Source organism: Canis lupus, chromosome 23 (assembly GCF_003254725.2).
Source record: "Canis lupus dingo isolate Sandy chromosome 23, ASM325472v2, whole genome shotgun sequence".
Classification (NCBI taxonomy): domain Eukaryota; kingdom Metazoa; phylum Chordata; class Mammalia; order Carnivora; family Canidae; genus Canis; species Canis lupus.
In genome coordinates this window covers 5,463,636-5,535,724 of record NC_064265.1, presented here as the reverse complement: position 1 = coordinate 5,535,724, position 72,089 = coordinate 5,463,636, and the positions used below count along the sequence as shown (strand labels likewise).

Genomic DNA, 72,089 nt, shown 5'->3' with positions numbered 1-72,089 from the left:
TAATTCATATATTTCATAATCTTCTCCTGCTAATTCCAATATCCATGGGTCTTGTTCTATTGACTATTTTTTAAATTGTTGATTACAATTCACATAGTCTTGTACTTTTTCAAGTTTAGTGTTTTGATTGTGTAAAAAAGAACCACAGACTCCAGATTATGTAATAGTCAGCCAGACGGGTTTAACACTGTGCTCTGTTAGGCAGAAAGAATGTGGGGCTGACAACCTCAATATAAATCAGGTTACATTTTGGTAAAGAGATCTTTGATTGCCTCTATTTCTAAGGCAGGAGATTTTCTGTCAGGGCCAAGTCTGGATTTCACCTCCTTGCTTGCACACTGATACTCTCTGGTGTTTTCTAAAGACCAGGATGCTCCTTTGCCATTTAGAATGCTTAGGCTTATTTCTTTAGTTTTCTGTATAGCTTCAGGAATCAGAAATTTTAGAAGCAAGTCCACAATAGTATAAGAGGTCTCTCCATGTATATATTCTTTCTCACTTTAACTCTATATAACTGGTGAAAGATCTGCTGTCTTCTCTTCCCTAGGAAGGTCCCCCTGCCTGAAATGTGCCACACATCTCAATTCCTAACCTGCACTCAAACCTAGTAAATGTCACTAGAGCAAAAATGACTAGGATCTTCAGGTCACCTCTGCTGGTCTCTCCTCTCTGGACTTCTATTCCACTAGCCCTCATTTTCTTACAACCCTTGATGCTTTAAAATATAAGCAATGTAATATATACATATATATTATATATATAATATATATATATAATAAGTAATTTTTAAAACAGAAAGATAATTAAATTTTATTAAATAATTAAATTTTATCATTTTATTGGGAGTTGATTTCATCATAATTTTTTGGATGATCATTAATCAATGTATGAAACCATGCCTTCCTTTTTTTTTATTTTTTATTTTTTTTTATTTTTTATTGGTGTTCAATTTACTAACATACAGAATAACCCCCAGTGCCCGTCACCCATTCACTCCCACCCCCCGCCCTCCTCCCCTTCCAACATCCCTAGTTCATTTCCCAGAGTTAGCAGTCTTTACATTCTGTCTCCCTTTCTGATATTTCCCACACATTTCTTCCCCCTTCCCTTATATTCCCTTTCACTATTATTTATATTCCCCAAATGAATGAGAACATATAATGTTTGTCCTTCTCCGACTGGCTTACTTCACTCAGCATAATACCCTCCAGTTCCATCCACGTTGAAGCAAATGGTGGGTATTTGTCATTTCTAATAGCTGAGTAATATTCCATTGTATACATAAACCACATCTTCTTTATCCATTCATCTTTCGTTGGACACCGAGGCTCCTTCCACAGTTTGGCTATCGTGGCCATTGCTGCTATAAACATCGGGGTGCAGGTGTCCTGGCGTTTCATTGCATCTGTATCTTTGGGGTAAATCCCCAGCAGTGCAATTGCTGGGTCGTAGGGCAGGTATATTTTTAACTGTTTGAGGAACCTCCACACAGTTTTCCAGAGTGGCTGCACCAGTTCACATTCCCACCAACAGTGTATGAGGGTTCCCTTTTCTCCACATCCTCTCCAACATTTGTTGTTTCCTGCCTTGTTAATTTTCCCCATTCTCACTGGTGTGAGGTGGTATCTCATTGTGGTTTTGATTTGTATTTCCCTGATGGCAAGTGATGCAGAGCATTTTCTCATGTGCATGTTGGCCATGTCTATGTCTTCCTCTGTGAGATTTCTGTTCATGTCTTTTGCCCATTTCATGATTGGATTGTTTGTTTCTTTGGTGTTGAGTTTAAGAAGTTCTTTATAGATCTTGGAAACTAGCCCTTTATCTGATATGTCATTTGCAAATATCTTCTCCCATTCTGTAGGTTGTCTTTGAGTTTTGTTGACTGTATCCTTTGCTGTGCAAAAGCTTCTTATCTTGATTAAGTCCCAATAGTTCTTTTTTGCTTTTGTTTCTTTTGCCTTCGTGGATGTATCTTGCAAGAAGTTACTATGGCCGAGTTCAAAAAGGGTGTTGCCTGTGTTCTTCTCTAGGATTTTGATGGAATCTTGTCTCACATTTAGATCTTTCATCCGTTTTGAGTTTATCTTTGTGTATGGTGAAAGAGAGTGGTCTAGTTTCATTCTTCTGCATGTGGATGTCCAATTTTCCCAGCACCATTTATTGAAGAGACTGTCTTTCTTCCAATGGATAGTCTTTCCTCCTTTATCAAATATTAGTTGCCCATAAAGTTCAGGGTCCACTTCTGGATTCTCTATTCTGTTCCACTGATCTATGTGTCTGTTTTTGTGCCAGTACCACACTGTCTTGATGACCACAGCTTTGTAGTACAACCTGAAATCTGGCATTGTGATGCCCCCAGATATGGTTTTCTTTTTTAAAATTCCCCTGGCTATTCGGGGTCTTTTCTGATTCCACACAAATCTTAAAATAATTTGTTCTAACTCTCTGAAGAAAGTCCATGGTATTTTGATAGGGATTGCATTAAACGTGTATATTACCCTGGGTAACATTGACATTTTCACAATATTAATTCTGCCAATCCATGAGCATGGAATATTTTTCCATCTCTTTGTGTCTTCCTCAATTTCTTTCAGAAGTGTTCTATAGTGGGAACATTCCTCAACATCTTAAAAGCCATCTATGAAAAGCCCACAGCAAATATCATTCTCAATGGGGAAGCACTGGGAGCCTTTCCCCTAAGATCAGGAACAAGACAGGGATGTCCACTCTCACCACTGCTGTTCAACATAGTACTGGAAGTCCTAGCCTCAGCAATCAGACAACAAAAAGACATTAAAGGCATTCAAATTGGCAAAGAAGAAGTCAAACTCTCCCTCTTCGCTGATGACATGATACTCTACATAGAAAACCCAAAAGTCTCCACCCCAAGATTGCTAGAACTCATACAGCAATTCGGTAGCGTGGCAGGATACCAAATCAATGCCCAGAAGTCAGTGGCATTTCTATACACTAACAATGAGACTGAAGAAAGAGAAATTAAGGAGTCAATCCCATTTACAATTGCACCCAAAAGCATAAGATACCTAGGAATAAACCTAACCAAAGATGTAAAGGATCTATACCCTCAAAACCATGCCTTCCTTTTTAATACATAAGCTACAATATCGTCTGATAGATTTCATTACTAAACATTCCTAAGGAGAAGATAGCTCCCCCAAATGCTGATTTAACCCATTCAGTTGTTTTAACATAAGTTTCATTTTTTTTTTAATAGTGGGGAATAGGCAACTATGCCAGTAAATGGTACTGTCTACATTCAGATAAAAATAATGTAAACTCTGAGATTTATTTTATTTTATTTTAAAGATTTTATTTATTTATTCATGAGAGACTACAGAAAGAGGCAGAGACACAGGCAGAGGAAGAAGCAGGCTCCCTGCAGAGAGCCAGATGTGGGACTTGAACCCAGGACTCCAGGATCATGCCCTGGGCCAAAGGCGGACACTTAACAGCTGAGCCACCTGGGCATCCCAACTCTGAGATTTATATATAAAAGATGATAAAAGGAGGATGCCAGGGTGGCTCAGTGATTGAACATCTAACTTAGGCTTAGGTCATGATCCCAGGATCCTGGGATCGAGTCCCGCATTGGACTCCCCACAGGGAGCCTGCTTCTCCCTCTGCCTATGTCTCTGCCTCTCTGTATGTGTCTCATGAATAAATAAAATCTTTTTAAAAAGATGATAAAAGCTATATCCTAGCATATAAAAATCTGGGATTCTAAAGCTCTGGCAAATATAAGGGAAGAAAATAAATTTGTTTTTTTTTCTTTTTGAATTTTAGAACTTAGTGGTAGGCTGGTGTATATGGAGTTTCTGTTTTGAAACATAAAAACATGATTTTCCCACTATATTCAGTAAAGATCTTCCTTTCCAAAATATGTTTTGAATAATGACATTAATCAGAAAGAAGAAAGACTTCAAGGAATGGTGTAATTAAATAAAACACAAACATAAGACAAAATGAAAAAAGGCTGTCTATTCCTATGAACAACTAGAGAAAAATTGTAAAAGATAAAAGTTCTTGTAATTTTGAGTTCTCTTATTTGCCCTCATTTTCTTATCCTTCTTCATCTTCATTTCCCTTTATCAGTATTTTCCAAATTTACTCCATTTTGTCTTACTTTTACTTCTGTCTTCCACCAATATCAGGAATGTTGTGCATCAAGAATTATTAGAATTATTTGCTTCCATATTTCTCCCCTTTTAAAAGAGGTTCTATTCAGTGACTTGACTTCTGGCTCGTTTGATTTTGTCAATGTCTTCTCTGAGTTCCCCTTGTATTCAGTTGACATAGAAATAGAGCAACCTTCTTTCATCAAAATAAGATACATCATGGAATTTATCTTATTGTCTACATCTGGGATTTTTTGTGGTCATATAATGCTACATGCCAGTATTCATTTCTTATTTGCATAGTTTGCATGGTTGTGAGTGGATAACAAATGATAAGAATCAAATTTGTAGGACTTTGGCAATGAATTCTGTCCTCATCAAGACCTTTTATATTGTACAAGTCATGTTCTACAGGAAAGAAATGTTTATAGTGAAGAATGAAGTGCATTTATGATAATATTAACTTGCTTGTATCATGTCTCAGACACATGAACTTTTGTCATTAGCATTGATTGGAAAACTTGGATTGGAGCTATTTGTATGCTTATCCAGTTGTGGATTGTTTCTTAAATAGACATTGGAATTAAGAACTTCAGAGGCCAAATGAGTTACCTTCAGAAATAATTTCCTGCCTCCTTCTTGAAGAGAACAAAAACATAGATGAATTATGTTGCTTTGTGTAGTTGATTTTGTGAGACCATCAGAATCCATAAAGCTCAGTACAGAACCTAACTATAAGTCAGGCTCATTTATGAACACTGATAACAAAAATAAAGAAAATATGAGAACCAAATCCACCAATTACAAAATTATAATTAATACGAAGTATGATTCCTCATAAAAACTATAATGGTTAACATTTATTGACTGCTTAATATGTACCAGGTACAGTGCTACCCAATTTACGTGTATTAACACATTGTACCTGTTGAATAATCAAAATACCATATTATGATTATTATCATTTTTAACTGAGAAAATTTGGCACAGAGAGATTAAGTTGCTTCACCAGGTCACATTCTCTCATTCTTAATCTACAGAGACAGAAATTAGCTCAAAGCTAAATACATAGGCAAAAAGAAAAAAAATTAAACATATTTAAGAAATCATGGGTTAATATATACAATATATCATGGGTTAATATATATAATATATAAAAATATAATAAAAATCAATAAAAGAGCCCAGGGATAATCAGGCAAATATGAACAAGTAGGCCAGCTGAGGTGGCTTGGCGGTTTAGTGCCACCTTCAGCCCAGGGCATGATCCTGGAGACCCCGGATCAAGTCCCACATCGGGCTCCCTGCATGAAGCCTGCTTCTCCCTCTGCCTGTGTCTCTGCCTCTCTCTCTATGTGTCTCTAATGAATAAATAATAAATAAAATCTTTAAAAAATATGAACAAGTAATTCACAGAAAGAGAAAAACACACCAATAAATACATGAACCTATACCTAAATTCACTAGCATTCAGAGAAACATAAATTGATAACAAATTATTAGTTCTCATTCATTAAATTGGAAAAAAATCATAAGCATTGTTAATGTTTATATTGATAAGAATGTGAAGAAACAAGATATTTTCATTTACTTATGGTGGAATATTAAGTTTGTTAAGCATTCAAAAGGAATGCCAGTTAGTACTAGTACTAACTAGGTTAGTACTAGTAGTGAAATTTAATATTTGATGAATCCAGTATTTTAAGGATTCAGGTTTTTTTAACAACACATGTCTAGAAATGTGCCATAGGAATATTTTCAATGCCTAAATAGCACAACTAAGATTTGTTATTACAGATTCATTTTAGAAGTAATTCTTGGGACAGAAACACTTATCCATAAAGAAACGTTTTTTGAAATATATATTAGAAAAAAATGATTTATTTCAACCCAGCTGGACCAATCGGCTATATGCTATGTTTCCATCAGGGACTACAAAGAAATGGAGATTTACCTCATGTGGGGATTTCTATCCCTGGCTATTCTCAGGCTTGAAGTCCATTCCTTTCTTTGATGTTTTGGAATTAGACTAAGGTTATGCAAATCATCTAACTTCGAAACAATGTTCTGATATTTTTTTCATTCTTTTGTTAGGACTGTGTCAGTGCCAGATTTTGTGTTGGTTGCCAGTGATTCAAGATTGAACAATGTACAGACAGTCCCACCTTTAAGGCATTATATGATCAAGACCTTGATTCACACATAAAAGCTTCCCCCCAAATGGGGTAATCATTCCTAAAAGAGAGAAAGTGGAGGAATAAAGCCTTCACCGAAATATTATACCATGAGACCAGAATATGAAGGAATTCCTGTCCTGTGCTAGAATATTTTAGAGAAAATGAATTTGTCATCAATAAATTTTCAAAGTATTTTTTAAAAATAAAATCTACATTTCCAGTTTATTTAAGGTTTTTAGCACAGCAGGAAGCATTAGGGTCACTTTCCCACATGGCAGCAATTATCTGAATTTCAATGATTAATGCACTTTTAGAATAAGAATGTACGCGCCGTTTTTTTTGTTTGTTTGTTTGTTTTTGCAGAATTTTCACTTCTAGATGATTATTCTCTTTTCCCGTCTTCCACATACACATATCATATTTATATATATGTCTTTTTACCATGCTCCTTGTCTAAAGAATGTTCTTGCATCTTACCAGCCAGTTTACTTTCTACCATCACCTCTTGGGCTCCTGCAGATTTTTATATTTTGTCACTCTTGTCCTAGATGGCAGAGTTAAAAAAATAGCCTGGATAATTTTAGATGATACAACAGATTAGAAAAAGATTTCTCCACGTTAATCACTTTTGCAAGAGGAGAAAATGCATTAGCTACAATTAGAGTTACAATATCAAAATATCTGTGTTTCACATCTTAATCTAATTGTGAACTTCATAAAAAATTAATAAAAAGTTATCATAAAATAAGTTCTTAGAAGAATCCATTTCTTCAGGTTTTAATACTGTATGTTCTCCTGTGGGCTTTTTCCTTAACTTGTGTGTCTTTCCTCAAACCATTTCTTCTATTTAATATAAAGAAAATGGACAACTTTTCTGCCTGAGGAGGCCTACTATTACTTGAGATACTTTGCTCTGTGCACTGGCAAAGAAAATAAAGAATAAGTCCCTCATTGAAAGAAAAGAATCACATAAACATAGTCACTGGTTCACCTGCATAGCATTTTAAATATGATATTTAGGATTCCATTATAAAGTTTTACTTGGTACACCAGTAAGCCTATAGAGAAATCTACAGTATTTGGTTATTTGCTCACGTTCTCTGGTCTAGTGGCTGCTTTCCATTATTTTAGTCAAGTAGAGTGTGGCAGATTTCATCTATTAAAGATGGCTGTAACAAACTCTCATGCCCTTCAATGCAACTTTGATCCTCCTTCCATTGAGGAATGTGTCTCTATGTTCCCGCCTCTTGAACTTAGGCAGGCTCGTGACCCAAGCAGAAAGAAACTAATTGATTTCTGAAGGTAGGTCATACAAAAGTGATTCAGCTTCATCCTGGGTTTCTTGGAATGCTCACCCAGAGAGCACAGCTACCATGCTTTGAGGAACCCCAGGCCACGTGTCAAGGTAACATGAAGTGTCACAGCTGAAAAGTCCAGGTGAGCTCCTAGCAAATGGCCAGCATCAATTATCAAATATGTAATGAAGATAATATTAAAAAAAAAAATTCTAGTCCCTAGCCAATGAGCCACCTCAGGCTCTGTCTGAGTCTTCCAACTTTGAGATGACAGTAGTCACAGAGCATATATTACCTGTCCCAACTGTGTTCTGTCCATAATATAAAACTGCTATAAAGATTAAATTATTTTATCTTAAAAATATTTTATTTTATATATTTTAATATTTAAAAAATCTTAGTGTCAGATTAGCTCACTCAACAGGTAGATATTTTACATACTAAATGCTTTGGATTATTTAATAGATCAGTAAATTTGTGAATCTGCTATTAGGATCACAGTTTAACTCTTGTTTTATTTCCAGCACTATGAACTAAGATAAATCACATACCTCTGTGGGTCTCACCTGAAGGAGAACCTTGTAGGAGAGGGCAGGGGACTCTTTCCCTGGTGATTCATGTGGAATTGGCCTGACATTTATTCTTGAATACACATTCAGGAACTGCCAGACAAGTTGGTTTCAAAGATGGGTCATCAGTATGCTAAGATGTTAAGCACATTCAACTCCCAGTTTGTCCTTTTTAAAATAATTCAATGGACAGGGCAGCGCCGGTGGCCCAGTGGTTTAGCGCCGCCTTCAGCCCAGGGTGTGATCCTAGAGACGGAATCGAGTCCCACTTTGGGCTCCCTGCATGGAGCCTCTTCTCCCTCTGCCTGTGTCTCTGCCTCTCTCTCTCTCTCTCTCTGTCATGAATAAATAAATAAAATCTTTAAAAAAAAAAAAATCAAGGGACAGAGAAGGGGTGTGTGTCTTAGATTATTTATTTGCTATTCCTTAGAAATGTAATCACGTCTACCACTTCCAGGGTCTTCCTGAAGTACCCTTCATTTAAATGTCAAATATGATGTTCTTTCTAAAAGCATGCTTTATGTTGTGCCCAAACTAGAGTCCAGTTAGAACCTCCTTTTAAACTGTCTGGTGTCACTGACATGTGACAAAGCATTTGACACATTAACTGCTTCTGAAAAACAGGAACATGTGTCCAATAAAGCTGCTAAGCTAAGAAAATAAAAAAAAAAAAATGAGGCTGAATCTGAGACATACCAATGTCCCAAATTGAAACATTTCATGCCAACATAATGCCTCCCTTCTGTGCATGTATGAACGTCAAATGCATACAAAGTACCTGTTTATCTGCTCATAGTCAGTCCATTTTTAAAGCTGAGCAGGAACACAGTTGCTGACCCAGGAAACGTAAATGACATCATTACCTAATGAACTGTTGCAGGATTCATTTGAATGTGACTGTCCTTTTGAAAAGTATGAATCTTTCCAGTGATTAAAGTGATTTAGACAGGAGTAGTTCAGGGTAGACAATATTAATTTAGGAATGAGTCATTATGTTCAGCACCAGTCTGGAACCTAATGAGCTGATTCAAATTCATTTAAATCACTTGGAAAATACATACAGAGGTTGCACAATATACATAATTTGGAACCAGAAGACAGTTCCTCTAAAAACCAATATATTTCAATCAGTAGAAATAAAATAAATCCATGGATTTTTTTTTTCCCAAATTGATGGGCTTCTTCAGTCCTGAAGTTTTAAAATTAACTAAGACTATGGAAGCACCTGAATTTAAAACTTCTTTTCAGAAGTGAATGAAAAGGCTGATTAATAATATTTCAAGGATGCTTGAGTGGCTCAGCAGTTAAGCGCCTGCCTTCGGCCCTAGGCATGATCCTGGAGTCCCAGGATGGAGCCCCACATTGGGCCCCCTGCATGGAGCCTGCTTCTCCCTCTGACTATGTCTCCACCTCTCTCTCTCTCTCTGTCTAATGAATAAATAAATAAAACCTTTTAAAAAAAGGAATATATAAAAATAATAATATTTCATTATTTACTTAAAGTGAGAGATTCACAAGATGTGGTGTCATCTCAACTATGAGAATTATTTTGTGTCTTGCCATGGTCAGTTTGGGAAGTGTGCCAGCAATGTCAGTTCCATTGGCAGAGAGATCAGAATTAGAATATTCATTAAATAATTACTAAATATATTTATAAGATATGTATATCTTATATAAAATATATATATGTGTTATTTATAAGTGTTAATATGCCAAAATACATAAAGAAATGTGTCCATTTTGGTATTTTAGACAAGAACTTGTATAAGAGATGAATGGAGAATATGAAAATTTTTTTCCAATTTTTGAGGAATCATCCTGCATTTAAAAACAATGTGATTCCATAATGATTTTGCAGACACTGGCTATTCAAGCTTGGTTTTACATGTTTTGTGGGCTACTCATCAATCCCAATCACTGAATGTTGATTAAAAGGAGTTGTCCATAGGAATTCCTGACTTGACCAGTGATTATTTTGATACGAGCACAGAACACAACCCTAGTCAATGAGACATACAAGAAAATGTTAGAGGCCTTCTGGGAAGTTATTTTCACTTGTAAGGAGAAACGCAAATCTGAGATCTCCCTATCCATGTTTTGGATATGATGCTTGCTATCTGACAGCAACCTTACAATTCTGAGGTAGTCACAGGGAAACCAATGAGAAAGCCCTGACATCATTGAACCAATCTACTCACTGGTCCTGGGCCTACTCTGCCTCTCTACTTCTTGTTACACAAGGCTATCAAATTCCTATTTCTTTAAGTCATGTTTATTGGATTTGCAGATATTTGTAGCTGTAAGCATCCTAATTGAGATCAAGACTCTCATAAATAGGAATCATCCAATCCCCTTCATGTAAATATTCCAGTGCACTGAACAAACTTGGTCAGTAATATTTTCTTATGTCTACCTTCAGTGTAAAGAGCCTCTAGGCTTATCCTTCTTTATACTGCAAGATGATTAGGAGAATACTTCTATAAATTCAAATTTAACTTCTGCTGACTTCTAGCTTCCTGTGTTACGTTATATAAATTTGAAGAAAGCAAATTTTCTCAGGGTGAAACTAATTGCATTGACCTAGAGATTAACATAAAGTGATACTGAATTCTTCTCTCTAAGCTCAGCCATAGACAGTAGCTATTGCTCACCTCTTATACAATACTTGTCACCATGTTACCTTATCGGATCTTTTCCCCTTGGGGATCCAAACTTGCTCTTTCATTCCTGAAAAGCAAATTCCCTTATCTTTAATATGTGGATAAGATCACCTACCTTGATGAATGAAAGGAAGAATTAGAAGCAGTGTTTATATAAATGTCTAGGACAATCGCTGTCTCCTAGATGCTTAATGAGAATGACTTTTGCACTTAGAGTGAATTTTCTGAGATTATTGGCAGTAAGAAAATGCCAAATAACCTCCCCACCCCACCCCAGTCCCACCTTAACCCTCACCAAGAAATACTTGCTTTTAGAGTAGCCTTGGTTTGGTTAAGGAACAGACCTAAAGGAATATTATTATACTAAAAGATAACTTTACATTAAAATGGTTTAAACCGAGTCCTCTTCTCCTGAATAACACACAGCCTTTTACAGAAGACATGACACATAAGAGAATGGTAGAAGCAAAATTTGGGTTGAAGGGAGTATGCATTTTAAATTTTGATAGATAATAACAAATTTCCAAGCACACTTTATATTATCACCAGAACTGGATGAAAGGATTAGTTTTCTACATGCTTACCAGCACTTGTAAAATCAATAGTTTATATTTGCCAATTTGTTTGGTTAAAAAGTACTATCTCATTATTTTAATATATATTTATTTAATTCAAGTGTTTTAAAATTATTTTATTATAAGAAATCCTTTATTTGGGGGTCCTAGGTAATGAAGGATAGTTGAAAGGCAGGCAGGGACAAGCACCCCTTACCCCAATCCCAAGAGGAAACTATCCTTAAAAGGACTTTATACCAGTCTGGAAGGAGCCCAGTACCCTTTCCCGAGTCACAAAAACCGGATTGGATGACAGGCGCAGGGAGGGTTAATCAGATTAAAACAGCCAGCCAACAAGCCCATAAACGCCCCTAGACTTCGAAATGCAGGTAGCAGCCCTCTTGAGTCCCCTCCCTCCTCTGGAGCTTTGTACTATCACTTTCCTATTCCTCAATAAACCTTACTTTTCTTCCCACCACTGTCTGTTCTACCTCTTCATTCTTTGAAGTTGTGTGAACAAGATCCGCGGGCACCAGCAAAGAAAAATCCTGTAAATAGATGGCTCAGCTGGTTAAGCTCATGTCATGATCCCAAGGGTCCTGGAATAGAGCCTGGGTGGGGCTCCCTGCTCAGCCGGGAGTCTGCTTCTCCCTCTCCCCCTGCCCCTTCTCCCTCCTCCCTTCCTGCTCTCTCATGCTCTCCCTCTCAAATAAATAAATAAAACCTTTAAAAAAAATTCCTTTATTTATTTTAGTTTCTGTGAAATATTTTTTCATATCTTTCCCCCATTTTTTTCCTGGATGAATTTTTTTCCTTATTAATGTCAGAGAACATGCATGATTTAAGTGTAAAGCTGGAATTAATCCTCTGTAAGGTATACATGTCAAAACTACTATTTTCCCATTTTTTTCTTTTAAGATTTTATTTATTTATGATAGACACAGAGAGAGAGAGAGAGGCAGAGACACCGGCAGAGGGAGAGGCAAGCTCCATGCTGGGAGCCCGATGCGGGACTCCATCCCGGGGCTCCAGGATCATGCACTGGGCCAAAGGCAGGCGCTAAACCACTGAGCCACCCAGGGATCCCCCTATTTTCCCATTTTATCGTTTGTCTTTTGACTTTATGTTTGTCACCTTATATTTTAAAAAACAAGGGTAGTAATCTTTAATGCTCTCACTCTGTTAGGCCTTCTGAGTTCTCACAGGTTTTTTTTCACTATTTTCATGCTTTCATGCACCATTGTTTGAGCAAGAAGTAAGATAAATTGGCTTTACCTGTGTTCAGATTTTTTGTGCCTCTGTTTGTTAATGTTAGCCAACCAAGTCCTGCTGCTAGGCTTACATGAAGCCAGACACCTACACTGTTTTTTTTGTTTTTGTTTTTGTTTTTTTGTGGCAGAGAAGAGGTGTTGTGGCAGGGCGCCAAGCAAGGGGAGTGGAAGAAATTTTTCAAATCCACCTCTGAGAGGATAAGGGGAACTGATTATTTATGGGATTCTATGGGTTTTGAAAGTGGATGCAGGTGATTGGAGGTTGGGAAAAGGTGAGGTAGGGAGAAAATATGGATGTGTCTGTGAAGGTGTCACCCAATGATCTACAGGTACATACCTTGTAAGTACAAAGTGGCAGCACTAGCATGAAGGAAGAGCAAGATCTCAGGTTGTGTTAGGTTACTTTCCTTCCCTCTTGGTCCCTTCTGGCATCTGCAGGATTTCTATCCATTTCCTCCAGCCTTTGGTAGTCTTATAGGTGGTTGGGTCAACTACTGCGGAACAGCTCATAAATCAAGTTAGCCAGAATTTCTTTAGGGTAGAATAATCAAGCATTTGGTAACTTAGGCTGTAGGTTTCATTAACTGATCCATTTCTTTCATTGATTTGGATTGTGAATCTCATTTTATGTTTATATCTACTTGAGTCTATTTCTATACTTTCTTTTTTGTTTCAAAGGGTATATTCCTGAACTATTAACATATTCTTTTAACTTCATCTTTATAACACATTTTATTGCCCAGTAGGATATACTTTGCTCCTCATGCACAAATATGTTATTTCATATTTAATTTATAATCAGTTTATTATCATCATTATTATTGAAGTATATTTGACATACAACACTATATTAGTCTCAGATATACAACATATCGATTCAACAATTCCATACATTATTCAGTGTTCACCAAAACAAGTGTAGTCACAGTCTGTCACCATATAATGTTATTATAGTATTGTTGACTATATAGTCCCTATGCTGTAGTTTTCATCCCCATTATTTATTTTATGTATGGAAGTATGTACCTCTTAATCCCCATTATCTGTTTTTCCTACCCCCTCATCCACCTCACATCTGACAACCACCAGTTTGTTCTCATATTTAAGAGTCTGTTTGATTTTTATTTATTTGTTTGTTTTGTTTTTTGGATTCCACATATGAGTGAAATCATGTGATATTTGTTGTTCTCTGATCAATTTTATAGTAAAAAATCAAATATTTCAGTTAATTTTGTTTTTTTTTTTTTTTAATTTTTTTTTTATTTATTTATAATAGTCACACAGAGAGAGAGAGAGAGAGAGAGAGAGAGAGAGAGCGAGGCAGAGACACAGGCAGAGGGAGAAGCAGGCTCCATGCACCCGGAGCCCGACATGGGATTCGATCCCGGGTCTCCGGGATCGTGCCCTGGGCCAAAGGCAGGCGCCAAACCGCTGCGCCACCCAGGGATCCCTAGTTAATTTTGTTTTAATAACTACTTTTAAAATATGAATATCATCTATCTCCAAATTAGGTGTCTTATACCATTTATTCAAATGTTCTTTATTTGCCTTAGGCTTTTTATAAATCCTAAATTTTGTTTTTGTTGTTAATCATTTACATCTAATTGCCTTTTAGTTGCTCCTCTGGGGCATTTAAGTTAATGATCATAGTAATTTAAAAATATAAACATTTTTTTCTTTTTAATTTATGTATTTTAGCAATTAATTCAATAGTAAATATATACTGAATTAGATACAAATGTGACCCTTGTGGAGCTTAAATTCTAGAAGAGCTTGTATCTTTCTCTTGTATAATTCCTCTTAGAAGCTTTTCAGTATCAACGAAGATAATATCTTTACTTGTCATATTTTGTATTTAACAAGAATGTTTCCAATAATGTGATCATAAGCATGATTGTGACTCTCAGCTTGAAATACATATCTCAGCTTGACATACATATTTTTAATGTTAAAATAGTAACTATTACTTTTTAAATTAAGAGTTTTCATCAGGAATGGATGTTGAATTTAATCAAACACCTTTTCTACAACTATGAAGATAATTGCTTTTTCTCCCTTCTTAACCTTTTAAATAATGTAGTATCTTAATAGATTTCTTAAAATTGAATGGTTAGTGGTCTCTTGAAAAATGCAATCTCAGCTGACAATTTTTTTTTATTGTGTTTATAATTTAGCCATATGTGGTTGAAATCCTTTGTATCTTAACTTGATTGAAATAGCTGAGTTTTGTTAATCATGTTAGCAATTTTTAGGAAGAATTAAAGTAATCTACAAATACAAAATTCTGCATATTCTAAATTCTATTTTTATAGTACAATTTTATCCAGAACTGAGCTCATCCACACCCCAAAAAACAAAGTAAATATTTTTATTTACATTTATTGTGTATGTTTATTTTCCAGAGATTTATTTATTTATTTTGTTTGTTTGTTTGTTTGTTTCCTGAAACCAAACTTTAGTTGATTTTAAAACATCAGAAGCTTAGGATTCTCAGTCTTCTCCTTAGCCCTGGTTTGTTAAATGCTACAGGTTTATTTTTCACGGCCTAACTAATTGGAGCTATTCGGGCTTAGGTTAATAATAAAACATTTTGGACAAAAGATGCAGGATTTGAAATGTTGGATTAGTTTATGTCAAAGGTTCACTTTGTATTCCTTTAAAGGAATAGTTTATTAGCAATGTGGTCTTGGATTTCTTTAAAGATTTATTTGAAATGTTTTGCCTCTGACCACATTACCTCACCACTCCACCAAAACAAAACAAACAAAAAATCCAGCCAGATTCTTAAATATATAACTTAATCTATGTACTATGTCACCTGTTTCATATGTATGTTATATAAATATACACTGCTCTGCAGTATTATCATATTTCTTTCTTTTGTTTTTATTAACTCAGATTCATTTAACATTCTGAAGTCGCTAAGTGTCACTTCTGCAAACAGCATCAAAAGATATAATCTCATTTTGTATTGATTGTGTAATGAGTTCAATAGGTGTCACTTAGAAAATAGAGTCTATATTCTTTAGCAGCAATTTGTTATTCAGAATCCATTTCAGAGCCTTCCACAGTTACATAATAGTGTTTATTTCAGGCCTATCTGCAATCTACATTACTTGCTAAGACAAATTAATTCGTTACATCTTCATTATGAGGACAAAACAAATTCATTCATTTCAGAAGGACATTTTAGGACTTACAATATTGGTCTTAATCATTCTCTGAACTGCACACAGTATGCAACTGTAGAAATCATTTGTGTTCCCTAATTTTTGGTGTAGAATTTGTAAGATTTTAATAGAAAAATTGAGGATGGATTGTCTGGAAGATACACATGTAAGTTTTCTATTTTCTCAGTGACAAGTGTCCTGGAGAAAAATTAGAAGACAGAGGCACTCGCATGTCTTACCCGTATCTAGCATAACAATGGCACTGACAATGACACTAAAATCTCCCATCTGGTGACCTCTGCTTTGTCATTAGTAAAATGAGGCAGTTGAATTATGACTATTCTTCTCTGAAGGCCATATACACAAACTGATCGTCCAACTAATTTGGATTGGCTGGTCCAGGGTTGAAAAACACTCTTCAGTTCTCAGGGCTGATCCCTGCTACTCATTTTTTAGGCAGTTAAGTTTGTGTCCCCATGGATAGTAGCTGATTCCTCAAAGTTCTCAAAATTCTTTTTTTTTTTTAAAGATTTTATTTATTTATTCATGAGAGACACACAGAGAGAGGCAGAGACACAGGCGGAGAGAGAAGCAGGCTCCATGCAGGAGCCTGATGTGGGACTTGATCCTGGGTCCTTGGGATCATGCCCTGAGCCAAAGCAGGCGCTAAACCGCTGAGCCACCCAGGGATCCCAGTTCTCAAAATTCTAATGATCTCTAATTCTACAAGCAATACTCATCATTTTGTTTGTCAATAAATGTGTATACTGACATTAGGTTAAAAGTAACCTTACCATAAAGTTACTTTTTAGAATGACAAAAATTTTAAAAATTCAAATGACAAATAGACGTTTGTGGGGTTTTGTTTGTTTGCATTTTTTTCCCATTTTATTGAGATGTAATTGATATATGACATTGTATAAGTTTAAGGTATATGATGTGTTGATTTGATATATATTACAAAATCATTACCACTATAGTGTTAGCTGATACACCAATCTTATCTCATAATTATCATTTCATTTTTGAGGTGAAAACATTTAAAATCTACTCTCTTAGCAACTTTCAAGTATATAATACAGTATTATTAATTATAATTATCATGTGATACATTAGATCTCCAGTACTTATCTTATTACTAGAATGTTGGGTTCTTTGAACATCTCCCATTTTCTCTACCTCTTAGCTCTTAGTAACACCCATTCCAGTTTCTGTTTCTGTTTGGCTTTTTTAGATTCTACATATGAGTGAGATCACACAGCATTTGTCTTTCCATGTTTGACTTATATATCACTTAGCATAATATTGTCAATTCCATTCATGCTGTTACAAATGGTGGGATTTCCTTCTTTCTTGTGGCTTTATAATATTTCATATATATAATATTATTATATATAATAAATACATAATATATTTATATACTTCTATATATTAATATATATTTTTAAAATTTAAAATATATATATTTCATTATATTTATATAAGAATATATCTCTACATAATGATATAAGTAGAGTATATAAGTATACTTTTATATAAGTATAATGAAATACTATATATTATTAAATATATTTCACATATATATGTGTACCACATCTTTATCCATTCATCTATTCATTGATATTAAAGTTGTTCCCATACCTTGCCTATTGTGAATAATGCTGCAATAAACACGGGAGTACACATATCTCTGTGAGATTCAATTTTCATTTCCTTTTAATATATCCCCAGAAGTGGGACTGTTCTTTTCCTATAATATATTCTTGGCTACTTTGTCATGAGTCAATTGACCATGCCTGGGTTTATTTCTGGGCTCTCTATTCTGTTTCATTGATCTGTGTATCATTTTTACCATACTCTTTTGATTACTATAGCTTTATAATAAGGTTTGAAATCAGAAAGTGTGATGTTTTCAGCTTTAGTCTCTCTCAAGTTCCCTTTGGTGATCCAGGATCCTTTGCAGTTCCATACAAATTTTAGGATTTTTTTCTTTTTTTTTTTTTAATTTTTTATTGGTGTTCAATTTACTAACATACAGAATAACACCCAGTGCCCGTCACCCATTCACTCCCACCCCCTGCCCTCCTCCCCTTCTACCACCCCTAGTTCGTTTCCCAGAGTTAGCAGTCTTTACGTTCTGTCTCCCTTTCTGATATTTCCCACACATTTCTTCTCCCTTCCCTTCTATTCCCTTTCACTATTATTTATATTCCCCAAATGAATGAGAACATATAATGTTTGTCCTTCTCCGACTGACTTACTTCACTCAGCATAATACCCTCCAGTTCCATCCACGTTGAAGCAAATGGTGGGTATTTGTCATTTCTAATGGCTGAGTAATATTCCATTGTATACATAGACCACATCTTCTTTATCCATTCATCTTTCGTTGGACACCGAGGCTCCTTCCACAGTTTGGCTATTGTGGCCATTGCTGCTATAAACATCGGGGTGCAGGTGTCCCGGCGTTTCACTGCATCTGTATCTTTGGGGTAAATCCCCAATAGTGCAATTGCTGGGTCGTAGGGCAAGTCTATTTTTAACTCTTTGAGGAACCTCCACACAGTTTTCCAGAGTGGCTGCACCAGTTCACATTCCCACCAACAGTGTAAGAGGGTTCCCTTTTCTCCGCATCCCCTCCAACATTTGTTGTTTCCTGCCTTGTTAATTTGCCCCATTCTCACCGGTGTAAGGTGGTATCTCATTGTGGTTTTGATTTGTATTTCCCTGATGGCAAGTGATGCAGAGCATTTTCTCATATGCATGTTGGCCATGTCTATGTCTTCCTCTGTGAGATTTCTCTTCATGTCTTTTGCCCATTTCATGATTGGATTGTTTGTTTCTTTGGTGTTGAGTTTAATAAGTTCTTTATAGATCTTGGAAACTAGCCCTTTATCTGATAGGTCATTTGCAAATATCTTCTCCCATTCTGTAGGTTGTCTTTGAGTTTTGTTGACTGTATCCTTTGCTGTGCAAAAGCTTCTTATCTTGATGAAGTCCCAATAGTTCATTTTTGCTTTTGTTTCTAGGATTTTTTTCTATTTCTGTGAAGAATGCTATTGGAATTTTGATAAGAATTGCACTGAATTTGTAGATCACTTCAGGTAAATGGATATTTTAGCAATCTAATTTTTCCAATCCATGAGCATGGTGTATCTTTCCACCTATCTGTGTCCTCTTCAGTTTCTTTCTTCAGAATCTTATAGTTTTCAGTGTACTGATCTTACACCTTTTTGGTTAGCTTTATTCCGAAGCATTTCACTCTTTTTGATACAGTTGTAAGTGGAATTGTTTTCTTAACTTCTCTTCCTGATAGTTCATTATTAGCATATAGAATTACAACTGATTTTTATATATTGAATTTGTATCCTTCAGCATTACTGAATTTGTTGATTAGTTCCAACAGTTTTTTTGGTAAAGTCTTTAGGATTTTCTATATGTGATATTATGTCATCTGCAAATAGAGATAATTTCACTTCTTCCTGTCTTTTATGGATCCCTTTTATTTTTTTTCTTCCCTAAAAGCTCTGGCTAGAACTTCTAGTACTACATTAAATAAAAATAATGAGAATGGGCATGCTTATTTTAAGTCTAATCTTAGAGGAAAAGCTTTCAACTTTTCACCAATGAGTATGATGTTAGCTGTGGGCTTATGACATACAGCCTATATTATGTTGAGGTATGTTCTCTCTATACCCACTTTGTTGAGAGTTTTTTCATGAATGGATGTTGGATTTTGTCAAATACTTTTTCTACTTCTATTAAGATGATCATATAATTTTTATCCTTCATTTTTTAATGTGGCATATTCAGTGATTGGTATGATTTACAGAAGATTGAATCATCTGTAAAAATCTCACTTGATAATGGTGTATGATTCTTTTAATGTACTGTTGAATTTAGTTTGCTAATATTCTGTTGAGGATTTTTGTATTTATATTCATCAGGGATATTGCCCTATAATTTTCTTTTCTTGCAGTGTCCTTGTATGGTTTTGTTATCATGGTAATGCTAGAGTAGTAAAATGAATTTAGAAGTCCTTTTTTTATTTTTTGGAAGAATTTAAAAAGGATTGCATTAATTCTTCTGTGAATGTTTGGTAGAATTCATCAGTAAAGTTATCTGGTCCTGGATTTTTGTTTATTGAAAGGTTTTTGATCACTGGTTCAACATCTTTGCTAGTAATTGTTCTGCTAAGATTTTCTATTTCTTCCTGATTCAGTCTTGGAAGATTTTGTTTCTAGAAATTTGTCCATTTCTTCTAGGTTGTCTAGTTTGTTGGCATATAATTGTTCACATATAAACATTTAAGGAGATCTGTTCTTCAGAGCCACAGATCCTGAAGAACAGCATTTGGGAAAGCCAAAGGACTGACTGCTGTTCGTGTGTGTGTGTGTGTGTGTGTGTGTGTGTGTGTGTAAAGTTCTGTAATCCCAAACAAGAGCATCACATACCAAATACAACATGTTTAACTTATCCATGAGTTGATGATAATGTGAAGTGGTTGACAACATGATATTGTGAAGTTAGATTTCACAGGGGTCCTTGAGAACTGAAAAAGAAGTCACCAAATTCATGATTCATTTTTACATTCATATGATTTTGAAACTATTTTTCCTCTGGGCAGAGAAAATTAATTATGGACTTTGAAGAAATAACTAGTTCTGTACATAAGTTCATGGACATTTTATAGATAAGGAAGAACAAGAATGTGGGACCAGGTCAGAGCAAGACGGAGAGTTGATTCCACATTTACCTTCATTCTCTTCAAGTTCTCTCAGAAATGACCAAAAAATAAAAGAAATGGGCAACAAGTAAGCAATAAACTTTTCAACATTTCTGGAAGGCATTGTGCAGGTGTGATGGGATGGAAAGAGTTTTGAATACCAGCAATTTCACACATGCTTAAGTAAAGTTCATTTGGGAAGCAGTGGTATGGGGATAAGCAGAACCCCAAACTGTACAACTCAAATTAGAAGAGACTAGAGCAAACCTGGTTTGTCAAAAAACATCGTTAAGAGTTGCACATGGCATTTACCAATCCTTATGTGGCTTTATAATGGCTGAGGCAAAAGTAACTTAGGATACCAGGTATGCATCACAAATAATACCTGCAGCCAGAACAACTGGATTAAAGTTAATGAGTCACCAGCAGCAGGGAAGTTGCAGCCTATCTGTGGCTCAGAATTAAGATTAGGGAGGGAGGCAGGTCCAGGTGCAGTTGATGTGGTTAGATTTCAACTGGAAATGTACCAGCAATAACCTGAGTTGCCGTTAGCTTCAGTAAATATACCCAGCTTTACTAGCATGGGAGCCTGCTAAATAAAGCAAAACTGTTGGCACAGCTCTCTGAGACACAACAGGCTTAGTAGTTGGAGTAAAGACAAGGCTCCTCAAGTTAATTTTTGCTGATGACAAGGGGTGAAGATATGTTCTATAAGATTCCTTTGGCAAGAGTTTCCTCCCTTTCACAGGCCACTGAAATCCTAAATATGCAAGATTTAATTATGAAGATATAACATGGGGATGTAGGAAAGTGTCCAACATGGACAAAACATAATCATAAGTCCTAGTGCTAGACAATCAAACAAAATTTTCTATGAATGCAATGAAAATAAAAACACTCAATCAGACATATGATAATAATTCTAAAATAAAAGGAAAATTCAAAGTAAAAAAATTACAAAAAATAGAATTTTAAATTTTATTGTTTGATCAATAAGATGTAAAAGAATATTGAAATGTTTAGCAAGTATAAACTCAGATCAAGATTAAATGAAAATAAGAGTATAGATAAAAGCAAGAATATTCTTGAATTAGAGAAAGAATAGATTGTGAAATCTAAAAGGCATATCATATTCTAACAGCATATTTGTACAATGAGTACACAGACACATGTTTAAGTAAATGAATTTTAAAGACAATGAAAGACTTCTTTAAGAAAAAAGGAAGTTAAATGAAATTCATAGTCAGGTTGAGGCTGGGGGAACACTCTATGCAATCTTCAGCTGACCCCAAATCCAGGGCTAGATGGAACTGAGTGAGTCTCACTATATCTAAGACATGCTTTGATAACTAGTTGCCCATTGGAATCAACTGGGGAGTTAACAAAAATATATACAGAAAAAATAAAGACAAAACAAAAATGCTTGCTCCCCACCTCCACAGATTCTGATTTATTTGGTCTGGGAAGCAGCTTGGGCACTGAAAGATTTAAAAGCTCTCTAGATGATTCTAATATGCAGCCTGATTTGAAAAACAGTTTTGAGGAGAACCAATGCAAAAGTATAGTATACATAGTCAAGTTATAAGTTATATATAAGATTGTCAGGTAAGTTTAGTCAAACCAAAACAGCTCAGGACCACAGCAACAAAGTAAATTATGATTAATCACACACACACACACACACACACACACACCAGTGTGCATGTCCACCCAACAAGAGTTGAGAGAAAAACTCTTGATAATTATAGGTGGGAATGACTTCATTAGAATACAGATTTAGTGACATATCAACTTTGCAAAATACTTTTTAATAAAGTACAAATTATAAAACTTGAAAATGTAAATTCAAACAACAGTGCAACAGGGGTGCTTGGGTAGCTTAGTTGGTTGGGCATCTGACTGTTGGTCTCAGTTCTGGTCATGATTGCATGGGTCATGAAACAGAGCCCCACATTGGACTCTATGCTCAGTGGGGAGTCTGCTTGAAAATTCTCTCCCTCTGCCCTTCCCCCCACCTGTATGCTCTCTTTCTTTCCCCATCTCCCTCAAAAATAAATAAACAAATCTTCAAACAACAATGTAACAAACCCTCAGAATAGATAGAAAAAGGAAGAAAATATAATAACATTGGTTTAAAAAACCCAAAAACACAGTGGTTTTAGTATATTGTATGAAGTAATGAAAGAAACTCCAGAAAAGAAAAAAAAAAAAACTGGAACTAAGAATATAACCACATAAAACCAGTAAATGAAAATAGGTAGATTGTATGTCATTCTATTTTATAAAACTAAAAGTAGGAATACCATATAATCTAATAATTCCACTATTGTGTATTTTCCAAAGAAAACAAAAACATTAATTTGAAAAAAATATATGCACCTCTATATTTATTGCAGCATTATGTACAATAGCCAAGATATGGAAGAAACTCAGGTGTCCATGGATAGATGAATGGATAAGAAAGTCACTTTATACACACACACACACACACACACACACACACACACACACACATATATATATGTATAGTCTATATAGGCTATAGATAGACTTACTCAGCCATAAAAAAGAATGAAATCTTGCTATCTGCAACAACATAGTGGATGTAGAAAGTATTATGCAAAATGAAATAAATCAGATAAAGACAAATACCATATGAATTCACTTATATATGGAATCTAAAAAATTAAACAAACAGAAAAAGAAGAAACAGACCCATAAATACAGAGAACAAACTGGTGATTGGCAGAGAGGAAAGAAGTGGTAGATGGGAAAAATGTGTGAAAGGGGGTGGCAGATAATAGGCTTCCATTTATAGAATGAATAAGTCAAAGGGATGAAAGGTACAACGTAAGGAATAAAATCCACAGTATTATAATAGTGCTGTATGATGACAGATGGTGGCTACACTTGTAGCAAGCACAGCGTAACATATAGACCTGTCTAATCACTATGTTGTACACAACATTGTGTCTACTTCAATAAAAGAAAATAGAGAGAGGAAGTGGGACTGATATGATTGTGCTAATTTTCTCTGTTCTCCTAGTATATCTTAGTAGTCCATGTATTCGGACAACTAAGACAAGAGCTGGATGAGTAGAGTCCACTCCAGTTTACAACAGTAACTACTAGAAGCTCTTATAGGAATCCATTACTTCCAAATTAGCAGAGGAATATGCTTATTCAAATATAAAGTACTACAAAATAACTGGAAGAAAATTTATACGATAAATCATGGAAGCATAAAACAAAAAAGGTATAAAAAGGATTTGAAAGGAAGGAATAAAGGCAATTATAAAATATAAATAGAATGTTTGTACATCTTAAAATAACCAGATTTTCTCAAATTTTTAAACCCAACCTGTATGTTGAATACAGGATTTTTCAAAATTCAAAGAATAGAAAAACAATTGCTAAATTTAAGTTAATAAAATAGTTGGAATGCAATAAAAATAGCCAATAAACTTGATTTCAGGTCTAAAATATTAAACAAGAGAAAGATAGTATAAGATAATAAAGGTAAAATACACAATTTGAACCCATCCATGGGCATCACAGTATAAATCAATTTAAATGGATAACTCAGATGTTGTAAGAAAAAATTGACAGAAAGTACTTACTCATAGCATTTTATATAGATCATGAAATTGAGATGCAGATTGCCCAGAGAAAACAATCAGTTTGAATAAATGAATATATGTGAAAGCTTTATACTCCAGTAAAAGCCTCTGTTTAACCACTCATGAGGAATTTAGAAAATCATTCCTATGGAAACCTTAAAGAAAACCTCAACACACCAACCTAATGAAACACAAAGATGAAATCAAAACTGAAATCGCAAAAGGATACAATCATGACGACACATGTGTGCTGTTTATAGTCTTCAAAAAAATGTAAAAATCACAACCTCTTGACATGGGTGTTTTTATATACTTACTTATTTTTTTAAATGACTTTTTATTATCAGCCCAGAAATAGAAGTTGACCTTGGTTCTTAAGTCTGAATAGAAAGTATCAATTTGCAACCCAATGATATTGAGGCAAAGCACTTACCTGGATCTTCTCCACACTTCTCCAAACTCCATCTTCATTGACTTTCAAATTCTTCCTCTTTATGCATTAGCTTTCTGTACTTTTTCACACTCTACCTTAAGATTCCAGTCATTTGCTTCACTTGTCTTTAAGTTCTACTTTTAACTTTCATGACATCAGCCTACAAATTTCTTCTAATTGCATTCTCAAAGGATAAACAATTGGGAATAATGGACATTCATTTCCATGAGTACCATCTAATTTATAGCATCTATCTTTAGAAAGTGTCATAAGGCTAAAAATAAACATTAATGAATGTTCCCAGGCCACAAAAAATTATAAGTGGAGCATATGTCTTCTTAGGAAAAAAATTACAGAATCTGTGTGAATTATATATAAAATAATCCCTGAGAACTAACAACACTATTTGGGGATAATATTTATATCATTTTTATGCTGTAGGTATAAAAATGAGATATTTTCACAATGAAAAAAATGCCAACTGTGGTGACGGTAATATAATAACAAATAAGTCTCTTCTTTAATCCCATTTCCTAGAGAAAAAAGTAAATAAAAATTTCTGGTTAGTTTCCTTGGTTATCATTTTTACATTGTGTAATACATGTGTACTACCATTTTTGATTCTTGTTTTCTAGACAAGTTCTATTATTTCTGTGTTTTAGAAAATTGGTTCATACATTACTTCCCATTTCCAAACTTTGTTCCCATCCACCCTCCACCCTCAATAATTTTGAATATATTATTGTTCTTTGTGTTTCTTGCAAAGGTTGACATTTTAGGTTTAAATACTAAACCTTAATTCCCATTTCTTCATTAATTAAACTTTGAAAGCACCTACTAATTTCCTGCTATAAAAGAGAAGGGGTTAAAGGTCTTATTGTTTCTTCCACCTCACATCCTTATTCTAATTATTATAAATATTGTATTTTACATTAATAAGGTTTATAGCATATACATTTTGTTCTGTTAAATAACACTGAATTCTTTGTGATTTGTCTATATTATGATTTTAAAAATAAAAATAGTAGAATTCATAATATGATTATGTGCACCTGTAGCTCATTAATAAAACAATGGGACCCTATAGCTGAAATCACATAGAAGAAAATTAACCTTAGATCCTATAAATTTTTAAATTATCAACTTGAATTGTACTTGTATTTCAGTATGCTAAGTTACAGGGGTTTTTTTCTAGCTTTCCTGTTATGTATCATGATCAATTGCCATTGTTTATTTTAGCGCATGTCATTCCTTATGTTACTTTTAATTTTGCTGAAGCAACATCCTGATGAATGTGTTTTATAAAGTGTTTTGATCATGAGAGTCCTAGCGTCTTTCATGTTCTTTACTTTGTTCCCACCTTTGATTGGGGATAGAAAGTTCAAAAGTGATTCTTCTCCTTCATAATTTGAGGATATTTTTCATTTTTTTGTATTCAATATTGTTGAGAAGGTGGATAGTTGTCTTCTTTATGAATAACTTTCTGTTGCTCTTTGGGAGGTTTTATAATATTCCCTTTGTTTCTGAGGTTATGGATTTTCAATGCATGTATATGGGAACAATATTTCATTAATCCTGTTTTCCACTCAATATGTCACCTCATTATATAATTATTTCTTCATTCCAGAACACTTCTCTTTTAATTCATTATTTTTCCTTTTCATTTATGCCTGTTTCTCTCCATTTAGAATTCTTACTAAAGGATGACAGTCTACTTGGATATTTTCTCCAAACCTCTACATTCCTCTATGAGGTTACTTATTTCCCTCTGTGGTGGATATAAGGCCATTTGGTCACTAAATCATGTCATTTCCCATTGAAACTCAGTAAAACATCATTTCCCAGTGCCCCTGTGTGTTTGAATAGTCTGGCCAATGGGAAGTTAAAATAAAGTCATCTGTGTCCTTTCAGTACATGTTGATGTAGATAACAAGTGGTTTATGTCATGTTCTCTCTTTCCTTCACCTGAAAGCTAACAAATGGCAGTGCAACTTGGAAGTCATGAGATGGTGAAATGAAGGTGTAAGAAGGTTGGGTTCTTGAATCTTTGGTTAGACAAGAGCTTCCCAGAAGTGCTGACTTACTTTTATTAAAGACATGTAAAGTTCTTTTACACAGCAAATAGTTTAAAGTACACTAACAAGTACTTATTGCCTTTTTAATCTGGATTCCTGTAATAAAACTGAATTTACCTTCAAATGAGTTTAGTTGTCAGCTATAAAAAGTATATCTATTCAACCTCTGTGTTAAATATTTTAAAGTATTTTGACAATTATAATGTTAATTTATCTCTCTCCTTTTTAAATATTTTATTTATTTAATCATGAGAGACACAGAGAGAGGCAAAGACATAGGCAGAGGGAGAAGCAGCTCCTTGATGGGAGCCTGATGTGGGACTCCATCCCAGGACCCCAGGATTACAAGTCTGAGCCAAAGGCAGACTCTCAACCACTGAGCCACACAGGTGCCTCTATAATGTTAATTTCTAAGATGTTCTGTCTAATTTCTGTTTGCTCCTTTCCATTGTGTCCTGTTCTTACATTTTATTTCTGTAATATCTCCTGGAATCTATCAAATTAAGATTTCCTTCCTTGAATTATTCTATTGTTTATGTAGTGTTGCTTATTCCCTTTTTATACCCTCATTCTTCTCTCTCATAACTTGGCTTTATTAAGTTTTCATCATATGGTCTTTTCCATTATTTGAATTTTTAACTATGAAAATATTTAAATCTATAAAAGAGTGAAATAAAATTAAGTTAAATTAGTTTAAAATACATTAGGGAAAATTCTAAACTGTTTGGCATATCCTCTTCTATGTGAGATCTCCCTTGCTCTTAAATTTGTTGACTTTTAAGTCTTTTTTTTTTTTTTTTTTTTTTTTTTTTTTTACTACATGTGATTGTTTTACACTTGAAGATTTTTTGACTTTACATTTGTTGACTCAGCTTTGAGCATTTCTGGGTCTCTGCTCATAAATCTTACTTTTAGTGTATTGGACTCTAATTTAATGTTTTTATTTTTTATTTTAATGTTTTATTTTTCTTTAAAATTAATCTCATCCACTATATATCTTCTAGTTAATTGACAACTTTTCTTGTACTCCTTTGCATTACATATTTGTTTTGGTTTCACTTAAAATTTTGCCATTATAATGCAGTTTAGGGTAGACATGAAGAGAAATGTTTGTGGCAATGGACAAGAATTAGGGTAAAACAAGTGAGGCAGCATTGTTCAAGAGTGGGGTTGGGTATTATCCTCATTTAAAATTGTGATAATTTGTTCATTATGGATTCCTGCACTATTCATTATGGATTCCTGCATAATTTTGTTTTTAAAATATTATTCTAAGGTACTGCTCTAAGATATTAATCATCTTGATTATTGAGATTTTGCTCTTCTCTTAATTTTACATCTGATATGAGTGTCCCATTTGCCTCAGCCTAGTCCAGGCCCTGCTGAACTATCATAAATCATGAAGTGGGAGGTACTTCAATGGAAAAGGAAAATGGATATTTAAGTGGGCTGTAAAAAATCTATTTTGAAGCTATTAATGTAATCTTATTTTTGCTTCCAGAATGTGTGCCCTGGAGAACAGAGGTCATTTTTGCTTTTCATAAATGAAATTTCTTTAAATAATAATAAACAAGCCAGACAAATTTTACTCTTATGACTATAATGTGAAAGAAGTATGCCAACCACACCTGGGATTGTGAATCAGCACAGTTCCTGAATCCAGATATTATTCCCTGTTTGTCACATCAAATCTACTTTTACTTTATTTTTATTCACTTCCAGTTTTATTGATAAATGATAGGCATACAACACTGTATAAGTTTAAGGAATACAGCATAATAACTTGACATATGTATACATTGTGAAATAATCATTATGTGGTAATCACCACATAAGTTTACCTAATTTCCATCACCTCACATAGCTAAAGCAATTCCTTTTCTTGTGATGAGGAATTTTGGGATTTACTCTTTTAGCAACTTTCTAATGCCAAATTTATTTTTCACATGTCCCTACCATGCTCCATAACCTGAGAGACTGACCCAACACTTCCTTATTCTAAGACTTCAGGTTGTGTCCAGTCAATAAGAGACCTAAGCAGATGTTTGGAATAAGAAAGAGACATTGTTTTCAGTTTCCTGGATCTCTTCCTCCTGACCATGGATTGGTGGTGGTTGTATTTCCTTTTGACAGGCCACATCCTGCTGGGGTCCCCACCTGATAGGTCTTGGTCTGTGTTGTAGCAACATCTTTTTTTATTTATCCCCTTAGGCTTACACTTGACAATTGCTTCCCTCTGTCATTCACCCTAAGATGCTCTACCATTCCCTAGTGGTCTCCCTTAAACTGACCAGGAAGTGTCAGGAAAATGTATTGGTGAGTCCAATATGTTCATTAGTGATTTAATCAAGGTTTTTGGAAAACTGAATTCAAAGCTTGTAGAACTAGATTGAGAAGAAAGTTCAATATGTAGTTCAGCTTGATGTGTGATGGTCAGTTCTTGTACATTCCATGATGAAATTTAATAGCCATAATATTTCTTTCCAAGTTCAGCTTCATTTTCATCCATCTCCTATTGAATGAAGGCACATGGTATGTTAAGCTACAAATAGAAACTTTATGTGACTGTCACTTGAATTTATGTCAATTATTTGGTAGTTGGGCAATGATAGTAATGTGATTATATACTATGGCTGCATTATATTTATTTATTTGAAATCTTAAAACTTACTTCAACTTGTCAACAAAAACTCTCAAATTCCATATATGCAAAACCTAACCATGTATATGGATGCCTATATCTGATTTGAGGGCATAAAAATGTCAAAGGGTTGTATGAGAAGATGAATTTAATATTCCTAAAGTGATATGGTGCCCTTAACTTTTCCTAAGCACTAGATAATGTCTTAAAGTTTCAGAGAACTAAAATGTCCAAAGGCCGAGAGAATCTGCAAATGTAAGTCCTATTCATGGGGAAGCTGAGTCAAGTTATTCAGGACACCTGGATACCATCTTATGCACAATTTTATTCAAGCATCTTTAAAATCTTTTACTTAATGAGGCATATTATAAGGAGAAAAATGACCAGCACTGTATGATGTGTTTGGTAAAGGTAGCAATCTGATTGATAAATTCCTATCTCCCAACCATCTGGAGGTACCAGATTGGCAGAATTTCTTGTCAGCATTCTGTATATTATCCATGCTTCACAAGACAAGAAAGGGTATCACTCAGCACTCTCAAGTGCTTAAAGTGATGGGTTCCTTTAACATGTTGCTAACTGGTTTGCAATATTTCTTTAAAAATAGTTTTTTGGTATCATGCTTCACTTAAAGGAAGAATTAGAATTTAATGGTATAAATTGCATTCGTTATAGATAATAGCAAAGATTCAAACATGAAAGACCCTCCTCACCATTAAACCTCAGGGTGTATTTTCTTTCTTTCCTCAAACCTCTTGTCACCTGGGTTAAAGATAGCAGTGCTATGTCAGTCTAGAAAAATCCATAGATTTAGGAAGTGCACATAATATGGTGAGCTCATTATTTTTGTATTAAAGCATGAGCAACACAGTGAAACATGGGGTGAGGCAGAGGTAGGAAGAAATAAAATAACAATAAATTTTAAGCATGTATTCTACCTTTTGAGTAGTTTTATTAAAATATAATTGGATAGTTCTCTTCTCTGTTAATGATGTGCACTTTTGATGAACTTAGCTTCTATTTAATACAAATATGAGCTACAGGCCTCTGTGAAATAAGTCTTCTATTTATATTACAGGTTGTAGTATGTCTGAAGCCAGTATCTATAACATAACCAATAAATTGAAAGGAAATTTTAACTTATTCGAAATTAAAGAAGTAACTACGACACAACATATGAATCAAAGAGCAGTTTCTCAAAGTGAAACACTGTCTGAGAACTTCCTAAGGCTAGCAGGTTCAAGATATAGCTACATGCTCACTGATAGAGACATTTAATCTGGGATTTTCTATAGTCTTTCAATTTTGGGTTATAACAACCACAAAAAAACAACTTACTGAGTCATTACTCTAGTGGGAGTGAAACATTTTTCTGATTTAAGGAAGTAGAAATCTCAAAGCTAAATATGTAATCCTTAAAAAGTGGGAGAAATTGAGAATTCCTATTTCTTGGAAATAATACTGTACTAATACATTTAGGATCCAGCTAGACAAAGAAGCTGAACTAAAGGACCATGAGTTTAAATGTAGAAAAGAGAAAATCAAACTTCAACTCTGTTTTGTGTGCCAAAAAATGTAATATTAAGAAGAAAATAGTGCCTTGATTTCTGAGAAGCAGACTGTATATAATTTTAAAACACTAAACTGATAACCAAGAAACCCAAGAGCAATAAAAAAAAATGTTTCTGCCTGTAACATTCAAACTTAGTTCTGTTCTGTTTTGTTTTTTACGTTGAAAGACTCAATTTATGTTTACTGGAAATTCCAGTTGAGAATAGTGCATATATTGAAGAAACGGCTGAGATGGATTTTAATATTTCCAGAGCACGGAGCAGAAGACTGACTCTGAATCATTCAAGTAAAGCTGAGAAACCCTTCTTTACAAGTGTTTTGGTGGATGATCCCAGAAGAGATGGAGGAGTAGGCTATTAGGGAAATAAGCTGAACTGAAGCCTGGCATCAATTTCGAATTTACCCAAGTTCAAATAACATTTAGGTTGAAAGCTCAGTGAAAACACTGGTGAATTGAAGCAACAAAGAGCATAGGAGTTTATTATCAAATAATGAATTCTACAACAAAAAAGGAAATATAGATTTACATTGTTTTGGCCACAAGCATATAGATAAATATCACTGTTTGGGGAACATTCTTTGTAGTATATGGTCAAGGAAATGCAGTTCCTCTACAAAGGATGAACAACCTTTTGTGACCAAAGCAAAAAACAAAACAAAACAAAAAAATAAATAATTCTTCTTTTCCACTCTCCAAAACATTTTGCCTACTTTGCCATTCTTCTTTTCAGTAAGTATTCCATGCTTTCCTTCCTAAAATCATGATATTTTCAGGAAATATCTGCCTAGAGTAAAAAAAATTTTCCTATCATGTACTGTGCATGGGATCATTAAAGTCACAGACTTTAATGTTAGAACACAGGGCACCTTGTTTTACTGAGGAATGTCTTTCAGAATACTTATAACAGCTTGCCGTGTGTGTGTTGTGTGATTTATTTTTGTCTGGCTCCCCTGTGATAGTAAGGTCCTAGAGAACATATGCATGTCCTATTTGCCTTTTAATTACCAGCATCACCAACCAAAGTACTTTTCACATTATTGCCATTAATAAATGTATATATTGGACTGAAAAACAAAGATGAGGGTTTATTAATAAGATAAAAGGAGAAAGGGTTTTCCAAATTGAATTCTAAAAAAATCTTTAAAACTATAATATGGTAAAAGAGAAAAAAATCTATATTCATCAATAAAAATCTAAGTTCATATTCTAGGCAATCTAGATTGCTGAGCTGGATGGTCCAAAAAGTCTGTCATGTATACATTATTACTATTTTTAAACAAAGAGGTACTCTCAACAATAGAAAGTCAAATAATCTTATTACTAAGATATAAAATCAGGGGAAGGTAAGAAGAAAATTAGAAAATAAGAGGGAAGGATAACAAGTTGCAAGTGTTTCTACAGAGATATGAAAACTCTAAGATCACAGTTATCTTCAGGAGTTAATAATAGGAGAGGATATTTTTATTCATGATTATATTGAATAAATTTGTAGATGTTATGGGATAACTTCCAGAGGTTCTCCTAGCAGACCTTGCAATCCCACAGAAGCATGGAAATGGTAGCAAATCTACCATGGGATCAGCACCATGAGGGTGAAATTACAGAGCAGAACAGCTGACTTACTAGTGAGAGAGTCCTAAGTGAAATGTGAAAGAGAACACGTTGTCCAGGTGAAGAGAGCAGGGACAAAGGATAATAGGGAGAGAAGTGATGATGACTCATGATATAAATCTTTGAATTAATTCATTACTTCATTATGAGTTTAGATGATTGAACCTTTCCCAAAAGAATTAGTTTCCATAGACTGGTGATAATATACAAGATCTTCTTGGAAGGAATCTGATGCCTTGCTTAGGCTTCAAGGGCTCCTGTCTATAAGCAGATTGTTGCAAAGCAGTGCATTGCCTATTCCTTTGTGTCTTTGCACATGGTCTTTGTTTTCTATTTCCCAGATACACAGAAGTGTTGAGGGCATGTTCCATTTACAGCAATCACTTTATTTTTTAATTTTTATTTTTTTTTATTTATTTATGATAGTCACAGAGAGAGAGAGAGAGAGAGAGAGGCAGAGACACAGGCAGAGGGAGAAGCAGGCTCCATGCACCGGGAGCCTGATGTGGGATTCGATCCCGGGTCTCCAGGATCACGCCCTGGGCCAAAGGCAGGCGCCAAACCGCTGCGCCACCCAGGGATCCCTACAGCAATCACTTTAGAATATACTTCAGAGTATAGGCTTTGAAGACAAGCTTCAGACAGACTTGTGCTACCAATATGCAAAGTTGAACAGTGATCTATGCTTTAATTTTTTTCATCAAAAATGCAAAATATATGCATCATTAAGCTATTTTGGAGAAAATATTTGAACAGTTGTGAAAGTTAATTATTATGTGAACATTATTATTAATTTTGTTCAGTCTTTTTTTTTAAATTTTATTTATTTATGATAGTCACACGCAGAGAGATAGAGAGGCAGAGACACAGGCAGAGGGAGAAGCAGGCTCCATGCACCGGGAGCCTGACGTGGAATTCAATCCCGGGTCTGCGGGATCGCGCCCTGGGCCAAAGGTAGGCGCCAAACCACTGCGCCACCCAGGGATCCCAATTTTGTTCAGTCTTAAGGATGTTTCCAGTTGACAAGAAATTTTAAGTCACAAGAATAACCAGATAAGTTTTTCTAAAAATATTGGGCATAAAACTTTTATCCAAGCAAAATTACTGAAAATTTTATCTGTTTTCACAAGAAATTTAGCATCTTAATAAATGATTACCAATTTAAATGCTAAGTTAACTGAACTGCAATTAGGGTGATATTTACCCTTTTTGTAGAATCTGAAATGCCCTAGTTATAACCTCTCCAGATAAGAGGAAGATGGTCATCTTAACAACAACTGATATAGGTCTCCTTTGACAGGGGACATAATGATCCTTTAAGTCACAAACAGCAAAAGCATGTATCTTCACATTACCCTTATGGCTATATTAGGGAATCAGAGAAAAGATTAACAAATATGTGAAGAAATTGGAAAAACTAAAATCTAAACTAAAAACTAAAACTAAAATCTAAGTAATAGGTAGAATAGAAGTAGAGAGGTTGGGGCAATCTGTCCAAGATAGGAAACCTCAAGAAATAAGTGTCTACCAAATTCATGACCGTGTCCTCAGTGAGGTCAGAAAGGGCAAAATGATTCAGGAATTAGATATTGAAGGAAAATAATTATTAATCAGAACAATTTAGGGACACCTGGGTGGCTCAGCAGTTGAGCATCTGCCTTTGACTCAGGTTGTGATCCCAGAGTCCTGGGATTGAGCCCTGCATTGGGCTCCCTGCAGGGAGCCTGCTTCTCCAGCTGCCCATTTTTCTGCCTCTCTCTCTGTGGCTCTCATGAATAAATAAATAAAATATTTTTAAAAAGAATAATTTTATTTGACTATACATTAGAAACCTACTGAGGGTTGGAGCTCCAGAGTGGAGGAGCAAGGTCTGCAGAACCTGTGCCAAGCAAAACAATAATTTATCTGGTACAAATCATTAAAAAAATTTTTTCTTTAAAGTTCTGGAAATTTTCTAAAAAGCACATATAACATAGAAACACACTTACTCAACAAAATCAACTATATCTCATTAAAATACCAGGAGTCAGTGGTATTTGAGATACCCAAATTTTGTCCCCACTTCATGGAAACCAATGGGTACAGCTGAGAAGACAGGGGCTCCCAGTCTAGGGCTACATGATTTCAACACAAGAGATGCAGACCACTGGTTTTTCTCATCCCCCTCACTCCCTTCCCCAATCTTGTGTTGCAGAAGCTCTATTCTGGAGGGCAAAGAACAAAGGACTAAGACTTATTTTCTCCTTCATAGTCTTTACTCATATGGTGAAATATCTCCTGAGACATGACAGGCTGTGGATGCTGAAGCTTGTCAGGTCCACTATTCATACTAGCTCTGGTTTAGTAGCTTAGGGATTGTGCCCAAAGGTGAGAAGCATGCCTGAGAGGACTGACTTTATTTGGATCATCATATAAAGAATTCCATGCTTAAACAATAGAAGCCTTGTCAAGCAATGGACAAGAAGAAGTGGAAGAAAATTAACTCTCCCAGAAATGACTCTGACAGCAACATATAAAATGGGGGGCAGCTAATTTAATAGAGAGCACCAGGAAAAGACATAGCAAAGAAGAGGCCTCCTAGGATCACAAACAACCTTTGGGATTGGAAACACTGCACTTGTGTGAGGCTTCATCTACTTAGGAGTGATCAGAACATAATGAAGTAGGCTTGCAAGCATTCCCCAACTAACACACAGATCCATCAACGAGGGTGAAGCCTCACTGTTTGGCCAAAGGTTAAGTCTATAACCACTGACCAAACACTGGTTAAATAGTAAGTTATTCTTATCCAGTGGAAATTTCTAGGAAGGCAGACTTTAAAAAATAATCACACTCATTTTCAATAGTCTGTAAAACTGCATACATGCCCTAGGCTGCCCTTTCTGAAGAAATTAAAGAGAAAACTCCAAGCTACCATTTCCTGGTTGTATATGGGGCAGAAATGTAAATAAAATAGGATAACAGCCTCAAAGCCATATGCATCTAACATTAAAAGGTAAGAAATAAATAGCTAGGGGACTCAAGGGCAACCTTTCACTAACAACTACTTTATGCTGACCCAGAGGCAACACATAGGTAGCCAGCCTAAAAGATGAAAACAAGGAACAATATATGAATAGGGACATCAGAGTCTGTATACAGTGGGGGAAATAAGCTTCAGAGAGTTAGTTCAGCCAAGCCACTAAACAATAAATACATGACCAAGCAAAAAATAATATCAATCCCAAGGAGGGGCTAGGGAATCATTATTCAGAGTTACTGCAATATATTTTTTAAAATGGCCAATTTTCATGAAAAATATAAGACTTATCAAAAAATGGGAAATCATGCCCAATACACAGGAATGAAAGAAAGCAAAAAAATGTAGCATGGAGGGGGGAAACAAATATCTAACTTAACAGACAGAGAACTCAGAGAAGATACCATAAATAAGTGAAAAGAATGTACAAAAACCACATCTAACGATTTAAGGGAAAGTATAATGACATTGTCTCACCAAATGTAGAACATCAATGTAGAGACAGGAAAAAAAAATCTACATTTATATCTATATCTACACCTACATCTACATCTATATCCAAAGGAGATTCTGGAGTTGATAGGTATTATAACCAGAATTTTAAAAACAAGAGAAGGGCTCAACAATAGATTAGAACTGACAGGAGAGAATAATCAACAAACTTGAAGATATATTATGCAATCTGAAGAATAGAAAGGAAAAAGAAAGAGGAAAATGAATAGAACCCTAAGGAAAAGTGGGACATGATTAAACATAGCATCATATGCACAATGGGATTAACAAAAAAAAGATAAAAGGAGAGAAAGAAATGTTTAAGAAAGTAATGGCTGAAAACTTCCCAAATTAGATGAAAAACATTAATCTACATATCCAAAAAACACAATGACTTTCAAGCAGGATGAATCGTCAAAGAGATTCATATCACAGTAAAAATTTCAAAAGCCAGAGTTAGGGAAAATCTTAAAACACTAAGAGATATGTGGTTCATCATGCACAAAGGAACCCCAATAAGATTAACAACTGACTTCATATTTGAAACACATTTAAAGGGCTAAATGTAAAAAAATTGTCAGTGAAGGATCTTATATCCAAAAATAAGTATCTTTCCAAAAGGAAGACAAAACAAAGACATTGCCAGAAAAACAAAATCTTATAAAATTGTTGCTACATATTCCTGATTCATACGGTATACTGAAAGAAGTTTTCCAGGCTGAAACCAAGGAAAACCAGATAATAAATAAAAACCACATGAACAAACAAGAGTTCCAGTAAAAGTGTGACTCTACAATAGATTTTGATAAGATATATATTGTAAGCTCTTGTGTAATCACTAGGAAAAGTAAAAAATATATTTAACAAATCATTAGAGGTATCAAAATATTATAAATATTCCATTAATACAAAAGAAAGCAATATGTGGAGGAATAGAGAAATAACTAAAACAAGAAACAGAAAATAAAGAGCAAAATGGCAGGTGCAAATATAACCAAATCAATCATAACATTAACTATGAATGAATTATTAGCAATAAAAAGGAATCAAATGATGCATGTCACAGCATGATGAACCTTGAAAACATGCTAAGTGAAAGAAGCGAGTCACAAAAGATTACATAATTTCAAAATTTCATTTATAGAAAATATTCAAAATAGGGAAAACCATGGAGACAAACAGTATACTTGTGGTTGCCTAGGGCTAGGTGTGAAAAGGAATTATGGGAGGAATGTGTAGTTGTTGTTAATGGGTATGGCAATCCTTTGGGGGATAAGTTCTAAACTTTGTTTTTAGTGATAGTTGCACAACCCTTTGGATATACTAAAAAGCATTAACTTGTACATTTTTAAGTGAGTAAATTTAATAGGATGGGAATTATATCTTAACAAATGTTTAAAAATAGAAAAATGATCAACACAATGCCAAACTGAAAAAAACAAGAATAAAGGTGTGTGGCTTTATCAACATTGGTAATCTCCATCCCCTGTCTCCAAGCTACGCAAACACTCAAGCTTGTGTCTTTAGCTTAAATATTCTTTACCTACTGTTCTTTTTGTAAATCTAAAGTCCCTTTTTTTTTTTTTTAAAGTCCCTTTTTAAGTCAAAAGGAAGTTGGAGTAGCAATACTTATAAAAGATGAATTAGATTTTAAACCAAAGATAAGGGGATACCTGGGTGGCGCAGCGGTTTAGCGCCTGCCTTTGGCCCAGGGCACGATCCTGGAGACCCGGGATCGAGTCCCACATCGGGCTCCCAGTGCATGGAGCCTGCTTCTCCCTCTGCCTGTGTCTCTGCCTCTTTCTCTCTCTCTGTGTGACTATCATAAATAAATAAAAATTTAAAAAAAAAGAAAAAAAAAGAAAAAGATAATTAAAAAAATAAATAAATAAACCAAAGATAAGAGATGAAGAAGGACACTCTATCACAGTAAAGAGGTCTATCCAACAAGAAGATCTAATAGTTGTAAATATTTATATACTCAAGTTGAAAGCACCCAAATATATAAAATAATTACTAACAAACATAAAGGAACTAATTGATAAGAATATAATAATAGTAGGGGACTTGAACATCCCACTTATAGCAATGGAAAGATCATCTAAGCAGAAAATCAACAAGAAAACGATGGCTTTGAATGAGACTGGACTAGATGAACTTAACAGATATATTCAGAACATTTCATCCTAAAGCAGCAGAAGACACATTTTTTTTTTTTCTAGTGGACTACGGGAATCCTCCAGAATAAATCATGTACTGGGTCACAAATCAGATCTCAACAAGTACAAAGAGATTGAGATCATACCATGCATATTTTCTAATCAGACCATGAAGCTTGCAGTCAACCACAAGAAAAAATTTGGAAAGACCACAAATACATGGAGGCTAAACAACTTGCTACTGAAGAATGAATGGATCAACCAGGAAATCAAAGAAGAAATTTAAAAATACATGGAAACAAATTAAAATGAAAACAGGACAGTCCAATCCTTTGGGATGCAGCAAATGTGGTCCTAGGAGGGAAGTATATAGTAATATAGGCCTACTTCAAGAAGCAAGAAAAATCTCAAACAACCAACCTAATCTTTTTTTATTTTTTTTCAGTAGTTTTTTTTTTTACATATTTTTTTTAATTGGAGTTCAATTTATAGTTCAACCTATAGCATAACACCCAGTGCTCATCCCATCAAGTGCCCCACTCAGTGTCTGTCACCCAGTCAGCCCCCACCCACCTCCCTTTCCACCACCCCATCAACCAACCTAATCTTAATCTTAATCTTAAACCTAATCTTAAACTTAAACTTAAATAGGAAAAAAAGAATAACATGAAGCTTAAAGCCAGCAGAAGAAGGGAAATAAAAAAGATAAGAGTAGAAATAAATTATATAGAAACTAAAAAATCAGTAGAATACATCAATGACACCAGGAGCTGTTTATTTGAAAAAAAAAATAAAATTGATAACCACCTAGCCATATATATCAAAAAGAAAAGAGAAAGGACTCAAATAAAATCACAAATGAGAAAGGAGAAATAACAACCAACACCACAGAAATTTTAAAAGTTATAAGAGAATATGAAAAATTAGGGATCCCTGGGTGGCACAGCGGTTTGGCGCCTGCCTTTGGCCCAGGGCGCGATCCTGGAGACCCGGGATCGAATCCCACGTCGGGCTCTCGGTGCATGGAGCCTGCTTCTCCCTCTGCCTGTGTCTCTGCCTCTCTCTCTCTGTGTGTGACTATCATAAAAAAAAAAAAAATTAAAAAAAAAAGAAAAATTAAATGCCAAATTGGGCAATCTGGAAGAAATGGACAAATTCCTAGAAACATATAAACTACCTAAGCTGAAAACAGGAAAAAAATAGAAAACTTGAACAGACTGATAACTAACAAAGAACTTGAATCAATAATCAAAAATTTCCCAACAAACAAAAGTCCAGGGCCAGTTGGCCTCACAGGGAAATTCTGCCAAACATTTAAAGAAGAGTTTATACCTATTTTTCTCAAACTATTCCAAAAAATAGAAATGGAACAAAAACTTCCAAACTCATTCTAGGAAGCCAGCACTGCCCTAAGTCTAAAACCAGAAAATTTACTCCACTAAAGAGAGAATTATAGGCCAATATCCCTGATGAACATGGATGGAAAAATTCCCAACAAAGTATTAGTAAATTGAATCCAACAGTACATTAAAAGGATCATTCACCATGATCAGGTGGGATTTATTCCTGGGCTGAAAGAGTGGTTCAATATTCTCAAATCAATCAACATGATACACCACGTTAATAAAAGAAAGCACAAGAACCATATGATCCTATCAATAGATGCAGAAAAAACATTTGACAAAGTACAATATTCATTCATGATAAAAACCCTCAACAAAGTAGGGATAGAAGGAACATACCTCAACATAAGAAAGACCATATATCAAAAAACCCCACAGCTAATATCATCCTCAATGGGGAAAAACTGAGAACTTTTCCTCTGAGGTCGGGAAAAAGACAGTTGTCCACTCTCACCAGTTATTTAACACAGTACTAGAAGTCCCAGCCTCAGCAATAAAACAACAAAAAGAAATAAAAGGCATCCAGATAGGCAAGGAAGAAGGCAAACTTTCATTATTTGCAAATAACATGATATAGAAAACCCAAAGTTTCCCCCCAAAATTTTGCTAGAACTGATACATGAACTCAGTAAAGTCACAGGATATAAATCAACATACAAAAATCTGTTGCATTTTGATATGTCAATAATGAAGCAGCAGAAAGAGAAATCAATCTCATTTACAAATTCCATAAAAAATGTAAGATATCTAGGAATAAAACTTACCAAACAGGTGAAAGATCTCTATTCTGAAAACTATAAAAAACTGATGAAGAAATTGAAGATGACACAAAGGAATGGAAATATATTGCATGCTCATGGATTGGAAGAACACATATTGTTAAAATGTCTATACTACCCAAAGCAATCTACACATTTAATGAAATCCCTATCAAAATAACACCAACATTTTTCACAGAAGAAGTAATCTTATAATTATTATGGAACCAAATAGACTTGCCCTACAACCCAGCAATTGCACTGCTGGGGATTTACCCCAAAGATACACCTGCACCCCGATGTTTCTAGCAGCAATGTCCACAATAGCCAAACTGTGGAAGGAACCTCAGTGTCCATCGAAAGATGAATGGATAAAGAAGATGTGGTTTATGTATACAATGGAATATTCCTCAGCCATTAGAAACGACAAATACCCACCATTTGCTTCGACGTGGATGGAACTGGAGGGTATTATGCTGAGTGAAGTAAGTCAATCGGAGAAGGACAAACATTATATGGTCTCATTTATTTGGGGAATATAAATAATAGTGAAAGGGAATAGAAGGGAAGGGAGAAGAAATGGGTAGGAAACATCAGAAAGGGAGACAGAACATAAAGATTCCTAACTCTGGGAAATGAACTAGGGGTGGTGGAAGGGGAGCAGGGAGGGGGGTGGGGGTGCATGGGTGACGGGCACTGAGGGGGGCACTTGACGGGATGAGCACTGGGTGTTATTCTGTATGTTGGCAAATTGAACACCAATAAAAAATAAATTTATTATTAAAAAAATATTATGAAACCAAAAAGTCCCTGAATAGCCAAAAGAATGTTGAAAATAAAAAGCAAAACTGGAGGCCTCACAACTCCAGACTTCAAGCTATATTCCTACTACAAATTGTAGTCATCAAGACAGTGTGTTACTGGCACAAAAATAGACGCATAGATCAATGGAACAGAATGGAGAACCCAGAAATGGACCCTCAACTGTATGGTTAACTAATCTTTGACAAAGCAGGAAAAACTTTCTAGTAGGAAAAAAAATTATCTCTTCAACCAATTGTGTTGGGAAAACTGGACAGCAACATGCAGAAGGATGATACTGGATCACTGTCTTACACCATATGCAAAAGTAATTCAAAATCGGTGAAAGACTTAAATGTGACACAGGAAACCATCAAAATCCTAGAGAAGAGCACACAGTAACATCTTTGATGTTACTCAGCCACAGCAACTTCTTACTAGATATGTCACATGAAGCAAAGGAAATAAAATAAAATAAAATAAAATAAAATAAAATAAAATAAAATAAAATAAAATAAAACTATTGGGACTTTATCAAAATAAAAAGCTTTTACACAGTGAAAGAAACAGCCAACAAAACTAAAAAGCAACCTACAGACACACTTCTGGAAGGTTTTAGGCAGTGTGCAGGGGCAGAGGCAGAGGTTGTGGGAAGGAACTGACCATCAAAGCACCTGGGGTCAGGAGACTGTTGGGTAAGAGGATCCAATGGCCAGGGAGGTTCTAGTCTATTCTGCCTCACAACAGCTGTCCCCTTCCACACGGTCATTCTGAGCTAGTACCCATGCCTGGAATCAGGCCCCAACCTTAGCAAGGCCTGCCACACCTCTGGACCATATAGACTCTTGTAAAGTTAGGGAGCTTCTAGCTTTTATGAAAATGTGTAAGTCGGATCTGAGCGCTCTGCACACCAAAGACATGTCCTTGCTGTGGGGTGGGTGGAGAGTATGGGGGGGGGGTAAAATGCTACCTGCTGCTCAAAAAACTAAATCAGAAGACAGTATCAAGGAAGAAAAAATAGATAGTAAGAAGGAGAAGGAAAACATAAAGACAGAAGAACCATCAACTGAGGACAGTGATCTAGAAATTGACAATGAAGGTCTGATTGAACCAGATACTGATTCCCCTCAAGAAACAGGAGATGAAAATGTACAGATAACCGAGGAAATGATGGATCAGGTAAATGATTAAAAAAAAAAAGTGGCTGCTGTGGATGCCCTAAATGATGGTGAACTACAGAAAGCCATTGACTTGTTCACACTGCCATCAAACTGAATCCTCACTTGGCCATTCTGTATGCCAAGAGGGCCAGTGTCTTCACCAAATTACAGAAGCCACATTCGAGACTGTGACAGAGCTATTGAAATCCTGATTCAGCTCAGCCTTTAGAAGTGGCCAGGGAAAGCACACAGACTTCTGGGCCATTGGGGGAAAAAAGCACATGATCTTGCCCTTGCTGGTAAACTGGGTTATGGCGAAGATGCTAGTGCAATGCTGAAAGAAGTTCAACTGAGGGCCCAGAAAATTGCTGAGTGTCAGAGAAAGTATGAGCAAAAATGTGGAGTGAAAGATCAAAAAAAGAATAGAAAGGGTTGCAAAGGCTTTGGAAGAACATCAGAGAGCCCAGAGGGAGCAAGAAGTCAGCTGACAACCAGGAGCTCAGTATGGCTCTTTCCTAGGTGGCTTTCTCAGGAAAATGCCTGGTAATTTTCCCAGGGGAATACCTGAAATGGCAGGGAGATGCCTGGAGTGGCAGGAATGCCTGGGGTCAATGAAATTCTTAGTGATCCAGAGGTTCTTAAAGCTATGCAGGATCCAGAAGTGGTGGTGGCCTTCCAGGATGTGACCCAGAACCCAACAAATATGTCACAATATCAGAGTAACCCAAAGGTGATGAATCTGATCAGTAAATTGTTAGCCAAATTTAGAGGTCATGTGTAATGTCCTTAAAAATAAAGCCTTTCCTGAAGGAAAAACAACTTTGATCACCAATGGATGTCACAATAATATAAACCAGTATACTTCTGACCGTTTCATGAAGAAAGCTGGTGTACTGTGAAGAGAATTCATACCCCTCTGTGGCATATACAACTGAAACATTCTGCAGTGGTTTGCCATTTGGGTATTCATTCAGATGTCTTCCTACTAGGAATTACAAACTTTAAACATTTTTTAAACCTTAAAAATACTTAAAAAACTTATTTAAATAGTGTGTTAGTCCTTACATTTTTCTTTACTAATAATTTCAGGGTTTTTTTTCCCTTTGGACTAATTGGGCAAGGAAGATACTCAGTGTAGAAGATTTATCTCTTAGTTTGAGTGAAATAAAGACTTATTAGCAAAAGGCAAATATAACATTTAAATAGATGAAATTGAGTTGGAGATATGGTTACTGAGACACTTTGACCTGTCTTTTTAAATGCTTTATTTCTAAAATATGATTGATTTGGATAAAACCATCCAGACCACTGATATTACAGTAGGACTTGGGTCAGGACCAGAAGTGGTTTGCAGGGTAGCAGCAACTTTACTCCTCTATATAGTGTGCACCCTTGTGCAGATGCATTTAAATCTTATACTGTGGTGAAGGAATGATTTTTATAATGCTGCAGTAGAGTTGGATTACTTAGCCGGGTTCTCAACTGATATAGAAAATACATGTTTTGCATTATTCCACATAGGGGCAATAAGGGAATAGTTTTCTTTTTATATTTCTGTGTTTAGAGTGACCTTTCCTGGAGAAAGAGAAAATACCCATCTCTTTAGGTGCTTTCTACTTGTTTTCACCATGCCTCCCTCTGCTCCATTCTCTTTTTGGGCAAAAGATAGTCCTTGTTCATTGTCATCATCAATACTATTATTCTTCACAGAATAATAGTATTGGGCAATACTAATACTAATTGGGCAAGCATCTGTAATGCTGGGTATAATATGTAATACCTATAGTGATTATGTAAGGCAATACCCATAACAGCTGTAGTTTCTTACTTGGCCAATAATTTCATATTTAAGTGTTAGATTTTGACTTTAATTTAATTCTTGCTTTATTAAAAGTCATGCAAATAAAACAGATAGATAAAAAACTTCATCTAAATTAAAAACTTTTTTACATCAAGATACATTATCGAGCACATGTAAAGACAACCTATAAACTGGGAGAAAATATTTGGAAATCATATATTTGGCAAGGGGCTAATCTCCAGAACATATCAAGAACTCCTAAAACTCAACAATAAAAAGACATCCAGGGATGCCTGGGTGGCTCAGCAGTTGAGCATCTGCCTTCGGCTCAGGTCGTGATCCCATGGTCCCAGGATCCCACATTGGGCTCCCTGCATGGCACCTGCTTCTCCCTCTGCCTCTGTCTCTGCCTCTTTCTGTGTTTCTCATGAGTAAATAAATAAAATCTTTAAAAATAAATAACTAAAAAAAAAATACAATCCAATTTTAAAATGAGCAAAGAACTTGAGTAGACATTTGTCCAAGGAAGACATACAAATGACCAATTAATATATGAGAAAATCCTCAACATTGTTAATTGTTACAGAAAGACAAATTAAAAAAAAAAAATCCTACAATGTGATACCTCTTAACATCTACTAGGATGGTCATAATAAAGAAGACAATAACAAGTCTTAGCAAGGATATAGAGAAATTGAAACCTTCATGCATTGCTAATGATATTATAAAAGGGTGCAGACACTATGGAAAAGAGTTGGCAATTCCTCCAAAAGCTAAACATAGAATTCCCACGTGATCTGGCAATTCCATTCCTAGGATATAAACAAAGGAACGGAAAGTAGGAAGGCAATAGGCACTTGAATACCGAGGTTCATTGATGTATTAGTCACAATAGCCCAAAGGTGGATACAACCCAAATGCAATATGTGCCATATATATATATATATATATATATATATATATATATATATATATATAATATTACATTGTATATATATACAATGTAATATTATTCAACCATAATAAGGAATGAAGTAGCAGAACAAGCTACAACATGGATAAGTCTTGAAAATATTGTAATAAGCCAGGCACAAATATTATATGATTTCTCTTATATGAAATAATTAAAATAAGCAAATTCAAGGAGATAGAAAATAGATTAGACCCTCCCCCCTGGGAGCTGGAGAGAGAGAGAAGTGGAGGGATTATTGCTTAAGGGGTATAGAGCTTCTGTTTGGCATAATGAAAAAGTTTGGAAACAGAAGTAATAGTTGCATAACATTGTAAGTGCAGTTAAAGTCAATGAATGATATACTTAAAAAGATAACAATGACAAATTTTGTTACATGCATTTTATCACAACTTAAATTAATTAATCGTGTAATATGCCAAAGATAATTGTATACTTTAAATGGGTGAAGTATATGGCATGTGAATTGTATCTCAATGAAGATGTTTTACAAAATGTTGTTTAAGAGCAGCCAAAGGACTGTGTTAACCATGAGGGCCTTCTTACAGAGAAAATGTTAAGGACAGAGTTGAATTTTAAGGACAGAGTTGTTATCTTTGAAAATGAATCCTTTATGCTGCTATCTTCTTCATGATAACTATTTCCATTTATTGTATGGACCATCCCATCTAGTGAAGAACTGCACCTGGATGGGAACATATGCCACTGATTTTCTCTCCTGTATGTTTTTTGTGCTTAGTCTGTGTCTCTCACTAGATTGTTCACTGCTCCAGGGAAGTTCTTGGTGCCTAGAGCCAAAGAATTTAGAACACACATCAATGGCTGGTTCCAGAATTCCGCTTCTTATAGTTCAGACTAAGGATCCCATCTTGTGCCTGGTAAATGACAAATGGCTTCCTTGGTTTCTTGATGGCCCAATGAAATGAAAGAAAAGTCCAGTCCTAGTTAGCCTTGCCTTGCTTGGAGCAGTTTTGATCATGCAAACAGGCCATTAACCAACTTTGAAATTAGTAAATGCAATAATCATGGTAAGAGACACCATTGTACTTACTAATTATAACAATTTTTCTCATTAATATTTACTAGTGGAGGCAGAAGTATTAGAGAAATGATGACATGTAGAATGGAAGTATTACTGTTCATCAGATCTTCCAAAACTTATTAAACTTCTAGGTAGGTAGAGATCTCTTTTGCCTGGCATATCTCAGGCCTGACTGTCACATGAATGAATCTATCTACATAATGTTTCCAGAGACTGTATTTATGACAGAGTTTTGTCCCCTAGTAATTCAAATGAAAATAATCCTCCCAATAGGGTCTTGGAAAAGGGAATACATAATTATTTAAAGAATCCAAAAGATTCTTTTTGCATTGTTGGCAAAAACAAAACTAAAGCTTTTGTTTTAAGTCTTCAACATATATCAACACATTTTTAATCCATATAGAGTTGTTATTAACAAGTATATAAAATAATGCTTATAAATGATTTTTAATTTTGGCATTATATAGCATGCCTGTGCTAAATCCAAAAAGAGTGTGAATATAAGGCATGGACTTTCAAATATTCATTTCATAGCATCAGGCTACACATGCACCGATTATTATTCATACATTTTCCCCAATAGCACAGTGTTGAGATGTGGGCACATCACCCAGAGAACACAGCAGCATGGTTGTTCCAGACACAGTGCAGGTGGAGAAACAGTTCTTCACAGATGTGGCTCCCCTCAACAGTCATGGTGGGGGTGGGTAAGCCATAAAAAGGAAACCATGAACCTCTCAGGTGGGGCAGAGTAGGGTGAGGTGAGTGTGCAGATAGGACTTCAGGGAGGGGAGGAGAGGAGCATAACAAGATGGCACAAAGACTGATATTGGAACAGGCCTACTTGTAGCCACAGACAGAAACTGTAACTGAATGTAGCAGCACCAGCTGTGGCAAATCGTCTTGGAACACATTGTCCAGGGAGCCTTGATCAGGCCACATATGGTGATGCAGAAGCAGCATTAAACAGGGGAGAAAGAGAAAAGATGGATCTGCTATATTGCAGGAATGGTAAGTGGGCAATGGATTTCTACTAAATATGGAATTCATATTTTAGGTCACTTTAGGATTGAGGAATTTCCTCAAGATAATTGCCTGAGACCTGTGTTACCATTTTGTAAGAGGAAATGCTTTCTTAAAGTGAAATTCGATTGATTGCTCTCTAATGTGGGTGATTTTACACCCCTAAGCCCTAGCCCCTCCAGAAAATATTTGGCAATATCTGAAGACTTTTTTGATGTCTGTTGGAGAGGTGCTATTGACCACTGACATCCACTGGGTAGAGTTCAGGGATGCTACTAAAGACCCTATTAGGCACAGGTCATCCTTTTACAACAAACAACTATCCACCCTAAAATGTCAATGGTGCTAAATTTGAAAAGTCCTGGTTTAAGGTGATGGGACAGAATGTTTAAAAACCATCTTGTCTTTAAATTACATGCAGAAACAGAGTCAAAGAAGTGGGTGACTAATGCAAGAACTCACAACCCTGAAATTAAAGACTAAATTCCTACAACCTCCAGGATTCGCTCATGACAGTCCCTAGATGGAAAAAAAGTCACAAAGTGGGTAATTTTGATGGCAAGGAAGATCCAGGATCAAAAGTACCAGAACATGAGAACTTTATACAATGGGAGCAAGTGGAGGGACCTCTGAATTTAAGAATCAATATGCCTACTATTATTGGGAAAACCAAATACATACAAGGCTGTGCTACACTGTACAGCAAGACCTCATCATCATTTACTTTCAGCAGGCCTAAATGGGAATGAGGCCTAAATGGGAATCCAGGTAACTAACTGACTTCCATCAATGTGAAAAGAGAAGTCTAGGGCTCAAGACCAACTCAAGATGGACTCTAAGCCAAGTTGAAAACAAACTTACCCAGTGTCACAGTTTTGTCAATGGTTTATCCCTTGAAAAGTATCATATAAACTATTGCCTTCTTCAAATGAAACAACAATTCTTTATTGAATCTGAAGAGAAATATAGTCTTGCTATTTTGAGAGTGGGAAGAATTTATTTTTTTTTCTTGCCCATCTTTGGACCACATTTCTTTGCCAGAATAAAACATACTGATATGTGCCCCTCTGGATTAAAAAATTATGACAACTTATTTGAATTATGTCTATCTTCTTTCAAGGAATATAAAAGCAGACTCCAGTGTTTACAACATTTACGGAGCTGTTCCAGTAGCTGTTCTTAAGATCTCACTTGGTCTTGTCACATCCCCTCAGATAGTAATGCAACTAAACTTACCTCCCCCTTTAGTAAGTTTAAATTCTATGAAATTTGATCTTTTCAATTAGTTCCACTCATACACTCACAGAAGTATTCCCCAAGAAAAATATGAAATGAAAAGTTTGTGGTAAGAAAATCTTTTCAAAAATTTTTAAAAAGCTAAATGGAAAAGATTTTGATACCTTGGAACAAATAACATATTTTGTGATGATTTTTCTCCTATGGATATCTGAATTCAAAAGATAAGATTGTGATTCAGGATGAGCATCTATCTAATGAGGGGGTCAGTGGGTCAGAGCAATACCGTTGGAGACCATCTCAATGACAAACTGGAGCAAAGATGGAAAAACCCAGGCTTTTTATGTTAGCTTGAAAGATTCCAAATAAAAGAACTTTGATCATTTTCTGCTATCCACATACTTTTCATTTCATTTTCAATGATTTTACTTATTTCTTTTTGTCTCAACAGAAATAATTCTTCCCCCTCTTTAATGTTTACCCCTTTGAAATATATCTTTGCAGGCCTGACCCTCCATTAGGCATTGCCTAACAGAATGATAAACTACATGTCCTCCTTTAATCTTGCCCTGTAGATCAATCCTTTCAGCCTTTGAATTATTTTCTCAATCTTTTGAGGACTCAATGGGAAAGGCTTCATTTCTCCAGTAGTCTGCTCCAGGTGCCCTGGAAAACACAAACCTCAGTCAGGTATAGTGGCCTGATCTGGGAGGGTCCCAATCAGCAATAATATTTCAAGTGTATATGATATTGTATGATCAAAATTCTCTATCACACATATATTCCTTTTACACTCTTATGAACTCTGTAAGACAGATCAATAAAGAATGAACACCCTCTGTTATAAACAGTAAAGCAAGACCTTGTGAGTCTGTGCTCGTCCAAGATACACAGCTACTAAGCTACTCAAATCAAGTATTTGGACTCAAAGTCAGGTGAATAAGAATATATCCTTTTGCTTGGCACATTGACTTCCAGTTGGTAGATGTTCAATTCAACAGTAAACAGTTATTGCTTAGTGACACATTTCCAACTGTCCCAGCTCTCAATGGGATCAGCACATACACAGGTACATGTAGACTCAAGACTAGAGATGGTCTTTCTCAGGTGAAAATACATAGACATATATAGTACTACCCCCAGAATTCTAACTTACCACATATGGTTTCCTCATATTCCTATTTTTACTCTTTATTCTTATGTTAGCTTGCATACCTAAAGAGAGACACCCTACGGATTTTACTACCACCACTTTTGAGTTCATTTATTTAAACTATGCCTCCAGATTATTAGTATTGAAATATTTTAAGAATCATTATTCTTATGGTCCACAATACAGGTTAATTGGTTTTGCATTAGTGTTATGTTACTGGAATCCTGAAGTGTCATGGTGGAAACTGGATAGACCCTAGGCCCTTCATATTTCACATTTTGCCTACAACTAGTTTGGAAGCCATACTTTGGGCTCTTTTCTTCAACCTTAGAGATTACTTTAATTTGAAGCACATGAAACTTAGCCACATTTACTCCCCTGGCTTATTCACTCATCTATCCATGGATTGGATAATATGAATCCCTTTTAAATCAGACACGTAAATGAGAGAAGAGAGCCTTGAGGCTACTGTACATGATAAGTCAGGGTTGGAAAGTGTCTTTCTTCATGATGGCTGGTGACTGTCCTGTCGTAGTCTCTGTTTCAGTAAACAAAGCCAAAGAAAAAGGTACACAAGTGGATACTTTATTTTAGGAAGTGATTCAAGGTACAGGAATGCAGAAAAGGCAAGTACAAAAGCAGAAAAGAGAGAAAGCAATTCAAAGAGTGCATTGTTTAGCTTATCATTGCTCTGGCAACTGGGAATCAGTCCCCTGCTGGATTCCTCAAAATGTCATGCATCACTTGCCCCAGAACTTTCTACTCAAGGAATAGAGCAGTTTTCTTTTGGCTCCCATGCCTCATTGGTAAGAGTTGTCACAAGAGGTGCTAAATCCCTCATATTTCCATGTTTGTGTATAAGTGAGAGTGAGGGGGTTCCTGTAGATCTCTATGATCTTTGAGAATACCTATGGAAGCAATATATACCCTTGGACAGCTGAGACAAAATGTTGTCGATTTACCCCTGTGTCTAGGTGTCTACTACAGCAATGGATGGAATAAAAGGGAATAGAAAATTGTGCGATGTGGCATAAGAAGTAATGGATCTGTTGTCAAATAATACAGAAGCCTAAAATAGAGGTGCTTAGTCAGCTAGATGACAGCTTAGTGTACCTCATGGAGGGAAATAAAATATGCACTGTGTAGTCAAGCTATTGTTTCCATGATTCCTTGAATTCTTGAATTTATAATTAAAACACACCACCATCTATCTTACAATATTTTAAATTAAGACAAGGGCCTAAAATAAGTAGGCATTTGATAAATATCAAGTTTTATTATCCTTTTACATTGAGGTTATCAATTCTGAGGATAATTTTGGTAGCTGGACTTCCCATTAATCTTCCGATTTAATCCAAAGTTATACAAGGATTGACCAATATAAGACATATCTGAAATTCTCTCCAAGGTAGCTAGGGAGTTTAAGAGCTGGGAAGGGATGTGGGGATCCCTTGATCTGGGGATGGAGATCTGAATGTGGACATCCCTTGGAGATTCAGTGCCTCACTATCTTCTCTCTTCTCTGCCATCACTGAAGTGAAGGTAAGACTGTACAAAGCCTAATCTTTATCATTTATTAACCATCTGCCTGAAATGTGCTGTCTTTCTTACCTTTGATAGTTTTTAGTCTAAGAATATGTGCTAGTGGCAGCAAGGCAATCTTGGCAGATCATGTAAATAGCATTTGGAGTCATTGGGTGAAATATTTTTCCAATGTTAGGCTACCATCCATCTTGAAGCCATGCCAAAATGTCTGACCAACTTGGTAAACAAGGCAAATAATGTAGATAAAAAACATCATGGGGAAAGTATTTCCAGATAATATACTGAATCATTGAGTAATGTGACTGATTTTTTGGTTTTCTATAGACATGGTGTCTTGTTTTGTATCTTTACCATTTCAATAATAAGGAAAAATCCATTTCTTATTTTGGAAGCCTATTATTACTTGAATGCAAAACTCAATCATTCACTATTAGAAAACCTGGATTCTTGTCCTGCAAAAACTTTAACCATTTTCCAGTCAATAAAGCGATCTTTGGTTCTTTTTCCTCATCTATGTTATAGGATGATAAATCTATTATTACTAAGTTATTATCTCTGCATTAGTGTCAGAATTAAGTGGTCAAAGAAAAAAATGTGTTTTGTAAACAGATAAATAAATGTCTTTAACAAAGCATTTTGTTTTCCCATACTTAATTGTTAATGTGTTTTAATTCTCAATTGGACTTTTGAAGAGTTGAACAGTGTCTTGTCTTTGAATTTCCATGCTTAATTTGCCCATTTCAATTTAAAAAAAAAATGCTGCTAAGTACTTGAAAGCATTTTTAATTTCATACATTTTTTCTTGAGGATTTTATTTATTTATTCACGAGAGACACAGAGAGAGAGAGAGGCAGAGACATGGGCAGATGAAGAAGTAGTCTCCTTGCAGGGAGCCAGATGTGGGACTCGATCTCAGGACCCTGGAATTAAGCCCTGAGCTGAAGGCAGATGCTCAAACACTGAGCCACCAAGGCGTCCCATAATTCCATACACTTTTAAAGTTCTTGATGTCTCATAGGACCATGGTGAGTATACCGATCCTCACCATTTTTTATTTTCCACTGGTGGGAAGGATGCCATTTAGGAGAAATTCATCATCTATGATCACAACATGGATACTGCAGCTGCATTCATTCAGCACCTGTGCCTTTTTTTTTTAAAGTAAATTTTAACTTTCCTTATTCACAAAAATGACATAGTTGACTTCCTATGATTTTTAAATGAATTTTTAAAGTTAATAAGCAATTTCTCTTAGGTCTTATTCCACACTACCAGAACTGCATGTTTTTTATGCCATAAATATTTCCTCCTTACCACTAGATACTGGTATCAACATATGCTTTTCCCTGGTACTTCAAATGCAACATTCTGTGTTAAAATGAGATAAAAATGAACTTTTTGGCTTTTTTTGTGTTGATTTTGCCTGTTAGTTCATCCTATTTATGTCTCTTTCCCTGCTCATACCCTTAGCACACATGTCTATTCTGGAATCTTAAACTTATATACAAAAGCAAATCTCTTATCTTGTTATAGGAAACCTACTTCTTTGGTCAGTTCTCATTATGTTTCTCAGAAACATCACTATCATACTTTATTTCTTCTTACTCATAGATTTTACCAAATGGAAGTTATTAGTATACTTTTATTATTTATTGATATGTATTTGTCTACTCTAGTCTGCGACTTCTTGAAACATAGGTGCTTGGGTTTTGGACATTTTTTCTTCTCTTTGTCATAGCCTCTCACCAAAAACAGAGTTTTTCTATAATAGATAATCAATTTTGGTTGAGTGAATAAATCAGTGCATCAAACTGCTGATGTCTCTTACTCTGAACCATTGTCTTCCCAACCCCACTATAGCATCCATTTTGAAACTGTTAGTGTTCTCACTGGTCGTCTTATCTATAGCATTCTCTTCTCCAAATGTGTTGTTAGAACTCTGCCAGTTTAATACCTTCCTGAACCATGCCCAAGACCTAGGATGAGCAATTTCGAATTTTTCAGAGTGGTGAACTTCATTCTTCAATGTACCTCCCTCCCTTTCCTCACTCCAATTTTCCAGTTAGTTTCATGGTTAAGTAGGCTCCTGGGTCTTCCACTGATGCCTAAGAGGAAAACTCTCCTGGCCACGTCCACAGAAATAGGCTTCCTGGTGGTACACTCTGCAGCTGTGTCAATACCCAGAGTCAGGACATATGCATTACATGAGCTTGGTAATCTGTAGTCAGATTAATCTCCCCTCTCTGCTAGCATCAGATCTGCCATTGCATGTGCTTTGGGCATGGATGCTGCTATGGAAGTGAATGGCAGCAAACTGCAATGGGGGCATTTTATTTTAGAGTTCAGTTTGTGATTGTTTTGAGGTCAGCTCAATTATTCCACTGACACTGATCCTATATAGTCAAACCAAAAAGGAGGCCACTAGATTGACAAATATTACAGTATATAGTACTTGTTCCTTAATTTATTCTTAGGCCCTACTGTTAGATAGCTGGTTTCCAAGAAAAAAAAAGGCCATTACTTGTTTGTAAAGTATGGGAGATACATTTCAGTTCTCTAAAGTTTTCCAGCAACAACAGCCACAGACATTTTTTAAGTACCTACCATGTGTATGTGTGCTAGACATTTTCACAAAGAATATTTTATTTTCCTAATCTGTTTCTGTATAAAATTGGATCAGCATTATGTTCCCCAATCTCCTTTATTTTTTCCCCAATCTCCTTTATATTATTATTTTTACCAAATAATTTCTTTCCCCACATCTGTCTCTCTTTCTTTTTGCATACAATATATTAAATGTTATAATGTTTATAACCTGGCAAATGACAAGTGCTAATATTATTACTGAAAATCTACATGCTGGATTCTATATGCTACACTTAAGAGTTTGTAGGCTCTTGTGGATTACAAATTATCTTTCAGTAACATGGACACATGTTATGCCAATAATTCTAAGCACCAGGAGAATGCCAAAGTACCTGCTTTGAGCAAGCATCCAGTGATATATCATAAGGACTCCACGGGGCCTATATTCAGAACAGCTAGGTTTAAGAGCTGGCTTTGGCATTTTTTTTCAGCAGAATGAGCTTGAGCAATTTCCTAGTGTCTCTGTCTGTGAGTTTCTGTTTGTATTCTGTGTGATGTCTATGTGTCTCAGAAAGCTTTTGTGCCAAGGAAGTATAGTGTATTTTAAAGTGTGTGGTGACATGGATTGTTTGTTTTACCTTGAGATTCTACAGGAACCATAAATCACAGTGTCTCCCTGTATCCCTGTTCTCTGGCCTCAGAGGTGGGTTGATGGATCAAGTTTAGCCAATTAGACTATCCCAGTTTGTTTCTCAGTGATGTGTTCAGGAATGAGGAATTCACTAGGGCTTTCTTCTACAACTGCTTGTGAAGTCTGAAGTGTTATGTTTCTCAAACATTCAGCAGGGAAACTACTAGCCAAATGTGGCTATTAAACAGTTGCACAGTGGGGCTAGAACTGGAGGGTATTATGCTGAATGAAGCAAGTCAATAGGAGAAGGACAAATATTATATGGTCTCATTCATACGGGGAATATAAAAAATAGTGAAAGGGAATAAAGGGGAAAGGAGAGAAAATGAGTGGGAAAAATCAGACAGGGTGACAGAACATGAGAGATTCCTAACTTTGGGAAATGAACAAGGGGTAGTGGAAGGGGAGGTGGGTGGGGGGGATGGTGTGGCTGGGTAACAGGCACTGAGGGGGGCACTTAATGGGATGAGGACTGTATGTTATACTATATGTTGGCAAATTGAACTCCAATAAAAAATATACAAAAAAAATGCAGAAGGAATTCATGCAAAAAACATTGAACTTATTGTCAAAAAATAAAAGTAAATAAAAATTTAAAAAAAATAAAAAGCTAAAAAACAGTTGCAATGTGACATGTGACTAGTGCAACTCAGAAATTGAATCTTAAAAAGTTAAAATTAATAAAACCACATTGGCCTAGTCACTACCATATTGGGCAGTGCAGGTCTACACTTTCCTATTTGCTATTTTGCATATTGTGTTATTTGTTCCCTGTTGCTTTTCTAGGATTATTTTTAAAACTTTTTTTTCTCTCTCTCTATGCCCTATTTATATAGCACTTAAGATACCTGCTCTTTGAAGGTTTTAATAATTCAACTGAGAAAACACCTTGACCCGACATTATTTTTAACTTCCTTAGTATATTCTGTAATCATAGATCTAATTATATTTTCTTTTTCTTCTTGAGTAATTTTTGTCAAGATGTTTTTTGAGAAGCCATCTATTTTGTATAGACCTTCAAATGTATTTGCATGACTTGGAGAATACTTCTCACTACTTATTTCCAAATCCATATGTTTGTAATTATTTCTGAATTCTCAGTTCTCAGTCTATAAACTTTTATCTTTTTATTTATCTAGTGACTCGTTTTGTTCTTTGTTTTCCTAATAATTCACTAAGCTTTTAAATCATGTGTGCTTGTTATTATCTTGTAAGTATCTTGTTTATAAGCATATAAGTGTTGCTTTATATTTGCAAATGCCTTCCTCTTAAATTTTTCTTTTTCTTTTTTTTTCCAATTTAAACAAATTGAATTTCACTATTTTACACATTTCTATTCTTTCTTCTTCAGTTATCTGAATGTTTGAGGCAAAAATTTCCCTTTTACACTAGGGTTACTTACACTCTGTGGGTTTGGATATATTTCACTTATATTAAAAAATAAACTATGAGAAGGAGAGAAATGAAAAGATTGATCATGGAGGAATTTTAAGGCAGTGAAAGTACTCTGTATAGGATTACAGTGATGAATATTTATCATTCTACATCTGTCCAATCCTATAGGCTATACAAACACTAAGAGCAAAACCCATAGCAAGGTAGGCTATGGATTTTGGATGATTATGTTGTGTCAGTGTAGGTTCATCCCCAGTAAAAATGTAGCATTCCAGTGAGTGATGTGGATAATAGGGGAGATTATGCATATGTGAGGGAAGAGGTGAATGAGAATTCCTGCACCTTTCTCTCATTTTTATTGTAAACCTAAAATTGCTCTAATAAGTAAAGTCTTAAAGATGTAATAAATAAATGATAAAAACGGTTCTTGTTTAACTCAAGAATTATTTGAGAGAGATAGTTTTAAATTGCATAGAATTTAGTTAATTTTTACTACTTTTTCCCACTAGTATTCAAAACATTGTAATATATGCTTACAGATTTTGGAATTTGTTGTGATTTTTTTGTGGCTTAATGTATAGCCATTTTAAATTATTTTAAGAATGCTTTAAAAGAGTATGTTTTATTGAACAAATTATTAATCAAAGGCTCTATAGGCTTATTTATTTTAATTTTTTTCATCTACTATTGGCTGAAAGAATTATTGAGCTTTTAGTTCTACTTCAATTTCATCCAGTTTTGAATCTATATTTTTGATGCCAAGTTGTTTGGTTTATAAAAAGATTCATAACTGTTACATATTTCTGTAGATTGCATGTATTATAATTATAAGGCACACAGCACATTTGTCTTGTACAATGCATTTGGCCTTTAATTAACTCTCATGTGATGTTAATGTCAGGACCCTGCTTAATATTTGTTTGCATGTGCCTGTGTGTCTTTGCCAATTCTTATTATTTTCAATAATAATGTGTCACTTTCTTTTACATATGTCTCTTTTATACAAGAATAACGTTCCATAACATTGTTTTTCCCATTTACTCAGCCAAATTTTCCAGTTTACTTTTATCATTGTTAGAATTAACTTTATTTCCTTTGTATCTATCTTTTGTTATATGTGTTATATTTGCTATATTGCTTTTGCTTTCCTTTTTATTTTATCTTTAGTCACTTGAAATGTATAGAGCCTAAATTTTAATTTATTACTGCTGCTTGCCTTTATATTTTCTTTTTTTTTAAATTTTTATTTATTTATGATAGTCACACAGAGAGAGAGAGAGAGAGAGGCAGAGACATAGGCAGAGGGAGAAGCAGGCTCCATGCACCGGGAGCCCGACGTGGGACTCGATCCCGGGTCTCCAGGATCGCGCCCTGGGCCAAAGGCAGGCGCCAAACCACTGCGCCACCCAGGGATCCCGCCTTTATATTTTCTAATGAGAGACTAACATCTCAATTTCTTAATTGATCAACTTTTTAGTATAATAATTTCCTACTATGAAAGGTAATTAAATTAGTATGTTTAAATTTGTTTAACATCCTATTTTCTTCTATTTCTCTCTCTCTCTTTTTTCTTTTTAGAGAGAGAAAGAGAGAAGGAGAGATGGGCAGAGGGAGAGGGAAAAAGAGAATCTCAAGCAGGCTCCACACCCAGCCCAGAGCCCCACAGGGCCTTGATCTAACAACTCTGAGATCACAAAGTGAGCTGAAATCAAGAGTCAGACATTTAAACAACTTTGCCACCCAGGCATGTTGCCTCCTATTTACATTGCCAGTACTCTATTTTTTCTTACACAAACACATTTAAAAAAATTTTTTATTATGTTACAAAGCTTTTCTTTAAATGTTTATGATTCTTAACATTGTATTTCTTCATAATCAACACATATTGTCTTCAATTAAAAACATTAGATCATAAACTTATCATTCTATGTTCAGGTATCTACACATTCAGGACATACTAATTGTGTAGCCTCTCTCTGTCAGACCCTACTGCTGGTGTGGGGGCATAACAGCGAGCAGTAAGGCAGAGAAGACTGCAGTCATGGAGCTTACATTTGGGTAGATGAGAAACTAGCAATGACAACATAAATAATAAATAAATAAATAAATAAATAAATAAATAAATAAATAAATAAAACCAATACATTCTACATAAAAAAAGTAACACTAAAAAAAAATACTAGTCAGTCATGTTTCCTTCTAGATGAATGTTAAGGGAGGCTGTTTTGAATTAGAATGCTAAGACTCAATTGATGAGAGAAAGGAGCATTTTAGTCAGCCATACAAAATATGAGGAATGGGCATTTTAAAGGGAAAACTAGTGTGGTATTTTATTGGTTCTATCAATACCTTGGTTAGAAATTATCCTTTTGTCTATTTTTCCTCTTCTCTCACTTATGTTGAATATATTTTTAATGTTTTTACATGTATATACTTTTGGATATATATATCTCGACAAATTGATTTTTTTAGTGTTATAAAATTCCCCTTTTTTTCTCTGGTAATACTAAGTGTCTAGGATTTTATCTTGATTAACATTAAGAATAACAAATGATTTTTCGTGCTTTTAAATATACATTCTTTTCCATCTTTTTACTTTTTACTTTTCAACTATGTGAGCCATTAAGGTATATATCCTTATATAGTTTGTTATAAACAAACTACACTGACTTTTTTTTCTTTTTAATCAGTGTAACAATCTTTGCATTTATTTGGAGTATTTAGCCCATTTACATTTAATGTATGATTTTTTTTGTGATTTAATATATCATCTTGAATTTTTTTCCCCACTGGATCATTCTGTTTCCTGTTCCTTTTTCATTATTTTATTCCTACTTGTGGCTTAAATATGTTACTTTCAATATTTTATTTTAACACTTCCATGGACTTTTTTTAGTTGTTGTTGATCCTCTGTTTATGTGTGTGAGTGTGTGTGTGTGTGTGTGTGTGTGTGTCCTAACTTATCTCTGTTTGCTTAGAATTAATATTGTACCACTCTGTGTAAAGTGTAAGAAACATTCAGTGGTATAATTCTACTCTTCTACCACAATTTTTGTGGTAATGTTGCCATGAGCTTTTAATTTATATGTTGTATATAACAATTTACAAAGTTATAATTTTTTTTAAAATTTCAATTGTCTATAAAGATATCAAAAGAAAGAACAAGGTATAATATCTTATATTTGCTTTCATATTTGTCATGTTCTTTGTTTCTCATTTTTTTCTGTAGACTCAAGTTTCCTTATGGTGTATTTCCTCTCTCTGAAAAACTTTCTATAGCATTACTTGTAGAGCACATCAGCAGTCAATAAATTCTCTCAGCATTTGATTATCTTAAAATGGCTCTGTTTAATATTATTTTTTAAAGGATATCTTCACTTATAGATAAACTTCTAAACTTCTGGGTATATAAACTTCTGGGTAGCTTTTTGCTTAATAATTTTAGTCTTACCTCTAATCCTATTATGTCTTTGTCTTTACTGTTTTTGACAAAAAGTAAGCCATTAATCCTATTTTTGTTCCTTTCTAAGAAATGTGGTTTTTTTTTTCTTGGTTTGTTTTTAAGATTTCTTCTTTGAGTTTGGTTTTTGGCACTTTTGTGTCTATATATAGTTTTAGTTGCCTCTGTGAGTTTATATTTTTAATCAAATTTGGAAAATTCTCAAATTTAATTATTTTTATTTTTATTTTTTTCTGTTTTGATAACTCCCTTTTCTTTCTGGGACTCTGAAATTTTAATATTAAATACCTTCACATTGGGCAGCTCGGGTGGCTCAGCGGTTTAGTGCTGCCTTCAGCCCAGGGCCTGATCCTGGAGACCCAGGATCAAGTCCCACATCGGGCTCCCTGCATGGAGCCTGCTTCTCCCTCTGCCTGTGTCTCTGCCTCTCTCTCTCTCTCTCTCTCTCTCTCTCATAAATAAAAAAAAACAAAATAAAATCTTAAAAAAAAATCCCTTCACATTGCATACTGATCATTAATAACCTACCTGCTTTGCTTTCAGAAGTTTCTGTGTTCTTTAGGTTGTTCTCTAATTTGTTGGCTCTTCTTTTCTGCCCTCTACCTCTTCCTGTTAAGCAAATTGGATGAATTATACATTTCAACTACTGTACTGTTATTTTTGGAATTTCCATTCTACCTTCTTAAAATTTCTAAGTTTTCCTTTCTAATCGCCCATTATGCCTTATTTCTCTTTAAAATGCCAAACATACTTTTATTAGCTGCATTAAAGTTGTTAACCTAGCTTTGCACAGTGGTAGTATTGTAGTCAATTAGGTTTATCCAAGGCACCATTATTGCTAGTTGTAAAGTTTCTAATCTATTTCCAACATTTATATTGTATCAGAATCTATTGACTTTTTAAAAACTAATTATTGGCTATGTTTTCTACTACTTTTATAATTAGTATTTTTTAATTTATTCTGAAAATCATGGATGATACGTTGTACAGAGTTTGGAATACCTACCTTCCTCCACAGGGTAATTTTTGTTTTTATAAACAGATAAATTATTGGCAGGTCGTTTCACTCCTGTCAGGTTTGTTTTTATTCTTATTAGGGTTCGTCCATTTAAAAAAAATTATTCTTGGAACCAGCATTATGTAATCTTGGGTGTTCTCTCAGTTCAGTTATCAGCCCACAGAAGACCTACTCCATTAGGCCTGTTACAGTCAGAAGATCAGCTTGTTTATTTTTCTTCTTAACTGTCATGGTTCTGAGTGCCAGACACAGTTGCCTCGAATGTTTTATCCATTTTTAGAATTTTTACAGCTAGGTTGTAAGTCTGATATTACTTACTCCTTCGTGCTTTTTAAATATCTATTTCTTTCTAATTCTTTATATCTTTAACTTGCATGTATCACATTTATTCTTAAATGTCTTCCGTACTAGCCTTATCAAATACAGTTCATCAAAATCACTATATTCTATTCCTGTTTGTGTCTTGTTAACCATGGTATCCTGAGCACTAGACAATCCCTTGTATATCATAAACATTCAATATACACTTATAAAATTAATTATTATTGTTTCAATATAGAGCACTTAAGGTATATAGTAAAATACGACAATAATTAAACAATCACACAGATAATACCAGCACAAATGCTGTTTAAGTATTCTGAAAGACAGATGTATGATCTCTGAATACATATAAGAAAAGAACCATTGGATAGAAAACATTTTGCTTAGAGAAGTGTGGTTTTTAGGTATAATCAAAGGATAAATAGCAATTTACCTTCCTGAAAGGAAGTAGGGAAAAACATTACAGTGAAGCATATAAAAGAATAGACATTTCTAGGAGAGAAGAGCATTACAAACTTTTCTTCCCAGGTTGTCACCTTACCCTTCTTCCCAACTAAGTTGAGAGTATCTATGAAAAGTTTGAGAATTTTTTCCACTTTTTGGTGAGGGGAGTAAAACAAAAGAAAAAACTAATTGATCATAGCTTATATTTTGATATAGTTTTGTCAAATTTGAGAGAGGGAAACTTTATGATACTGCGTTGCTGTTACCATCACTTTAAAGACAGATGTGAAATACTAATAATAATAGTGAAAATTGAGGGAAAGGATGGTTAAATTTCCATTGATAAATGATCAGTCACATTATTATATACCATATATATGACAAGGACTTCTGCAGTATATATCTTCTCATCCCTATTAAAAGAAACCAGTTTTCTTGGATGCAGCAATGTGTCCAGCTTAATTTGCTTCCAAATGATAGTAACATACTATTTTTTTCCAGTTTTATTAAAACAGAATTGATGTATAACATTGTATTAATTTAAGTATACAACCTAATTATTTGATATATATGTACACTGATAGCACATTTCTGTTCATTGAGCTTTAAGTGGTAACTTTTAGGTAAAACTTCGAGGAATACTCTTTAAAGAAGGCAGAGGAAGGCACATGGTGTTCTTTTTTGTCACCTCCTTCCTTTCTCTTGCCTGGAATATTGACCTGATGGCTGAAACTGTACCAACCTCTTGTAATTAAGAAATAAAAGCCAAGAGAATTCTTTTGTTGAAAAGTATTTGAGCCATAGGATCACAAACTACAACTTCATAACTTCAAAGCTATTATTCCAAGGAAAACATAATATAGTCTCATTTTACTAAATCACTAACTTTGTGCATGTGTATGTGATGGGTGGGAGAAGGTTGTGTTACACGCAGCTAAATGCAAATTCCTGACTAATATGCCCTATTTAATATAATATTTTTAATGAACCCATAAATAAAGTTTATGTGTACTCAGTTTACTGAAACTGAAACAAGCCCATGGCAAACTTGTGATAAAATATAGTTTAAGGGATGCCTGGGTGGCTCAGCTATTGAGCATCTGCCTTTCGCTCAGGTCATAATCCCGGGTCTGGGGACTGAGTCCCGCATTGGGCTCCTTGCGAGAAGCCTGCTTCTCCCTCTGTCTGTGTCTCTGCCTCTCTCTGTGCATCTTTCATGAATAAATAAAATCTAAAAATACATATATGATTTAAAACCCTAATATAAGACAGTTCTCTCTCTCTCTCTCTCTCTCTCTCTCTCTGTAAAATTGAATGTGACTGAGGGGAGAGATAGATTGATCAACCAAAAGATAGGTTTGGGTTGCAGGTAACCACTTCTTAAATCCAGTTTAAGTAGTATTTTTACTTTTACTTGCCCCGTTGTTTTTTAGTTGGAGTACAAATAAGCCTTGTAGTCAGAGTGAGAGCTTTTGTCAAGGGCAGCCTGAGGAGTATCGATGAATTTCAGATCTGGAAGCTTTTCCTTTTTGTTGACAATGGCAATGAGAAGGGGAGAGAAGAGGTTTCAGGCTGGTTTTACATATGAATCACCTATGTATTTCGGTATCAGTTGGCAGCAGTTGCTTCACTCTTTCACCAATGGTTTTATCTGTTATTAATCTGTCATTTTTACCTGTCTTGGGCATAAAACCAACAGTTAGGAATCAGTGAGATTATGGCTCTGATATACATAGGGCTTTTAAAGGTAAGGTCCCGCATGTACCAGTTTGTTTGGGACATTACTGAGCTTTCACTTGTCCAAGAGTAATTAGTCCCCATTTTCAGTCTCAAATATATCTATTCTGGACAATGAATAACTTGATCACTGTCATTGTAGTGAATCCTAATGCTCAAGGAGAACTCAGCTGGAAATACTGATCTATCTCCAAGTACTTGAATTCAAATTCATCCCTTTATAATACACACAATACAGTAAGGATAAATAGGGAGAAATAAAGTTTCATGGAGATTTCCACTTAACTAAAAAAGGGACAATCTTCCTCTTAAGTACACCTTTAGTTGGAAATTCAAAAGTCATTACCAAACACTTTTATTCCTTCCCTTTCTAAGTAAAAACACTGAAAAATCAGGTATTTTCCCAATGTCTCTCAATTAGACATGAATATATTATCAGTTTTTGGCCAATAAAATGTAAGGGAAGGTCTTGTGGAACTATTTCGCTTTTCTGACAATAGGAAAGAAAATCATGTGATGACTCACTTTCTCTGTTCTAATTTCTGTCTTGTTTTTAGGCTTTGAGTGTGGTCCAGATACCTGGAACTATGGAAATAGTCTTGAGACAATGAGGGCTTATAGGTACAAGAAAGAAAAACTGATATCCTGAGGATGATAGAGTAGAAGCTGAGCAAAAATCTCCTTAGAGATACTCATTAGCTACTTTTCCAAATGTGAAATTCTCTAACTTCAGATAATCTGTTATATAAAGTAATTTAACTCTTTTTGTTGTTAAGTCACTTCTAGTTGGATGTTCTGTTCCTTGCTAGGAAAGTAAAAAATAAACGAATGTGTTCTATGGGAATGATGCAAGTAGAATATATTAGGGGTCTATGGGATAGTTAGGTTTTAAATAAATTTTAGCAACTCCACTTAAAATTTTAGGGTGGAAACCCTAAAAGAATTGTTATTCACTCTATATCTTGTTTTATGACCTACACCCTAGGATAAAGCTATCCCTTTGCCTATTTCTTATCTCCTTAAGGAAGTTCTATTCAGAGAACAGGTATACTGACATCTGAGCTATATGCTATCAGTTTTAGAAATGGATAGAGTGGGAAGAGAAATTTAATTGGCCAAACTGAGACCCATAAGTAATCAGTAGAGAGTGAAGCAAAGAATACCTGGCTAAAGAAACAAATGTATTATAATTAGACCAATTATCCTAGATGTAGTTCATCAGCTTGTAGTGATAAAAGCTGTTAATGAGCTTTGTCACTGACAGCGTTACTTTCTAATCTTAATCCTTTTTAGGGTTATTAGCTTTAATGCTACTTGCACAGAGATAAGTTAATTTATACTGAAATTAAATTGAAAAATAACAAGTAGTGATTGTTGCATTTGAGCAGAAACTTACAAAGTTTTCTTGCTGACAAAACTTACTGAGGGCAGTGCAAAAGTATCCAGAAGTACTTGAGCAGATGGAGGAGATTCAGAACAAGAGTAACATTTGTTAAAGGAAAGGCTCATAAATATTCCTGAGGACAGTCACTCAATTTATAGTTAATATCATCTAATGAAGTGAATGATAGCTATTTTATTTGCTGTTAGGTATCCATACCCTAAGTTCTGTATGCCATCAAAAAAAAAAAAATTCTTCAAAACGATAAACCTTTGAAAAAGACTCACTGAACATAATGATTGCTCTACAGCCACATGTACAGTACAGATGGTCCTTGACTTACAATGGTTTTACTTACAATGTTTCAACTTATAATGGTGCCAAGTGATACACATTTAATAGAACCTGTACTTTGAATTTTGAATTTTGATCTTTTCCCAAGCTAGTGATATGTAATATGAGCAATCATATGTAATATGATTCTGGGCAGTGGCAGGAAGCTTCAGCTCTCAGTCACCTACCCATTCACAAATGTAAACAACAAATATACCTACAACCATTCTGTACCCACAAAACCATTCTGTTTTTTCACTTCCACAATATTCAATACATTACATGAGATAGCAAGACTTTATTATGAGATAGACTTCATGTTATATGATTTTCCCCAACTTTAGGCTAATATAAGTATTTTGAGCATGGTTGAGGTAGGGTGGTCCTACTTATGTTCTTTAGTTTGGGTGTATTAAATGCATTTTCAGCTTATGATGCATTTATCAGGATGGAACCCCATGATAAATTAAAGAAGATCTGTACTAAGAAATCTTTACAAATGTGTGACTAGAATCTTTAATCATGGTCTCAATCAGCCTTATTCAACCCAAGTTCTTCATCTGAGCCTTGGAACACAGAAAATGATTAGAGTGACTACTTTCTAAGTTCTCCTAATAATGATATAGAACTTTTGCCCATCTAGATGCATAGAAGTTCATTCATTAAATGTAATAGATGAGTTAAGGCATTAAAGCTTAGTCATTTTAAGAACCACAGTTAAGTGTTTGATAGAGATCGGAAGTATTCTTAGAAATACAATTTCTGATCCTTGACACATTTATTTATTTATCTGTCAATATTTTTTAAATCACTAATTTGAGTATAGATTTAACTATATCTAAGTTAACTAGTATGGTGTTTAATATATAATATATAGAGCAATAGAGGGTGAACTTAACTCATTCTCATTCTACTGAAGAAGGCTTTGAATACTTCATCACTAAATATCATGATAGCCATAGTTGTGCATGTGTATACCCAGCATTGGTTTCTGTTGATAGGATACTCCAGTGAAAACTTGCAGTATTGAAACCCTTTTATCTTTTTGGCTTTAATTGGAACTTCAATAGGAAGTTTCACATAAAGTTGATTAAAAATGACTAATAAAGCAGAGAAAGTATCTGTGTCTGCTATTTTCATTTTTTTTTTTTTTTTGAAGATTTTATTTGACAGAGAGAGAGAGCGAGAGAGAGAACAAGCATGCACACACAAGCAGGGAATGTGGCAGGCAGAGGGAGAAGGAGAAGCAGGCTCAGGGAACCTGATGTGGGTCTCTATCCCAGGGTTCTGGGATCATGACCGGCACTGAAGATAGATGCTACACTGCTTAACCACCTCAGCAATTTTTTTTTTTTTTTTTACAAAAGATTAAGAAATTTTCTATCAGGTTCTAATACACTAATATCTTCTTTCATGAATGAATTAAAATTTATCAAATGAATTTTTGTGTCTATTATGATCACCTTGCATTCCCCTTTACTTTGTTAAGTAATGAAATATGTTGGCTCATTTTAACACCTCTATTGAGATACAGTTTACATATAGTAAATTTAGCCTATTAAAAGTATATCATTTGATAAATTGTAACATGTATATGCAGTCTTGAGATCACTACCACAATCACAATGATGAATGTATCTGTCACTCCTGAAAGTTTTATTGTACCTCTTTATCATTTCTCCTTCTGAACATAGCAATTGAAGACATAGTGGATGATTTTAACACACAGTAACTCATCAAATAATGCAAAAAAACAAGATATGGATCGGATTTGAGTAACATGAATAAATGTAACCGATACATTAATCACTATACCTCAAAACTATAGAATACATATTTTTCAAGCACATATAAAACACTTAGAAAATTTAATACTAGGCTGGACCAGAAAGCAGATTCTAACAAATTTCAGATGATTGAAATTATACTGAGATGTTCCCTTATAGAAATAGAACTAAGTTAAAAGTTGATAACAAATAGAACAACATAAAATATCAGGAATAATTGGAAATTAGCTCATACACTTCTAAATGATGAATGGATAAAATATTAACTAATAATGGATATTAGGCAATATTTTAAAATTCAAATTCAGTGAAAGAAACAGCATCTATGAAAAATTTGGAAAATAGCTAAAGATGTTTTTACAAGGACATACATAGCCTTAAATGCATGTATTATAAGAGAAGGAAGATTAAAAATCAATCATCTACAGAAGTTAGAAATAAAATAACAAATTAGACGTGGCTGGCTGTCTCAGTCAGTAGAGTGTATGACCCTTGATCTCAGGGTTATGAATTTGAGCCCCGTGGTGGCTGTAGAATACACTTTAAAAAAGAAATAAAAGAAACCAAAGGAAACAAAATAAACAAAATGAAAAAATACATATAATTAGATTAAAAAATTCTTATAAGACATATTTTAATGACTGATATGAGGAAGAATAATTGAGGCAGAAATATTGATTCTACTAATATTTAAAAGATACAAAAATATGAAATATGACAATGCATTTGAAAATTGGCCAAAAAATAGATAGGAATACCTGGGTGGCTCAGTGGTTGAGCATCTGCCTTTGGCCTAGGGCATGATCCTGGAGTCCCAGGATTGAGTGCCAAATCGGGCTCCCTGCATAGAGCCTGCTTCTCTCTCTGTCTATGCCTCTGCCTCTCTCTCTGTGTGTCTCTCATGAATAAAGAAATAAAATCTTTAAAAAGAAATAGATATATTCTAAGAACTAATATAAGAATAAATAAAGTAACAGCTTATATTATAACTCTTTAATGATTCTACAATTGAATCATTCAAACATGGAGATCTCAATGCTTACCTGCCTTCCATGGTAAATACCACCAAGCAGATCTATGATATCTTCTTAGGTAACTATGAGTAGAATAGAATCTGATACCCAAATTCTGACAGGATATCTGAAAAGAAACAAAATATAGACCAGCTTCTTTCATGGATGTAGATAAATCTAATTTAACTGTCTTAGAGAAAACGATAGAGCATTTGATACAACTTATCAGAAATTTATGAAAAAAATAACTCTCATAAACCAGAAATAAAAGAGTACTTTCTTTATCTTATATAAAGTTATCTGTAAATGACTAACAAAAACATCCTTTTGAACGGTCTGTTTAACAATGGGCTAAAAACCTATGCCAGCACAATGAAGCAAGCAGAATAATGAAAAGATATGTGGATTGATAGGGATTGAATTAAATGTGCAAATTGTTTGGGGTAGTATAGACATTTTAACAATATTTGTTCTTCCAATCCATAAGCATGGAATGTTGTTCCATTTCTTTGTGTCATCTTCAATTTTGTTCATAAGTGTTCTATAGTTTTCAGAGTACAGATCTTTTATCTCTTTGGTTAGGTTTATTCCTAGGTATCTTATGTTCTTTCATGTAATTGTAAAACAAATAAGATAGAATTTTTTAAATTTATTTTTCTGCTGCTTCATTATTGATGTATAGAATTATAACAGATTGCCGTATGCTGATTTTGTATCCTTCAACTTTACTAAATTCATGTAATAGTTATAACAAATTTTGGTGGTGTCTTTTAGATTTTCCACATAGGGTATTATGTCATCTACAAATAGTGAAAGTTTGGCTTCTTTCCTGATTTCCTGAATAGCCAAAGCAATCTTGAAACGACAGCCTGAGGAAGTAAAACCTACGTTTAATTGGGGTTCCCAAGGGCGCCGAAAGGGCCAGAGGGCCAGAATATGTATTTGAACAAATCATAGCTGAAAACTTTCCTAATCTGGGAAGGGAAACAGGCATTCAGATCCAGAAAATAGAGAGATCCCCCCTAAAATCAATAAAAACCGTTCAACACCTCGACATTTAATAGTGAAGCTTGCAAATTCCAAAGATAAACAGAAGATCCTTAAAGCAGCAAGAGACAAGAAATCCCTGACTTTTATGGGGAGGAGTATTAGGGTAACAGCAGACCTCTCCACAGAGACCTGGCAGGCCAGAAAGGGCTGGCAGGATATATTCAGGGTCCTAAATGAGAAGAACATGCAACCAAGAATACTTTATCCAGCAAGGCTGTCATTCAGAATGGAAGGAGAGATAAAGAGCTTCCAAGACAGGCAGGAACTGAAAGAATATGTGACCTCCAAACCAGCTCTGCAGGAAATTTTAAGGGGGACTCTTAAAATTCCCCTTTAAGAAAAAATTCACTGGAACAATCCACAAAAACAAGGACTGAATAGTTATCATGGTGACACTAAACTCATATCTCTCAATAGTAACTCTGAACGTGAACGGGCTTAATGACCCCATCAAAAGGCGCAGGGTTTCAGACTGGATAAAAAAGCAGGATCCATCTATTTGCTGTCCAAAAGAGACTCATTTAAGACAGAAGTACGGGATCCCTGGGTGGCGCAGTGGTTTGGCCCCTGCCTTTGGCCCAGGGCGCGATCCTGGAGACCCGGGATTGAATCCCACATCGGGCTCCCGGTGCATGAAGCCTGCTACTCCCTCTGCCTATGTCTCTGCCTCTCTTTCTCTCTCTCTCTATCATAAATAAATAAATAAAAATTAAAAAAAAAAAAAGACAGAAGTACACCTACAGCCTGAAAATAAAAGGTTGGAGAACCATTTACCATTCAAATGGTCCTCAAAAGAAAGCAGGGTAGCCATCCTTATATCAGATAAACTAAAATTTACCCCGAAGACTGTAGTGAGAGATGAAGAGGGACACTATATCATACTTAAAGGATCTATCCAACAAGAGGACTTAACAATCCTCAATATATATGCCCCGAATGTGGGAGCTGCCAAATATATCAATCAATTAATAACCAAAGTGAAGAAATACTTAGATAATAATACACTTATACTTGGTGACTTCAATCTAGATCTTTCTATACTCGATAGGTCTTCTAAGCAAAACATCTCCAAAGAAACGAGAGCTTTAAATGATACACTGGACCGGATGGATTTCACAGATATCTACAGAACTTTACATCCAAACTCAACTGAATACACATTCTTCTCAAGTGCACATGGAACTTTCTCCAGAATAGACCACATACTGGGTCACAAATCGGGTCTGAACTGATACCAAAAGATTGGGATCGTCCCCTGCATATTCTCAGACCATAATGCCTTGAAATTAGAACTAAATCACAACAAGAAGTTTGGAAGGACCTCAAACACATGGAGTTTAAGGACCATCCTGCTAAAAGATGAAAGGGTCAACCAGGAAATTAAGGAAGAATTAAAAGGATTCATGGAAACTAATGAGAATGAAGATACAACTGTTCAAAATCTTTGGGATTCAGCAAAAGCAGTCCTAAGGGGGAAATACATCCCAATACAAGAATCCATTCAAAAACTGGAAAGAACTCAAATACAAAAGCTAACCTTACACATAAAGGAGCTAGAGAAAAAACAGCAGATAGATCCTACACCCAGCAGAAGAAGAGAGGTAATAAAGATTCGAGCAGAACTCAACGAAATCGAGACTAGAAGAACTGTGGAACAGATCAACAAAATCACGAGTTGGTTCTTTGAAAGAATTAATAAGATAGATAAACCATTAGCCAGCCTTATTAAAAAGAAGAGAGAGAAGACTCAAATTAATAAAATCATGAATGAGAAAGGAGAGATCACTACCAACACCAAGGAAATACAAACGATTTTAAAAACATATTATGAACAGCTATACGCCAATAAATTAGACAATCTAGAAGAAATGGACTCATTCCTGGAAAGCCTCTGGAACAGAAAGAAATAGAAAACCTGAACAGGCCAATAACCAGGGAGGAAATTGAAGCAGTCATCAAAAACCTCCCAAGACACAAAAGTCCAGGGCCAGATGGCTTCCCAGGGGAATTCTATCAAACGTTTAAAGAAGAAACCATACCTATTCTCCTAAGCTGTTTGGAAAGATAGAAAGAGATGGAGTACTTCCAAATTCATTCTATGAGGCCAGCATCACCTTAATTCCAAAACCAGACAAAGACCCTACCAAAAAGGAGAATTACAGACCAATATCCCTGATGAACATGGATGCAAAAATTCTCAACAAGATACCAGCCAATAGGATCCAACAACACATTAAGAAAATTATTCACCATGACCAAGTAGGATTTATCCCTGGGACACAAGGCTGGTTCAACACTCGTAAAACAATCAATGTGATTCATCATATCAGCAAGAGAAAAACCAAGAACCATATGATCCTCTCATTGGATGCAGAGAAAGCATTTGACAAAATACAGCATCCATTCCTGATCAAAACTCTTCAGAGTGTAGGGATAGAGGGAACATTCCTCAACATCTTAAAAGCCATCTACGAAAAGCCCACAGCAAATATCATTCTCAATGGGGAAGCACTGGGAGCCTTTCCCCTAAGATCAGGAACAAGACAGGGATGTCCACTCTCACCACGGCTATTCAACATAGTACTGGAAGTCCTAGCCTCAGCAATCAGACAACAAAAAGACATTAAAGGCATTCACATTGGCAAAGAAGAAGTCAAACTCTCCCTCTTCGCCGATGACATGATACACTACATAGAAAACCCAAAAGCCTCCACCCCATAATTGCTAGAACTCATACAGGAATTTTGCAGTGTGGCAGGATACCAAATCAATGCCCAGAAGTCAGTGGCATTTCTATACACTAACAATGAGACTGAAGAAAGAGAAATTAAGGAGTCAATCCCATTTACAATTGCACCCAAAAGCATAAGATACCTAGGAATAAACCTAACCAAAGATGTAAAGGATCTATACCCTCAAAACTATAGAACACTTCTGAAAGAAATTGAGGAAGACACAAAGAGATGGAAAAATATTCCATGCTCATGGATTGGCAGAATTAATATTGTGAAAATGTCAATGTTACCCAGGGCGATTTACACGTTTAATGCAATCCCTATCAAAATACCATGGACTTTCTTCAGAGAGTTAGAACAAATTATTTTAAGATTTGTGTGGAATCAGAAAAGACCCCGAATAGCCAGGGGAATTTTAAAAAAGAAAACCAATGCTGGGGGCATCACAATGCCAGATTTCAGGTTGTACTACAAAGCTGTGGTCATCAAGACAGTGTGGTACTGGCACAAAAACAGACACATAGATCAGTGGAACAGAATAGAGAACCCAGAAGTGGACTCTGAACTTTATGGTCAACTAATATTCAATAAAAGAGGAAAGACTATCCATTGGAAGAAAGACAGTCTCTTCAATAAATGGTGCTGGGAAAATTGGACATCCACATGCAGAAGAATGAAACTAGACCATTCTCTTTCACCATACACAAAGATAAGCTCAAAATGGATGAAAGATCTAAATGTGAGACAAGATTCCATCAAAATCCTAGAGGAGAACTCAGGCAACACCCTTTTTGAACTCGGCCATAGTAACCTCTTGCAAGATACATCCACGAAGGCAAAAGAAACAAAAGCAAAAATGAACTATTGGGACTTCATCAAGATAAGAAGCTTCTGCACAGCAAAGGATACAGTCAACAAAACTCAAAGACAACCTACAGAATGGGAGAAGATATTTGCAAATGAAGTATCAGATAAAGGGCTAGTTTCCAAGATCTATAAAGAACTTATTAAACTCAACACCAAAGAAACAAACAATCCAATCATGAAATGGGCAAAAGACAT

At 35.0% G+C, this 72,089-nt stretch overlaps 2 long non-coding RNA genes, 1 other non-coding gene and 1 pseudogene across 3 annotated transcripts; 3 read left to right on the top strand and 1 right to left on the bottom strand.

Moving 5' to 3' along the window:
• The first annotated feature begins 41,425 nt into the window (after positions 1-41,425).
• LOC112668885 (hsc70-interacting protein-like) lies at positions 41,426-43,084 on the top strand (annotated as a pseudogene).
• Positions 43,085-45,817: 2,733 nt separating this feature from the next.
• Positions 45,818-48,232, top strand: LOC112668792 (uncharacterized). Its single transcript, XR_003141878.3, has 2 exons — positions 45,818-46,102; positions 47,561-48,232. It is a non-coding gene; the product is annotated as an uncharacterized LOC112668792 (long non-coding RNA).
• On the bottom strand, positions 48,006-62,666 carry LOC125753420 (uncharacterized). The gene is made up of 3 exons (XR_007405213.1): positions 62,406-62,666; positions 59,734-59,810; positions 48,006-49,041 (listed from the first exon to the last, which is right to left on the bottom strand). It is a non-coding gene; the product is annotated as an uncharacterized LOC125753420 (long non-coding RNA).
• LOC112668928 (U4 spliceosomal RNA) lies at positions 59,987-60,122 on the top strand. Its single transcript, XR_003141952.1, has one exon. It is a non-coding gene; the product is annotated as a U4 spliceosomal RNA (small nuclear RNA).
• Positions 62,667-72,089: the final 9,423 nt, after the last annotated feature.